Raw genomic sequence first — 72,089 nt, forward strand, 5'->3', positions numbered from 1 at the left:
GATGTACCCACTATTTCTATGACTTCAAATAGTAAAGAAATTTTACTTTAAATGCAAATAAAGCAAATTTGCTTAAATTTTGTGTTTAAAATATAATGCTTTCACCAATAAGGACTCCAAATAAAAATGAAAGTTCAGTTAAACATCTAATGTGAGTGAAGAGAGATGATTGCAGTCAAATGGTATCCCATTCATTTGTTTTTGCACTCTATACATGTAAAGGAATTTTGTGCTGTGGGCTTGTGGTGACCTTCTAGGTCTTAAATGAGATGAGGAGTCGGGAAACTTGGAATAGGCATATTTTTGGAGTTTGAAACTAACGGAGTAATTAAATGTACACCACAATATTTAGTGAAATAATAGATTTGTGCTAAGAAAAGCAAATTCAAATAGACCAAACAAGACTGGATTATGATGGAAAGAGGAGTTTTCAAGGGCAAAGTTAGGTTAGTCTGTAGTACTTTCCTCTTACACTCCTGCTTATCACCTCCAGCTTGAAAGTATGTAAGTTTTAAAGGAGTTAAAAGGAGTAAAGAGTAACTAATCCTCACTCATTTTCCACACTCATTCTGAAGCAGCTGCATAATAATCTTTAAATCCTTGACATTACTTGATTATGCAGTTTAATTAGCACAACACTCATTGCTAAATATTAGAAGTATTTCATCTCATGTCTCATACCTCTTCTCAAATCATGTCTCTGAATGCCCTAGTTTTTTTTTATAACAATCAATTAAGCACAGTGCTAATCATATACAGAAAAAATCATTATTTTTAAAAGTATATTATTTTTCAGTTTCATCAGAATCATCATTCAAAATTTAATACTGTGTTGCTCAAAAATAATTTTAAAGCCAGTATATGGCATGTGATGTTTTTGATAAATTATATGTGAATATATCTAGGTGGCATCACATGATTATAACTGTATATATATAAAGGATTCTTACAAGCCACAAGATTATGAAACTTACTGAAATATTTTAAAATTGCACGTCAGAAATAATTGTATTTCTAGTAAGTACTAGATTTTACATGGACAAAACTGGTATTATATAGAAGTATATATTAACTGTATGAGAGTAGCTGTCAGTAACATATATGCACATGTAAGAGTGCATTTATATATATTTATGCATATACACATATATACAAAATTCAACAATATATACAGTTAATATATGATACATTGAATTTCACCTATGACTTCAGGATTCACTTCTAGTTGACTAAAAATGTAATTCTAAAAATATTTCATTTTATTAAAGTGGGTAAAAATATATTAAATTGGGCTTTCCTGGGTGGCTAAGTGGTAAGGAACCCACCTGCCAATGTAGGAGACAAGGGTTCAATCCCTGGGTCAGGAAGATACCCTGGAGAAGGAAATGGCAACCCATTCCAGTGTTCTTACCTGGGAAATCCCAAGGACAGAAAGGCCTAGTGGGCTATAGTCCTTGGGGTCCCAAAAGAGTTGGACACAACTTAGAGACCAAAACAACAACATACATTAAATTAACACTCAAATTATTTTTATCACTTAAACTCCAAGTTGTTCCTGAAAGGAACTTTCCATCAGATATAATGTTACATTTTGTGGTAAGTTTAACTTATGTTTTAAACCATTACTCTTTTTTTCAAACCAAATATTTTTATTGCGTTTGCTAAGTATATCACTGCTGCTAAAAAATAAATATAATTTCTTTTATAATATGGTTCATTAATTCTTAAGGATATATTAGCATTAGTTGCTCAGTTATGTCCAACTCTTTGCGACCACATGGACTGTAGCCTGCCAGGCTCTTTTGTCCATGGGATTCTCCAGGCAAGAATCCTGGAGAGGGTTGTCATTCCCTTCTCCAGGGGATCTTCCTGACCCAGGGTTCGAACCCAGGCCTCCTGCATTACAGGCAGATTCTTTACTGTCTGAGCTACCAGGGAAGTCCGTAAAGATAGGTTTAGATGTTATAGACCTTTATGGACCATAAAGAAAGCTGAGCACCAAAGATATGATGCTTTCAAATTGTGGTGCTGGAGACTCTTGAGAGTCCCTTGGACTGCAAGGAGGTCAAACCAGTCTTTCCTAAAGGAAATCAACCCTGAGTTGGAAAGACTGAGGCTGAAGCTGAAGCTCCAATACTTTGATCACCTGATGCAAAGACCCAACTCATTGGAAAAGACCCTGATGCTGGAAAAGATTGAGGGCAAGAGGAGAAGCGGGGACAGAGGATGAGATAGTTAGATAGCCTCATCAACTCAATGGACATGAATCTGAGTAAATTCCAGGATATAGTGGAGAACAGAGGGGCCTGGTGTGCTGCAGCCCATGGGGTCTCAAAGAGTCAGACATGACTTAGCCACTGAACAACAACAGCCAAACACTCACATCCCATATTGTTATTCTTTATAAGTTCTAAAGCTTTTCCCCTTAGAGTTAATTTAACTAAAAGCATTTAAAAAATCATGTGATGGTGTGGAGGACACTAATAAAAACTGTTTTTTGCTAATTCTGCCTTTTACAGACAGTTTTTCTACTTATTAATTATGAGCGAAGTCTGGATTGCCCTTTCTCATCTAGGTCTGTGTATCTGGAGTGTAATTAGTTGTTTTCACTTAGCAGGGCTTCTCACAGGTTAGAGAAACATTGACTAGTCAAGGCGAGAAGTGTGGTATGACAAAATGAGATTCACAGAGTAACAGAGATAGACAATGTTCAAAAGCTCCTTTAAACAAGTTACACCCCATAAAAGCATACCCTTATTAAATGCAATTTATAGCAATTTTGTAAGTTTCCACAACCAAAATGTATTGGCAATGAATATAAAAATTCAAAATTCAATCACTCCAATCCTATGACTGGGTTTCCCAGGTTGCTCAGTTTAAAGAACCTGTCTGCCAATGCAGGAGATGTGGGTTCAATCCCAGAGTCAGGAAGACCTCCTGGAGAAGGAAATGCAACCCACTCCAGTATTCTTGCCTAGGAAATCCCATGGATGGCACAGCCTGGTGGGCTACAGTCCATGGGGTTGCAAAAGTGTTGGACACAACTTAGTAACTAAAAAACAAACAAACAAAAAAAAAATCCTATAGTATCCATGCTGGTAGTAAACACAATCCTGCTACTGTTGTGCTAAGGAACAGCCATATAGATAGGAGCCAACATAGAGTAAGAGCCTTATTTCTCCACTAGTGAAATAACACATAATTTTACCTTTGAAAGTACTCTCATCGGCACTGCAGACATATAGCATGTATGATTTCTAACAAATGTTGTCTACATATCAGTCTAAAGAAATAAACTGTGTGTGTGCATTTCTTCCCATACTCGGTGATTTGTACAGTATTACCATATCCAGAAGGATTCTTTAGCACATGTAGAACAATTTTATTGCTGGAACACATAATATTTTGAAAATTGTTTCCTCTATCCACCCCCACAACTGTCACCCACAAAGCCCAGATAACATCTTTCACGAAAGTCAGCATGACATATTTTTTTGTGGGAGTTCACAAAGTAGTTTTCTCAAACAATGTGTTAGTCCATCTGATTTATCCTGCTTCATTTCTAGTAATTTCTTTACAACCCAAGTCAGATTTCTAGCCCCAAATTTACTCATTTAAATAGAATCTATGACTATTTCACTAAGGAAAAATTTATAAATAGGTTAGAGGATTTTTTGTTAGATACCCATACACGAATAATAATAATCATACATTTCCAAAGTTACAATGAAAACTTGTTTATAATAAAAATTGATTATTTCTTAAACTATAATGACATCTTTCCACATCTCAAGGAAAAAAATGGATGCAGTGTTCTTTTTATTGAAATGACGGGCTTCCCTGATAGCTCAGTTGGTAAAGAGTCCACCTGCAATGCAGGAGACCCCGATTTAATTCCTGGGTCTGGAAGATCTGCTGGAGAAGGGATAGGCTAACCACTCCAGTGGATAATGCTGGATCCCTCCAAAAAAAGATACCCCACATTCAAGGGCAAAGGAGAAGCCCCAGCAAGATGGTAGGAGGGGTGAAATCATGTTTAGATTCAAACTCCATACCCACCAGAGATGCTAGGAGGGCTCAAACCAAACCTCATGTGCACCAGGAGACCCCACAGTTCTAAGTGAGACCTGCCTTTCAGTGTTTGTCTGTCTCCTGTGAAGGTATGGCTCAGCAGAGCTCTGCCGCAAGGGCAGGGGCTCTGGATGAATCAGACCTGGGTGTGGCATAAGACCTCTTGGAGGAGGTAGCCATTAGCCCCACCATAGAGCCGACAGAAATTACAGTCAACAAAAACAAGACCCAGAGCTGACTGTGGCTCAGATCGTGAATTCCTTATTGCCAAATTCAGACTTAAATTGAAGAAAGTAAGGAAAACCACTAGACCATTCAGGTATGACCGAAATCAAATCCCTTATGATTATATGGTGGAAGTGACAAATAGTTTCAAGTGATTAGATCTGATAGAGTGCATGAAGGGCTATGGGCAGAGGTGTGTGACATCGTACAGGAGGCAGTGATCAAGACAATCCCAAGAGAAACAAATGCAAACAAGCAAAATGGCTGTCTGAGGAGGCCTTACAACTAGCTGAGAAAAGAAGAGAAGGAAAAGGCAAAGGAGAAAAGGAAAGATATATCTGAATGCAGAGCTCCAAAGAATAGCAAGGAGAGATAAGAAAGCCTTCCTCAGTGATCAATGCATAGAAATAGAGGAAAATAATAGAATGGGAAAGACTAGAGATCTCTTCCAGAAAATTAGAGATACCAAGAGAACATTTCATGCAAAGATAGGTACAATAAAGGACAGAAATGGTATGGACCTAACAGAAGCAGAAAGAAGAGGTGGTAAGAATACACAGAAGAACTGTATAAAAAAGATCTTCATGACCCAGATAACCAAGATGGTGTGATCACTCACCTAGAGCCAGATACTCTAGAATGTGAAGTCATGTGGGCCTTAGGAAGCATCACTATGAACAGAGCTAGTAGAGGTGATAGAACTCCAGTTGAGCTATTTCAAATCCTAAAAAATGATGCTGTGAAAGTGCTGCACTCAGTATGCCAGCACATTTGGAAAACTCAGCAGTGGCCACAGGACCGGATAAGGTATGTTTTCATTCCAATCACAAAGAAAGGAAATGCCAAAGAATGTTTAAACTACTGCACAACTGCACTAATCTCACATGCTAGCAAAGTAGTGCTCAAAATTCTCCAAGCCAGGCTTCAACAGAACGTAAATTGGGAAATTCCAGATGCTCAAGCTGAATTTAGAAAAGCCAGAGGTATCAGAGGTCAAATTGTCAACATCCGTTGGATCATTGAAAAAGCAAGGGAGTTCTAGAAAAGACATCTACTTCTGATTTATTGACTACACTAAAGCCTTTGACTGTGTGGATCACAACAAACTCTAGAAAATTCTGAAAGATATGGGAATACCAGACCACCTGATCTGTCTCCTGAGAGGTCTATATGCCGATCAAGAAGCAACAGTTAGAACTGGACATGGAACAGACTGGTTCAAAACTGGGAAAGGAGTATGTCAAGGCTGTATTGTCACCCTGCTTATTTAATTTATATGCAGAGTACATCATGAGAAATGCTGTGCTGGTTGAAGCACAAGCTGGAATAAAGATTGCTGGGAGAAATATCAATAACCTCAAATGTGGAGTTGACATCACCCTTATAGCAGAAAACAGAAGAATTAAAGATCCTCTTGATGAAAGTGAAAGAGGAGAGTGAAAAAGTTGGCTTTAAACTCAACATTTAGAAAACGATGATCATGGCATCCAGTCCCATAACTTTATGGCATATAAATGGGGAAACAATGGAAACAGTGACAGACTTTATTTGGGGGGATTCCAAATCACTGCAGGTGGTTACTGCAGCCATGAAATTAAAAGCACTTGCTCCTTGGTAGAAAAGCTGTGACCAAACTAGACAACATATAAAAAGCAGAGCATTACTTTGCCAGCAAAGGTTCATCTAGTCAAAGCTATGGTTTTTCTAGTAGTCACGTATGGATGTGAGAGTTGGACTATAAAGAAGCTGAGCACTGAAGAATCAATGTTTTTGAACTGTAGTGTTGAAGGAGACACTTGAGAGTCTCTTGAAATGCACGGAGATCCAACCAGTTAATACTAAAGGAAATCAGTCCTGAATATTCATTGGAAGGACTGATGCTGAAGCTGAAACTCCAATACTTCGGCCACCTGATGTGAAGAACTTATTTGAAAAGACCCAGATGCTGGGAAAGCCTGAAGGTAGGAGAAGCAGATGATCAAGGAGATGTTTGGATGGCATCACCGACTCAATGGATGAGTTTGAGTTAGCTCCCAAAGTTGGGATAGACAGGGAAGCCTGGTGTGCTGCAGTCCACGGGGTCGCAAAGAGTCTTACATGACTAAGCGACTGAATTGAACTGGTCATTTTATCATTATGATTACATGATAACTAGTGTTAAAATGCTTTTTCTTCAAATACTCATAAATTAAATATATCTATATTAATTTTAAAGTTTTGAGGTGAGTATTTTTTATTTGTAACCCTATCTTACCTACTCCTTGACACTTATTTACTCCAAGGATGTTTACTCCTTGGCAGGAAAGTTATGACCAACCTAAACAGCATATTAAAAAGCAGAAACATTACTTTGCCAACTAAGGTCCGTCTAGTCAAGGCTATGATTTTTCCACCGGTCATGTATGGATGTGAGAGTTGGACTATAAAGAAAGCTAAGCACTGAAGAATTGATGCTTTTGAACTGTGGTGTTGGAGAAGACTCTTGAGAGTCCCTTGGACTGCAAGGAGATCCAATCAGTCCATTCTAAAAGAGATCAGTCCTGGGTGTTCATTGGAAGGACTGATGTTGAAGCTGAAACTCCAATACTTTGACCACCTGGTATGTGAAGAGCTGACTCATTTGGAAAAGACCTGTGATGCTGGGAAAGGATTGATGGGCAGGAGGAGAAGGGGACGACAGAGGACAAGATGGCTGGATGGCATCACTGACTTGACGGACATGGGTTTGTGTGGACTCTGGGAGTTGGTGACGGAAAGGGAGGCCTGGCGTGCTGTGATTCATGGGGTTGCAAAGAGTTGGACACAACTGAGCAACTGAACTGAACTGATACTTCAATAAAAATACTAAGAAAAAAATAAATTAAAAAATCCTGTCAAAATTATTATATATGCCTGTTTCCCTACTAGACTTAGAATTCAATCAGAAAAAAAAAAAGCAAGTTGTTAAAAAACTAAACTAAACTAAACTAGGGTTTGATTCATCATTTCCTTCCAGCATTTAATATAAGCAGTTAGTGATTAAATGAGTCTTGAAAGCCACAGACAATTCCACAACAACCAAACACTGGACTGGAGGCCCAAAATATGACCCAGATAAATACCCATAGAAACTGATGAATCACTGGAATATAGTCCATCTGCTTTGTGGAAACTAACTGATTTTGTTCTATCTCAGAAGCTGATATGTAATTCAACTGGAAAGGAAAATGTGAGTCTGTCAATATGGCAAGAGCCTTCTGACCCAAAAAGAGAACTCCAGGATAAGTGTGAGAGGAGATTAAATAAGTTACATATATTAGAATAAAGTTGTACTCACTGTAACACAAATGTTTCACTAGGGAAGGAATTGTGGCAGGTGAAGAAAAGACAGCATTATTTAATCTCTATAGTGATCCCCTATTGCCCTTAAGCCCCTAGTCCCGCTGATTCAACAGAACAAATCTGTCAATAAAATATGCTTTAAGAAAAAAAAAAGAAAAAGATATGTTACATTACACAATGGAATACTACTCAGTCATAAAAAGTACAAAATAATGCCATTTGCAGCAACATGGATACACCTAGAGATTGTCATGCTGAGTGAAGTAAGTCAGACACAGAAAGACAAATATCATATGATATCAATAAAGTAAGGCTCAAAATTCTCCAAGCCAGGCTTCAGCAATACGTGAACCATGAACTTCCTGATGTTCAAGCTGGTTTTAGAAAAGGCAGAGGAACAAGAGATCAAATTGCTAACATCTGCGGGATCATGGAAAAAGCAAGACAGTTCCAGAAAAACATCTATTTCTGCTTTATTGACTGTGCCAAAGCCTTTGACTGTGTGGATCACAAGAAACTGTGTAAAGTTCTGAAAGAGATGGGAATACAAGACCACCTAACCTGCCTCTTGAGAAATCTGTATGCAGACCAGGAAGCAACAGTTAGAACTGGACATGGAACAACAGACAGGTTTCAAATAGGAAAAGGAGTACATCAAGGCTGTCTATTGTCACCCTGCTTATTTAACTTCTATGCAGAGTACATCATGAGAAACGCGGGACTGGAAGAAACGCAAGCTGAAATCAAGATGGCCAGGAGAAACATCAATAACCTCAGATATGCAGATGACACCACCCTTATGGCAGAAAGTGAAGAGGAACTAAAAAGCCTCTTGATGAAAGTGAAAGAGGAGAGTGAAAAAGTTGGCCTAAAGCTCAACATTCAGAAAACAAAGATCATGGCATCTGGTCCCATCACGCCATGGGAAATAGATGGGGAAACAGTGGAAACAGTGTCAGACTTTATTTTTTTGGGCTCCAAAATCACTGCAGATGGTGACTGGAGCCATGAAATTAAAAGACGCTTATTCCTTGGAAGGAAACTTATGACCAACCTAGATAGCATATTCAAAAGCAGAGACATTACTTTGCCGACTAAGGTCCGTCTAGTCAAGGCTATGGTTTTTCCAGTAGTCATGTATGGATGTGAGAGTTGGACTGTGAAGAAGGCTGAGCACCGAAGAATTGATGCTTTTGAACTGTGGTGTTGGAGAAGACTCTTGAGAGTCCCTTGGACTGCAAGGAGATCCAACCAGTCCATTCTGAAGGAGATCAGTCCTGGGATTTCTTTGGAAGGAATGATGCTCAAGATGATACTCCAGTACTTTGGCCACCTCATGAGAAGAGCTGACTCATTGGAGAAGACTTTGATGCTGGGAGGGCTTGGGGGCAGGAAGAGAAGGGGACAACCGAGGATGAGATGGCTGGATGGCATCACGGACTGAATGGACGCGACTCGGAGTGAACTCCGGGAGTTGGTGATGAACAGGGAGGCCTGGCGTGCTGCGATTCATGGGGTCGCAAAGAGTTGGACACGACTGAGCGACTGAACGTAACTAAACTGAACTGAAAGAAAGGGTGCAAATGAAGTTATTTACAAAACAAAAGTAGAGTCACAGATGTAGAAAACAAATTTATGTTCATCAAGACATAATGAGGGGGAGGATAAACTGGAAGATTGGGATTGACATATACACAGTACTATATATAACATAGATAACTAATAAGAACCTACCGTATAGCACAGGGAACTCTCCTCAATGCTCTGGAAAAGCCTGTATGGGAAAAGAATGTAAAAAAAAAATAGTGGATATATGTATATTATAACTGATTCATTTTGTAATATATCTGAAACTAACACAACATTGTAAATTAATTATACTCTAATATTAAAAAAAGAAATCTAAACTTCAACTTATATATGTAAACTTGAAAGAAAGTGAAAGTGAAAGTCATTCCATTGTATCCAGCTCTTTGTGACCCCATACACTATACATTCCTTGAAATTTTCTAGGTCAGAATACTGGAGTGGGTAGCCTATTCCTTCTCCAGCAGATCTTCCTGAGCCAGGAATCTAACCAGAGTCTCCTGCACTGCAGGCAGATTCTTCACCAACTGAGCTATCAGGGAAGGCCATATATAAACTTAACACTTTCAATTCCCTTTATCTATTATCATCTTTGCTAGCACAGGAAACAGAAGCATAGGACTTTCTACAAAGGCAAAATGGAATCCGAACATATTCCTTTGGGTAGAAAGTTATATATTTTCATTTCATAAAGCAGCCTCAAACACAATAAACATCAACTAAGAAAAACAACATTTAAATTAAAAACAATTCTGTGCCCAATTTATTTATAAATGGCTATTCCACATATAATAAAATTTGATTTGAAAACTTGGGAATTAGAATCAAATACTTGTACTCTATATTCATATAAGCTTTTAAAGGGTAATTATCTGCACTATTGTCTAATTAGAAATTTAAAGATACTCTACTTCATAATACAGTTGAATGTAGTACAGCCAAATGAGCCTTCATTAAACCCAAGAATGATCAAAGTATTTTAAGTTCTGGACATAGTTAAGTGAATACTGAATTAATTATTCCTTCAAATAAAATCCCAAAGGATCTATAAAGCACTCTAAATATCTTTTCTTTTATCCTTTCTCCATTATCCACTTGAAACTTGGAAAATGTTTTACATTTAGTCATGCAGTAGCAAGTAATAAGCTAATCTTTACAATTCAATGAGATAAGCAGTTGTTACTTTAAAGGATTTAATTCATTTTAGTGTGATTTATTAATTGATAAGCTGTAGAACAAAGATGTATGGCTTCCTAAAGTTCCAAAGAAGGTCATTTTCAAGTCTACATTGTTTTGTCTTTTAAAAAATGTAATAACACCAACAACAAAACCAACATTAATTGCTATAGCTAAAATTTTACTCCTTCTCTATGACAGACACTATTTCAATTTTAAAATGTATCACATATTATCAAATGTGCCATATCCTGCTTTTTACTGATTATTATCAAATTACATGTAGTAATATGCCCAAAGGTACAGTTTGTTAGTGATAAAGCAGCATTCAAACTTCAGCAGCCTGATTTGGAGTCTTAGATGTTAATCATTTTATTCTATGTTATCTGAACCCTGATCAGCTTTTGAAATACGAACTCATATATGCTGTATCCTTAGTGATCAAAAATAAATGTTTTTATGGAAGTTAGAACAATTTGTAATAAATAAAGTGAAGTTGCTCAGTAGTGTCTGATTCTTTGCAACCCCATGGACTGTAGCCTACAAGGCTCCTCTGTCCATGGGATTTTCCAGGAAACAGTACTGAAGTGGGTTGCCATTTCCTTCTCCAGGGGATCTTCCCAACCCAGGGATTGAACCCTGGTCTCCCACATTGCAGGCAGATGCTTTACCATCTGAGTCACTAGAGAATAAATATGGGCCATCACTATAGCAATGTAAGTGATTCTCACCAATCATAACCATCCACTGCCCTAATCCCAGATAAGAAAATGCTTATTGAGGAACTTTATTGTGAGTATTTAATATAAAATCACTTTTATTCATTTTTACAGCCTTGTATTGTAAAACTTTTTATGCTTCACCATAATCTTATCACATTCTCTTCACCACAATACTGTGGGAATCAATGTATACTGTGATTGGTCCAAGGTCATAAAGCTCTTAAGAAGCAAGAAATCAGAAACAAAAACTGAGACCTTATCACAAACCCAATGTTCTCTTTACTCTACCACACTGCTTCTTTCATTTGTAAAAATCTCCAACAATATTTTATTTCATAATCTCCAAAATTAGTCACATTCTTGGTTCATTTCAGTCAAGAAATTTCTAAGTCACCCATTTAAGAGAAAAGGTGTAGAAATGTCACAAAAATAATATGAAATTAATAGTGTAATATAGGTAACTCAATAAATATTCTTTTAAAAAAAGACTGAGGTAGAAAGCACAGTGTAAAATGACTTCAAGGCATTGGCTTGAAAGATTGTGACACTGATAATGGTGACTAATGAGAAAAATCAAATTGGTGATTCCAACTGCACCTTCATGAATAATCCAACATAATGGCCAGAATAATCTCATCTGAGGCATGCAGGTGCATACATGTATGCATGTGTGTGAGAGAGAGGGAGACAGAGATTAGAATGCAAATATACATTATACTAAATACAAATACATTATATTGAATTAAAATGTTCAATTATCAAACTGACATAATATAGAATTTCTTTTCAAAAGACACACAAAAACTATAAACTATTGGATGTTCTCAATGCATCTAACAACTTAAAACAATTTAGTTTGTCAAATTTAGAAAGGCCTTCTGAGGCTGTTTTGATCAAGATCCAATACATGCTACTAAAACAAAATAAATAATCTTTTTGGAACATAAACAAACTCTGACATAAACTCAGGTTTTTAGCAAAAATGACATATCTGTCTTTAGTGTAAGAAGAGAATATTATCATAGCACATAGCACAATGCTGCTGCTGCTGCTGCTAAGTCACTTCAGTTGTGTCCGACTCTGCGCGACCCCATGGATGGCAGCCCACCAGGCTCCTCTGTCCATGGGATTCTCCAGGCAAGAGTACTGGAGTGAGGTGCCAGCGCCTTCTCTGACATAGCACAATAAAGATCCCATAAAATATGAGGTCAGTGTTCAAATAATTTAAAACCCAAAGCCATGTTTATTTGGGCACCTCTTGCTATCAAATGTTTTAAAAATATTCTAAATATGCAGAACTAAATATAGATTTTCCCATTTCTCTATCAGGCAAGTAAAAAAAAATTTTCCTTTTTTTCCTCTCTCTCTTCTATTTCACTTCAAACTTTGATGTGTCTACATAATTAACAACAGTCATAGGTTCTTTCTTCCCTTTTCACCTTGCTCTTTTCAAATCCATTTCCCTCTTACATTGTTTATGGGGTAGCTCTTACTAAAATTTTGAATTGCTCCATGTAATTATTTATTTGATATGTTTCCTCACATAGAAAAAAGCAAAGTAGTTCTCATTAATACTTCAATATGCCTGGTTTAGAGTATATATTCACACATATTTGAAGAAATATGTTGGAAGTAATAAATTCAGTTTAGTATTTCCATTCATCTCTAAAAGATTATGTAGGAGGGTAGTAAAGTATTCTAGATGATCAGGTCTTGGCAGAGCTCATGGCACTTCAGAGAAATATGAGTGGCAGAAAGAACTAAACAAGTCAGGACCTTCACATTGCCTTCATTATAGACAGGACACCATGGAGATCTGAGCATTTTTTCCACTATTCAGGTAACTCTTTCTTCCTATATTAGTGGAGATATGGTTAAGATATACAGGGCACATATTACCTTGTCAAACTGAAAACTCTAGTCTCCTGGGGTTCTAGCAAGAAGCAATTCAGGGTTTAGTAACAAACTCAATTCATGCTGTTAGTTTGTTCCAATGGTTAAATTTTAAAAACAGATGACTGGTTGACTATTGGGAAATCAAAAAGAATATTTCAGTGCAGTTAATTTGCTTTTACTATAAAAACAAGATGTTAGTATTAAAGTTTCTCCTTAAAAAATCTAATGTGGATGATTCAATAAAAATCAAATCACCATTAAAATTATAATAAAATATTATAGTTATTTGAAAAAGATAGTGTTTAATTAGAATTCAATCAATTCTGTTGGTGTTACTAGCCTGAGTCCATTCTATTCTTTCAAACAAGACTAGAAAAGGGTACATATGTACTGAAGAAAAGTAGTTTCCTACAAATTCTGTGGAAACTGGGTTACTAATTTTGCTAAAATTATTTCAGAAAAATGATGACATGAACCTAATATTAGGTCCTTTGTAAGTAATATCTGTTTTCTCCCTAAATACCTTTAATGTGTTTTTTTTTTAATAAAAGGAAAAAAGGGACTGTGATTAGGTATTACTCCAATATTTTTGTCTATAAAACAGGTGTACAATAATAAATGAATGTAGGTATGTAATCAAATTGTAAGAAAATTTAATTAGTATGAAAAAGTACCACATTGGGATTTATTTTTGATATTCTAATGTTGTAAAATAGCATATTCAACCTACAGAATATATTCCAATTACAGGGTAATGAAGAAAAAACATTATTTGTTTCTCTCTTATATAGTGACTCTTTCAGAAATGAATCATTTCTAACTAGCTTAGTAGTTAACTATCTTTTAAGAAGTGTATTTATGAGTTTTTTACATATTTCCTCAGGAGAGGAAAAAAATCTTTCTGACCTCTTTCTCTTGGTCTATGTTATTTTTACTTCTTCTTCATGAGAGAAGTTGGAAATTTAAGGAAATACTTGTTAGCTAGCATAAGTGTGACCAAAAGGTGTTATAAGAGATCTTTCCTTTCTTCCTCTGTGTGGAAAGGTGCTGTGCTATTTCTCTATTTCTCACATCCATCATTGTTCCCTCTACCATTAACAATGAGCTATTCTATTTTTAGCTCTCAAATTTTCTGGAAGGATAATCAGAGAGTAAGATCAAATTGGGTCTTTAAAATCTAGGTACTTTTCTCCTAGGCAGACTATCTAACTTTACTATATTTCTATTTTAATATCTCACAAAGGACTACCTTTATGGTTTACAAATGAACTTTTCATTGAAATCCAAGATCACTTAACAAAATCCATTAAGGCTTAATTTAAAAGGAAAAAAAAACACTTTGGCCATAACACACAAATAAAAATATGAATTTATTTATAGAAATATATATATATATCCTCAGCTGTAAAAGCCCAGCTGTTGTGATTCGTTATTCATTGGTAGCAGAATTCTTGCTCTTCTTAGATATAAATTAGAACCAATGAGTTATAGTTCTGGATCAAGTTTTATGCATCTGAATTACTAAAGTTAGTAAAAATGAATATAGATATTAACCTCAAAGTTGACTTAAAAAAAAGGTTTATGAAATAATTATTTCCTTTTGCTTTCAGCTTCCATAATATATAATCAGAATATCAAGATGAATTATGACCAACCTAGATAGCATATTCAAAAGCAGAGACATTACTTTCCCAACAAAGGTCCATCTAGTCAAGGCTATGGTTTTTCCAGTGGTCATGTATGGATGTGAGAGCTGGAATGTGAAGTAAGCTGAGTGCTGAAGAATTGATGCTTTTGAACTGTGGTGTTGGAGAAGACTCTTGAGACTCCCTTGGACTGCAGGGAGATCCAACCAGTCCATTCTAGAGGAGATCAGTCCTGGGATTTCTTTGGAAGGACTGGTGCTGAGGCTGAAACTCCAATACTTTGGCCACCTCATGCGAAGAGTTGACTCACAGGAAAAGACTGATGCTGGGAGGGATTGGGGGCAGGAGGAGAAGGGGATGACAGAGGATGAGATGGCTGGATGGCATCGCTGATTCGATGGACGTGCGTCTGAGTGAAGTCTGGGAGTTGGTGATGGACAGGGAGGCCTGGCAAGTTGCAATTCATGTTGCAAAAAGTCGGACACAGCAGCAACTGAAATGAACTGAACTGACCTGTGGTAGAATCAGAATTGGACTAAAAACTGAGAAAACCTAGTTTCTTATTATGGCTTTATTCTTGGCTAGTATTGGTTGCATGAGCACTCCTTTTTTATGTAAACTGGACTCCAGGATACTGCCCTTGTCATCCCACTCAACATGTTTGCTTCCTTATTATTCATTCATTTAAATACTTGTTCAACAAATACTGACACCGTATTATCTTATGTTGTTCTTGGTAGTGGGGAAACATGGAGCAGAAAGGAGGCAAGACCAGAGATGTTGCTTATAAGTGAGAAAAAGGCAGGGTAAAACAGAAGCACAAAATAGGGAGAAATTTATAGTCTAAGAGCTCTGGAAGACTTTCAAAAGAACTATTTCTAATGAACTTTCAATGTAAGAGTGTGGAACAAAACTGTACAGAACTTAAGAGATCCAAAATGCTGAGGGTTGAAAGTCAGAAAGCTCATGGTTCATGCATGGACAATAAGAGTACAAAGGCTATAGAGTAGAAACCTTTAACTATGAGCTTAACAAAAAATGTAATTTTCCTCCTGATAAGCCCAGGCTATTAGAGATATTGTTTTAAAACACTCTTCTGAGTTCTTACAATTCAGAAGAATGCTGTCTTATACTAGAGTGGAATAAAGTTTATCATGAACAATTTCATATGTTTTCATTTTCTTAAGATTCAGAAGTAAATCCTAAAAGAATGGAAGAGCAAAAAGTAATTAAAACATTGTAAATGAAGGGATTCCTTGGCTTAGTAATACAACAATCCTGCCAGTAATTGTAAAAAAATAGACATTTATATATCCTCTGAATATTTTTTGCTGAATGTAGTCTATTGAAAGTCTATAATCTTGTAACAGGTTATTAAAATATACCATTTTCACAGCATTCCTTCCCAGCAACAGCTTTTTGAAGCCTTCCTCTGTTTCTCATAAGTAAGGATGGCAAACTTCCAAATTTGTAGCTTAACTTTCATTTTCTATGTCAGCAACATGTAGATTATAAGAAGGCTTTGAAAGAATACACTAGTTAAGAACACAGTCAACAATCCTCAGAAAAGGCAACCCAATTTCAAGGAGAGCTGTTTAAGCTTAGTGAACAGAGTCAGAATGCACTAGCTACAATTAGGCATATATCAAGCATGCATCTCACTGCATTGCAATGAAGACTGGGATATGAAGAAGAGGAAATAAAAGAGGTTTGATCAGATATCTGTGTTCAATTCATCAACACACTTGAAAATGAGAACCACAGCTAAAATAACCAATGGTTAAGTGAAAGTGAAAATGTTAGTTGCTCAGTCATGTCTGACTCTTTGCAACCTCATGGACTGTAGCCCACGAGGCTACACTGTCCATGGAATTCTGCAGGCAAGAATACTGGAGTGGGTAGCCATTTACTTCTCCAGGAGATCTTCCCAACCCTAGGATCAAACTGGGGTCTTTACATTGCAGGCAGATTCCTTACCATCTCAGCCACCAGGGAAGACCCTGGAAGTAAGTACCAGGAAGTTGTTACTAAACATATATTATGACCTATTTGATCCTGTAGCTTAAACTGATTAAATCTTCTGAATGACTTGATACAATGTTGAATCTGTTGAAAGATAGTATCAGTAATAATAATCATGGGCCTTATGTCTACTATTTAAGAACACCTAGCAGATTACAGAAGAAGGCAATAGCAACCCACTCCAGTACTCTTGCCTGGAAAATCCCATGGATGGAGGAGCCTAGTAGGCTGCAGTCCATGGGGTTGCCAAGAGTCAAACACGACTGAGCGTTTTCACTTTCCCTTTTCACTTTCATGCATTGGAGAAGGAAATGGCAACCTACTCCAGTGTCCTTGCCTGGAGAATCCCAGGGATAGGGTAGCCTGGTGGACTGCCATCTATGGGTTTGCACAGAGTCAGACACGACTGAAGCGACTTAGCAGCAGCAGCAGCAGCAGCAGGTTACAGGCATTCCACTTGGTAACTGTCATTTGAAGTACTTTTGATACAAGAGAAAAAATAAAATTGCCTACTCAAATTTGGGTAAAATGTGGCCTACCATCATTAGCTCTTACTGTGGAATTGCTTTAGGCCTAGGAAGACAGTTTTCTGCTTCTTGTGTCCTATACTAGAGAATTCATCATATCTGAAGCTGTGCTTAAAACCAGTATCTCTGACGTATAATCCCAAAGAGTTGGTTTCCATAGATTTTGAGATTTCTAGGAACAAAATAGCATGTATTTGTTCTTTATCTTTTTACTGTAATCAAAAAACATCCACCAATTATTTTATTTCTTTCTTTGCCTCTTTTTCTATAAGAAGCAATTATTTCATGACCTTAAATATGCTTCTTAAATTAGTAGTCTACTTAAATTGCTCATTAAATTGATATTAGCTAGTCTGAATATTATCTTTCTATTCTCTTTCCCATTAATTTCTGACCCAGATATTTATTTTTCCTAACTTTCTCTAAAGTCAGCCTAAAATTGAAATGTGAAGTTTATCAGTAGTAAGCTTGCTAAAGCAATGATTATTAAAGAAACCCCTACTCCATGTCATTTTCCATTTTATCATATGATAGAGGGCACAGATCCAGCATTCTGCTGTGGTGCAGACAGTGAAGAGGTGCATGACTGTTCATTACTTACAGAAATAATTAAATTAAAATCCTTAATAATAAAAATAGTCAAAATAATTTAAATAATAAAATAATAAATTAAAATATATTTTTATTGTCACCATGATCCAACAATTTTAAACAATGTCACTAACAAAATGCTTTTCCTTGTAAAAACCTGGTTTTAGTTAAGTACAAAAAATTTTTGTGGTTCAAATCAACTTTAAAAAAGTATATGTGCTAGCAATTTATATATTTTATCATTTGTCCTCTATTAAATAATGTATACTCTATGAAGTTAATTCAGAGAACTTCCAGTTATATAGTGTATTCAGATATAGTCGTTTCCTAAAATGAGTTTGTAAGGGTTTGTGATCATTTGAATTCCCTTGGGTATACTGTGTTGCCAATAAATATGGTACTACATATTACTGTTTTTCAAACGTAGATTCAAAATAAAGTGATAGCACAGTGATTGCATCAATAATGAAACCAATTATTTCAAGACTCTCATTATACATGACTGCTGGAAGTTTTGGTTTTTATCTTAAAATATAACTAGAGGAAAATAACCCATAAGTATTACAGATTATTACAGATTAACAAGTATACAATTCTTGTCTTTGCATGTGTTCGGTTGTGTCTGGGTGTTTGCAGCCCCATGGACTTAGCCCACCAGGCTCTTCTGTCCATGGGGATTTTCCAGGCAAGAATGCTGGAGTGGGCTGCCATGTTCTCTTCCAGGGATCTTCCCAACCCAGGGATCAAACCCAGGTCTCCCACATTGCAAGCAGATTCTTTACTATCTGACTTACCAGGGAAGACCTGTTTAGTAAATTTAAAGTAGTTCACATATATCATAGTTCATCAATTTCAGTAATGTTTAAAATTGAAAGGCATTCTTCTATTTTGTTATTATTTTGTTTTAAACCTAAAACAAACCATGAAAAGAAAATTTCAGACCACTGGAATAATTCAGAGTTACCCAAATTAAATATTTTATATTTGGACAATAAAATATATTTAGTAATTTATTAAAAATAAGTGATCTTTATATAAGTTGTAGCCAAAGGGTCAAATTTGATGATGTTTACTTAATAGAAAACTAACTACATCATTTTTTTTTTCATTTCCTACAGGAATTTAGAGAAAACTGAATTCATTTGTAGTATTATTCTGAATCCAGTGACTAGTTTATAATTATTCTAAGTTTTCTAAAGAATTTTTAAATCAGGTACCTACACTCATCAATATGAAAGGACACCATTCTACTGGAGTACAACAAAGGAAAAAAAGAAAAAGGTAACTGAATCATTTCTGAATCTATCTTGCAAAGTGTAATACATGAAATACCGCATATAATTAATGAAAATTTGTAGGAAATTCAGGCTTGCAAATCTCAAGTATCCATACAAGAAACACTATTTAAATGACACATTTGAAAAATTACAATGAATCATTTTCTCTAACCCTTGATAATGTTTAAGAGAAAAGAAGTATTACTGAGTCAATATTACTGCTATGGTGATAATAAAAATAGAGATGTTTTCAAAGATCAAGACTGATGAAAGATATGGTAAGAGAAATTTTAGTGTAGGATGATGCCATTAGTTGATTAATAATGGTTTGAGATGATTGAGAATTAACCTGGTTAAAAGCAGTAAATCACCTCATAATAAAGACTATTATACAGCTGAATACTAATGAAAAGAATAAAAGAAAGAAGTAAAATTCATGGTTTCCATAGTGTTTATTTACATACACTTTCCATATGGTGGAAAATGTTAAGTTTGAATGTATGAACTGCTTGAAACTAAATAATTGTTTTTTTTTTAATCCATTTGTAGGTAACGAGACAAAAGGTTGAAATGCCTGTTAAAAAATCACAGCAACATCTGATTAAAAGTGTACCCTAAAATCTCTGATCTTGAGATATCTGAATATCTATTTTCTTACAAAATAGATTCTGGCAACAGAACTGAAAACTATATATAAGTGGATAAAAAAAATGACTTTGTACATCTTATTTAGACTTAATTATGCTTTCAGGCTAAAAACAAATTTCTTTCCCTATTCACAAAAACTATACATCATCAGCAAATAAAGGACATTTTGTTGATATGAAGGACTTCCTCTTAAATTATAACCCAAAGTTGAAAGAACGTTTTGTAAGAATTAGTATGTTACTTTTTTCTGAATAGAGACTGATCCAAATAATTATATTCATCTCCTGGGAAATTATCTCAAAGAACAGATAGTTAAAGATATTAAAAATGCATAGTAGTTTGAAATTCTTAATAGTATTCCCAAAGCTTTATACTTTGACCATTTACACAAGCTGATCAGACACTTCAATCTTTATATATATATATTTATTTATTTATTTTAATTGGAGGTTAATTACTTTACAATATTGTATTGCTTTTGCCATATATCAACATGAATCTGCCACAGGTATACATATGTTCCCCATCCTGAACCCCTGTCCCTCCTCCCTCCCCGTACCATCCCTCTGGGTCATCCCAGTGCACCAGCCCCAAGCATCCTATATCCTGAATAGAACCTGGACTGGCGATTCGTTTCATATATGATATTATACATGTTTCAGTGGCATTCTCCTAAATCATCCCACCCTCTCCCTCTCCCACAGAGTCCAAAAGACTGTTCTATACATCTGTGTCTCTTTTGCTGTCTCACATACAGGGTTATCGTTACTTTCTAAATTCACTATATATGCATTAGTATACTGTATTGGTGTTTTTCTTTCTGGCTTACTTCACTCTGTATAATAGGCTCCAGTTTCATCAGCCTCATTAGAATGGATTCAAATGTATTCTTTTTAATGGCTGAGTAATACTCCATTGTGTACATATACCACAGCTTTCTTATCCATTCATCTGATGATGGACATCTAGGTTGCTTCCATGTCCTGGCTATTATAAACAGTGCTGTGATGAAAATCGGGGTACACGTGTATCTTTCAATTCTGGTTTCCTCAGTGTGTATGCCCAGCAGTGGGATTGCTGGGTCATAAGGCAGTTCTATTTCCAGTTTTTTAAGGAATCTCCACACTGTTCTCCATAGTGGCTGTACTAGTTTGCATTCTCACCAACAATGTAAGAGGGTTCCCTTTTCTCCACACCCTCTCCAGCATTTATTGCTTGTAGACTTTTGGAGAGCAGCCATTCTGACTGGCATGAAATGGTACCTCATGTGCATTTCTCTGATAATGAGTGATGTTGAGCATCTTTTTATGTGTTTGTTAGCCATCCATATGTCTTCTTTGGAGAAATGTCTATTTAGCTCTTTGGCCCATTTTTTGATTGGGTTGTTTATTTTTCTGGAAATGAGCTGCAGGAGTTGCTTGTATATTTTTGAGATTAGTTGTTTGTCAGTTGCTTCAGTTGCTATTATTTTCTCCCATTCTGAAGGCTGTCTTTTCACCTTGCTTATAGATTCCTTTGTTGTGCAGAAGCTTTTAAGTTTAATTAGGTCCCATTTGTTTATTTTTGCTTTTATTTCCAATATTCTGGGAGGTGGGTCATAGAGGATCCTGCTGTGATTTATGTTGGAGAGTGTTTTGCCTATGTTCTCCTCTAAGAGTTTTATAGTTTCTGGTCTTATGTTTAGATCTTTAATCCATTTTGAGTTTATTTTTATGTATGGTATTAGAGAACATGTTCTAGTTTCATTCTTTTACAAGTGGTTGACCAGTTTTCCCAGCACCACTTGTTAAAGAGGTTGTCTTTTCTCCATTGAATATTCTTGCCTCCTTTGTCAAAGATAAGCTGTCCATAGGTGTGTGGATTTATCTCTGGGCTTTCTATTTTGTTCCATTGATCTATATTTCTGTCTTTGTGCCAGTACCATACTGTCTTGATGACTGTGGCTTTGTAGTAGAGCCTGAAGTCAAGCAGGTTGATTCCTCCAGTTCCATTCTTCTTTCTCAAGATTGCTTTGGCTATTCTAGGTTTTTTGTATTTCCATACAAACTGGGAAATTATTTGTTCTAGCTCTGTGGAAAATACCGCTGGTAGCTTGATAGGGATTGCATTGAATCTATAGATTGCTTTGGGTAGTATACTCATTTTCACTATATTGATTCTTCTGATCCATGAACATGGTATATTTCTCCATCTATTAGTGTCCTCTTTGATTTCTTTCACCAGTGTTTTATAGTTTTCTATATATAGGTCTTTAGTTTCTTTAGTTAGATATATTCCTAAGTATTTTATTCTTTTCGTTGCAATGGTGAATGGAATTGTTTCCTTAATTTCTCTTTCTATTTTCTCATTATTAGTATATAGGAATGCAAGGGATTTCTGTGTGCTGATTTTATATCATAGGGTGCCCACTTTCACCACTACTATTCAACATAGTTTTGGAAGTTTTGGCCACAGCAATCAGAGCAGAAAAAGAAATGAAAGGAATCCAAATTGGAAAAGAAGTATAACTCTCACTGTTTGCAGATGACATGATCTTCTATATAGAAAACCCAAAAGACTCCACCAGAAAATTACTAGAGCTAATCAATGAATATAGTAAAGTTGCAGGATATAAAGACACATCAATCTTGAAGATGGTCAAGATGAAATAAAGACATTAATTTTGAGCTTTCATTCTTTTTTCCAGAAATTGCCTGAAACAAGTACACAATATTCAAGGATATGACAATGCTCTAACTTTGGCCAATATGCATGATGATAATAAAGCAAAATGTTAAAAAAAATTATTTCAAATTCTCATTTGTCCTTTGAACACATTGTTCTCTAAGATCAGAATTCACTCCTTTACAGGGATTTCCTCTGGTGGTATTCCTGGAATTGTGAAAAGTAAATCCATATTTTCCAGTTCCTTCTTATCAATAGAAAATGCTACAGAATGTAGATATAATTACCAAAGACTTTCTTAGAAAGCAGAGTGCACATTATGGAGCTGTGTGTATAAGAAAGATAAATTTTGCAAGTTAATTAAACCTATGATGTACCAAGTTAGCAAAAGGAAAATGGGTGCACACTTCTGTTGTGCCCACACATCAGCTCATATTTTACTTTCTGCAGTATGTGTCTTATCTGAGTTATCTTTCAATTGAAGGTGAAATTTGAGATATAAATATTTAAAAGACATATGTATAGCAAACAGCCAGAATAAGACTTGAATCACTTATAGGGAAATATCAAACTTTGAAATTAATCCTTGAAGACTGGCTCACAGAAAAACACAGAGAAAGCTTTTAACTTTGCAGCAAGAAAATATAAGGAAATGAGTGAGTTTTGTGGGGAATAAAAATCAAATTTAGAAGAAAATTGTCAAAAGAAATGGTAAAGGACAGTAGACATATGTCATCAGAAAAATTAGATAGACAGTGTCTGAATGCATCAATTATTTTTACTAATAACTACATAACTGTTTTAAGTCAGTGGATCAAATGAAGCTGATGTACACTAACATTTAGTGATTTGTCTGAAGAAAATTGCAAACCTATTTTTACCAAATGTAATAGAATTGCATGATAAATTATGTGACAAAGATATTTTTGGACTATAGAAATACTGAATATGTGCTAGAGTCAGTTCTGAAGAAATGAAGATAAATATTGTGGAGATGTCTGTATTTTATAGTGAAATTTATCTTTTTATGAATCTCTACTAAACTAATTATTGCATTTAAGAATTTTTCTTTTGGATAATAGTCACATACAAGTGAAACTCATTGAAAATAAAAATTTACAAAAATATTTCTGTCATGAATTAAATTGATCTGGCTATACTATTTACTAAACATTATTATGTAAAGAATATATATTTTAACTGCTAAGTTTGCAGACCATAAGACTCAAAACTAAAATATGTTATCATTAATTACTGTGATAGATCACTATGTAGACATAAAATTGAGTTTTTATTATCTTTTATAAACACAGATTCTTAAAGTGTTTTATTCACTTTAAAATATAAGGTCATTTTGTTTTCCTTTGTGTTGTGATGTTTATATTATTAATATTTGTGTTATATTACTGGCATTATTATAATTATAAAATTCAACTAAGGAAAAAATTCACTGTGTGCTCTTTTGGGGATCATTATTACTTATTTAATTTCATAATTATTTCAGAAAATAATTTCATCATGAAGGAAAGAGTATTAAAATGAGATTGATTCTGAGAATCAGATACACTAGTATGCTGCTGCCTTTTGGATCATTAAAAAAAATTAAATCTTCTCCCATAATTGTCTTTTATTAAACAATGTCTAACCCCAGTCTAGACTCAAGATAGCATTATTGTTCTAATTAGCTACTCATTATATTGGACATGACTTGTACACTATTTTAAAGTCCTCTGGTTGCAAAAACCAGATCTATGCAACTATTGAACAGCTTTTGCATTGAGAGCCTTGCCTTGAACTGAGGATCTTACAACATGAGTCCTTCCTAGAGCTTTTCTGATACCCTTGTGTGGACTGCCATCTAGTCAGATGGCCTAAGTAGCCTGGAAGTAAAAGGAATCAATGTTAGCATAGCCATCCTGGCCCAATGGGGAATAAAGAATATTGGACAAACACTTCTGTGTTTTGCCTTTAGGTGGACAATTCTGTGGTCCATTTTATAAGGTTCCTCGGAAGGTCCCAGTGGAAATCGATAATAGTTGCCTACAAAGCAACCAAGTCAATACCACACCCTCGGATTAGCTCTTCCTCCTCTGCTTCAGTCTCCACGCCCTCTCTCTACCTCCTACCTTGGATCAAATTCTGAAATATACTAGCCTCACTAGTTTATTTGACTAAACTAGCTTTGACTCAGGTTCTGATTCTAGGGAGGACCTCAAGCTGTGGAATGTTTACTGCGTAATTTTGGTTGCATCACTCCTTAGAGGATGACTTGCATTGATTTATCAGACATGATCCATAAGGAAATATAACTGAGCAGAAACCTATGGAGTCTTCCTGTGACAGATCTTGTATCCTCTGCTGTAGTTCCCCTATGAAGTAGCCAGATAATAGTATCGCATGGACATTTCTTGAGTTTTTCAGATGCTAAAAACTACTACCAAGTGGGGAAAAAAAACTGACTAATGTGGTCCACTGGAGAAGGGAATGGCAAACCACTTCAGTACTCTTGCCTTGAGAACCCCATGAACAGTATGAAAAGGCAAAATGATAGGATACTGAAAGAGGAACTCCCCAGGTCAGTAGGTGCCCAACATCCTACTGGATATCAGTGGAGAAATAACTCCAGAAGGATTGAATGGATGGAGCCAAAGCAAAAACAATACCCAGCTGAGGATGTGACTGGTGACAGAAGCAAGAGCTGATGCTGTAAAGAGCAATATTGCATAGGAATCTGGAATGTCAGGTCCACGAATCAAGGCAAATTGGAAGTGCTCAAAGAAGAGATGGCAAGAGTGAACGTCGACATTCTAGGAATCAGCGAACTAAAATGGACTGGAATGGGTGAATTTAACTCAGATGACCATTATATCTACTACTGCGGGCAGAAATCCCTCAGAAGAAATGGAGTAGCCATCATGGTCAACAAAAGAGTCTGAAATGCAGTACTTGGATGCAATCTCAAAAACGACAGAATGATCTCTGTTCGTCTCCAAGGCAAACCATTCAATATCACAGTTATCCAAGTCTATGCCCCAACCAGTAACGCTGAAGAAGCTGAAGTTGAACGGTTCTATAAGGACCTACAAGACCTTTAAGAACTAAAACTCAAAAAATAAAGTCCTTTTCATTATAGGGGACTGGAATGCAAAAGTAGGAAGTCAAGAAACACCTGGAGCAACAGGCAAATTTGGCCTTGGAATGCAGAATGAAGCAGGGCAAAGACTAACAGAGTTTTGCCAAGAAAATGCACTGGTCATAGCAAACACCCTCTTCCAAAAACACAAGAGAAGACTCTACACATGGACATCACCAGATGGTCAACACCAAAATCAGATTGATTATATTCTTTGCAGCCAAAAATGGAGAAGCTCTATACATTCAAGAAAAACAAGACTGGGAACTGACTGTGGCTCAGATCATGAACTCCTTATTACCAAATTCAGACTCAAATTGAAGAAAGTAGGGAAAACTGCTAGACCATTCAGGTATGACCTAAATCAAACCCCTTATGATTATACAGTGGAAGTGAGAAATAGATTTAAGGGCCTAGATCTGACAGATAGAGTGCCTAATGAATTATGGAATGAAGTTAGTGACATTGTACAGGAGAAGGGATCAAGACCATCCCCATGGAAAAGAAATGCAAAAAAAGCAAAATGGCTGTCTGGGGAGGCCTTACAAATAGCTATGAAAAGAAGAGAGGTGAAAAGCAAAGGAGAAAAGGAAAGATATAAGCATCTAAATGCAGAGTTCCAAAGAATAGCAAGAAGAGATAAGAAAGCCTTCTTCAACAATCAATGCAAAGAAATAGAGGAAAACAACAGAATGGGAAAGACTAGAGATGTCTTCTAGAAAATTAGAGATACCAAGGGAACATTTCATGCAAAGATGGGCTCGATAAAGGGCAGAAATGGTATGGACCTAACAGAAGCAGAAGATATTAAGAAGAGGTGGCAAGAATACACAGAAGAACTGTACAAAAAAGATCTTCACATCCCAGATAATCATGATGGTGTGATCACTAATCTAGAGCCAGACATCTTGGAATGTGAAGTCAAGTGGGCCTTAGAAAGCATCACTATGAACAAAGCTAGTGGAGGTGATGGAATTCCAGTTGAGCTATTTCAAATCCTGGAAGATGATGCTGTGAAAGTGCTGCACTCAATATGCCAGCAAATTTGGAAAACTCAGCAGTGGCCACAGGACTGGAAAAACTCAGTTTTCATTCCAATCCCAAAGAAAGGCAATGCCAAAGAGTGCTCAAACTGCCACACAATTGCATTCATCTCACACGCTAGTAAAGTAATGCTCAATATTCTCCAAGCCAGGCTTCAGCAATATGCGAACCGTGAACTTCCTGATGTTCAAGCTGGTTTTAGAAAAGGCAGAGGAACCAGAGATCAAATTGCCAACATCCACTGGATCACGGAAAAAGCAAGAGTTCCAGAAAAACATCTATTTCTGCTTTATTGACTATGCCAAAACCTTTTACTGTATGGATCACAATAAACTGTGGAAAATTCTGACAGAGATGGGAATACCAGACCACCTAACCTGCCTCTTGAGAAATCTGTATGCAGGTCAGGAAGCAACAGTTAGAACTGGACATGGAACAACAGACTGGTTTCAAATAGGAAAAGGAGTACATCAAGGCTGTCTATTGTCACCCTGCTTATTTAACTTCTATGCAGAGTACATCATGAGAAACGCTGGACTGGAAGAAGCACAAGCTGGAATCAAGATTGCCGGGAGAAACATCAGTAACCTCAGATATGCAGATGACACCACCCTATGGCAGAAAGTGAAGAGGAACTAAAAAGTCTCTTGAAAGTGAAAGTGGAGAGTGAAAAAGATGGCCTAAAGCTCAACATTCAGAAAACAAAGATCATGGCATCTGGTCCCATCACTTCATGGGAAATAGATGGGGAAACAGTGGAAACAGTGTCAGACTTTATTTTTGGGGGCTGCAAAATCACTGCAGATGGTGACTGCAGCCATGAAATTAAAAGATGCTTACTCCTTGGAAGGAAAGTTATGACCAACCTAGATAGCATATTCAAAAGCAGAGACATTACTTTGCCGACTAAGGTCCGTCTAGTCAAGGCTATGGTTTTTCCTGTGGTTAGGTATGGATGTGAGAGTTGGACTTGTGAAGAAGGCTGAGCACCGAAGAATTGATGCTTTTGAACTGTGGTGTTGGAGAAGACTCTTGAGAGTCCCTTGGACTGCAAGGAGATCCAACCAGTCCATTCTGAAGGAGATCAACCCTGGGATTTCTTTGGAAGGAATGATGCTCAAGCTGAAACTCCAATACTTTGGCGACCTCATGCGAAGAGTTGACTCATTGGAAAAGACTCTGATGCTGGGAGGGATTGAGGGCAGGAGGAGAAGGGGACGACCGAGGATGAGATGGTTGGATGGCATCACTGACTCGATGGACGTGAGTCTGAGCGAACTCTGGGAGCTGGTGATGAACAGGGAGGCCTGGCGTGCTGCAATTCATGGGGTCACAAAGAGTCAGACACGACTGAGCGACTGAACTGAACTGAGAACTTCTGGAACCTAAGGACTGATAACATCAATTACCCTGTTACCTCAACACCAATTGATCAGAGAACCATGCCTAAGTTGATCACATATCCTGGACACACTTCCTCCCCTTGCCTTTAAAAATGCTTTGCAGAAACCCATCAGGGAGTTCAGGGTTCTTTTGGGCATGGGCCACTCATTCTCCTTTCATGGTCCAAACTCCAAAGTTTCAGTTTGTGTGGCTTCACTGTGCATCAGACACATGAACTTGTTTTCAGTAACAGAAACAAGGATGTTTTTGCTTCTCTACCCAGAATAAAGTTTATCTTGAGACTCACATGATCCTTTTTAAAGTTTTTGCATTGGTATGTTTAGTCATCCACCCTGAAGTCTGTCTAGACTTTCTGTGACACAGCTGTGAGAGTATTTAAATAGTTGCTGCTCAACTGCTGTTGTTACTGGATCTCAATCTGCTACACTGAGGTTTTACCTCCGTTTTCTACTGGATCTCAGCTCCCTCTGAAGGAATTATCCTAGTTTGCTCTTTCAGCTTCTGTGTCCTTTGTTAGATCCGCATTTTTGCATTTCTAACATCTCCAAATTTAGAAAAAATGTCTGATGAGTTAGAATGATAGAGATAAAAACCTTTATTACAGATATTAGTGAATTTGAAGAATGCAGCTTTTGTGTGTTTTAATAATGAGTTTCCTAGTAATACACTAGACCACTATTTCAATAGAGAAGCTGAGATATAAATCAGAATGTAAGCTGAGCTGTTCACCAAACTGTATGAACAGCTGCCAATTTTCTGTTTGGGAGAAACTAAATATATTAAATCTATACCGATTTTGCTGCCTTGTTCTCTCATTTTAATAATTATCTCAGGAAAATGGAAGCCCATCGGGTCATAGAGTTCTAATTTTGTCACAAGCAACAAGAATTATTTTTCAAATCTGAAAGTTTATTTTTTAAGGAAAGATTTTATTTTCTAGACAGCCTGCTCTAAAAATGACAGGCATGGGGAATTCTCATTGGAACATAAAATGACATTTGTTTTCTCAAGTGGTTTCTTTCTTATTGCTTCTCTTGAACTCTATCTGAATCTTGATGTCCTTCTTTGGTTATAAATCACCTTTGTCTATGGAGATTTTGCAAGTTTTGACTTTGGAAAAATCAGATCTATACTAAAAGAAAAATAGGAAAAGAAATAAAAGAATACCTGTAGAGACATGAGCTAACCTTCAGCTGTCTGAAACTATGAACCAATGTAATTGCCTTCTTAAAATATTATTTAATCAGGTGTTTTCTATAATATTAAATATGTATAAATACTATTAAAAAGTGTTAGAACTAGAATTGATTTTCTTCATTGTCCTAATTTTGAGAAAGGTTCTTTTTTATATTAAGGTGACTCCATCCTTATATTCATCCTTATAGCAGATTCCAATATTTTGCTAAATTTTTTTTCTATGTTTAATATTCCTTCCCTATTTATTTTCCCCTATATTTTAAATCTTAAATCAGCTATTTCTTGACACTATGCTCAATTATTTATTTCTCTACTTGGTATATTCTGCTTAACCACTTTTCCCACCATTTTTTTCTAGATGCAAATCTAATGTACTAAAAATGAGGAGACCCCTCTCTGCCACCAGACCAATCTCATATACAAATTATGACAGGTTCTGTCTATAAGTCACGTGGCTTTGAAGAACCAAAATCATTTATGCTCATAGCTTAACTCCACATTATCACGACTTCACTAATCTTATACTTACTCTTGTATTACAGAAAACTTGCCCAGAAAGATGAAAAGAAAGTGACAGTGTAGTCTCTCAGTTATGCCCAACTCTTTGAGACCCCTTGGACTGTAACCGGCCAGGCTCTTCTGTCCCCGGGATTCTTCAGGCAAGAATACCAGAGTGAGTTGCCATTCCTTTCTCCAGGGGATCTTCCCAACCCAGGGACTGAACCCTGGTCTCCTGAAATCCAGGCAGATTCTTTACCATCTGAGCCATCAGGGAAGCCTTTACAAATAACATTACTATTCCTTTCAGAATGAAAGGAATGAAAAACTCTTTAAGATGAACATTGGACAGCTAACTTTTAATAAATACACTTACATTGGAACATTTTTCTCAAAACCTTAGATTTGCCCTCTCCACTGATCTGTAACTATTATGTCATGAGCTAACACTAAACAACCCTTTCTATTAAAATACATGTCTTGGGCCATACCACCCCCAAACCTCATAAATATCTCTATTTTGCCTGTCCCCACTCTGAAATACTTTATGACATCTACAAGTAATTGATCTCATTTATCTTATCTTTCAACACATTGTTTTGGTAGAATTTAAAACTGTGGGTGCTTTAAAACAACTGTGTTAAAATTATGTTTCTGAATCATTTGTCTTTTTTTTTTTTAATACTAGAAGTGCAAAGTTTCCATTCTGCTGTAAGGAAACAAATCCCTATAAACTTCTTGTCTCTGTCTCTCTTCTGTGCAGAAGCATTACCAGTTTAATTTCATATTTCAAAATTGTTTATAAAGCAAATAGCCTTGGAAGTTAGAATCTTCCAGAACTGAGGGCATATTAGTTTGCTGCTCACATTAATAATGACAATGCCTAGGGCAACGTTCGGATAAGTTTTCTAGAAGCCTCCTTATAAATGATTGGCATTTTCCTACACTCAGTTTTCTCCTCTAACACAAGCCACTATGTACCCAGGCATCACCTGGACCTTGTAATGTGAGTATGTGGAAATTAGGGTTTGGGGAACTACTAGGGTCAATGATATAACACTAACTACTGCTGGTGTTGTGAACCACAAATGTCCCTTTGTTTCATGCAGTACACCAGTATACATGAACTTGCATTTTTGCTGATATACATGAACTTTTGGCAGACTAACTCATTAGCTTACACATAGGGTAAAATCTCAGACCCTTCACAGATCCTGATGTCGGTATGAAAGATGGCAGATTTAAAAGTAAATTCTTTGCTTTAGTGAGCTTAAATGTAAAATCTATTTTAGAAACTACATTTAATATTGCTAATGAACCACTCCACCCTAGCATGTAGAAGATTATTTTGATAGATTAACTAATTGCAACTATAATTTAATAATAATTATCTATGGGTCAAGCACTTTAAAATGTACTTTAGAGATGAAAGGTGACTTTATTTTCACAACAAATGGTGTGGTACATTTAGTTACCCAGATGTAAAGATATGGAAACTGATATTAAAAAGTACCTAGCATATTCAAAATCATACAGGTGATGATTGATTAGCACTCAGATCTAACCTTAAAAGCCAAGTTCTTTACCCCAGTCTATACTGTAACTTCAGAGTCTCAGTTGAAATTTGAACACTGGTATTGCTTAAGTGTCAAAGGCTAGCTGAGATTACCTTTTCCCCATATGAATAATATATTGAACTTGCTATTATCCAATAAGGAGTTGAAAACCAACTTAATAAAACAATTGAAAAAAAAAAGTCTGTATTAGAGGGGAAAAGAAATATCTTCTTTTCTACTAATCATAACCTTCTTTCCTTATTTGTTTCTGAAATGTCATTAGCCTGACATCAGAATTATAGCTATAGCAGATAAAGCTAGATGAAGAATTTTGAAATCCAATGAATGACATTAAAACATATTTTAAATTGTGGCAGTGCTAAAAAATGTCCTTAAAATCTTAATCAGATAAGATCACAGGAAGAAAGCTGAATTCAATTAGGCAATAAATAAAAGTGGGAAATTTCATCTACCAAAGCAGGCAGCTTTAAAAATGGTGTCCTGGGAGGAACCCAGGCATATACCCAGTTCTTGTAAATTGATTTCAAATTTATGAATGATAAATAGATATATTAATAATTACAACAAACTCATTATAGCAAATAGTACAGTGGTTTTTAATTTTCCACCCGGTGGCTCAGACTGTAAAGTGTCTGCCTGCAATGCGGGAGACACGGGTTCCATTCCTGGGTCGGGAAGATCACCTGAAAAATCCCATGGATGGAGGAGCCTGAGAGGCTACAGTCCATGGGGTCGCAAAGAGTCGGACACAACTGAGCAACTTCACTCACTATAATCTCAGTATGCCCAGTAATAAATTAAGATAATTAAGATATAAAGACAGAGAAGTAAAAAAACAGAGAAGTAAAAATCACTAATACTCCATTATTAAGTTTAGAAAAATCAGTGTCTTTTTAATGAAAATGCTTGTGATATTTAGGGGGATGTAATATATTTTGTTTTTAGTTAAAATGTATATGATAATTTGGGTTTCTGTTAACATTATTAGAATGCTAAGGGGATTTGATTTGCTAAATTAAAGTTTGTATTAAAAAAATTTTTAAGAGGTTTGGGAGAAATATTTCTGTTGACTTCTGAGTTTTCTCTGTCATGATTATTAGATACCTAAAAAGAAGACTAATTATACCTAATACATAAATGCAAGTAAAATCATTTAAAAAAAACCTGTTACTTAAATTTATGTGACTTTTACAAAAGGAAAAACATTTAAAAATTATAAGTAGAATTTTTTAAAGTATTCTACTCTGTTCAGTTAAAACTATAATATTTAAAGGTCTTGCTGGAAGCATTTGTTATTTGGTATGTAAGAAAACTATAAAATGAATTTTGTAAGTTGAACTTAAAGATTCTTACATTAATTTATAAGTTAATAACTTGATTATAAATTTAATATACAAAATTATTAGTTTCCCATAAACATTCAAATAATACTATTAAGTAAATTTAATATATATAGGATTAGTTTTATGCATTTACTTTTGCATTGAAATATTTGAATATGCAAAAGATGTTCATCCTAGTGCATTAATTTGGTATTAGAATATCTTCCTATAGACTTTTTCCTATTAAGTAGCAGTTTTCTTTATTGCTGATATTGCTGTGCCTTGAAACTTTTTAAGCAGTAAACAACTTTAGACAGTATCTTTTAATTGCCTTTATTATTTTACTTTTATTAATTGAGAGAGACATATTTCAAAAGAGTTCAGAGATTTAACTTATAGAAAAAAATTGATTTTTATGTTTGCTCTTGCATCCTGTGACCTTTTTATTATTAATTTAATCAGTTAAATACAGACTCTATTGTGTAGAAGCCTTGTTCACATTGCTTGTGAGCTTTATACTGCTAATATGACTAATCAGGTACTCTGATAACAATGATAGTTTTACTTTTGTTTAATCATTATTTTTTATATTATAATCATTATTATATTATTCATTTTGGATTTCAATATAATTGCTAATGGAAACAGTTTTAGCTAGCACACCCATATTTTCTCAATATCAGGGGCAAAGCTTTCAATATTTTACTATTAACCATATATTGCTGTTTAAGACTAGAGGTATTTTCTAGTACTCTACCCACTTTGAAAATTCTGAACTAATTTTATTTCATTTTTTTTTGGTTCCATGAAACTGCATTATTAAAAAGGCGTGGCTTTAAGAGGCCCTTTTTGTGTTTTCTGAGCTACTGCCCTGGACAATTTAATCAGCAAATGTCTAAATGAGTATATAATTACTGAGGGTCATGATCATTTCTCTAATCTGCCTTTTTTCCCCTATATATTGAGCTTCCAAGTCCTACTTCCTTTAATGATTAGACTTCTAAATTCTGTATCCTGAGTTCTGTGAAATTTAAAGAATCTATACTGGTTCTGCAACTAAAATGATGCTGTTTCCATTAGCATTAAGTCGGCCTCCCCAGCCCAGAAAGGTAGAGTCGGATCACAATAAGTCTCCCTCTGTGCGGATTTTGACCTTTAAGTCCTGATTGCCATGGCAGCTCTCCAAAGTTTCAAAAAATAAGTTTTTTAATCTAGGTAATCTCATAAATAATAATTTCTGGGTTATTTACAACATTATTGTAAACGATTTTGTTTTTATAACCAAAATAAAAATGTTTTATGTTTACCTATAACTTAGTGTTAGTATCTAATTTTATTATAATTATGTTATAGTTTCTATCTGATAATTTCATTAGTTGAAGTAAAGGAAGTTCAGATACCCCTTTCTATACTTTTTTTCTGCTATATCTCCTTAATGACTGACTCATCAACCCTATGGTTTTAAATAGAGTACTATAAGCATAATTCTATTGATACTTCAGTTTATGTTTAATGTCTGGAAATGCTGTATCATGTTGGAGTAGGGTTCATATATCCAACTATAATTTTGCTTCTGCTCGGCATCCAGTAGATCACTGGCTAGGGAATACTCATACTAATAATTTCAGCTCACATTGTCAAACCCTCCATATATTATGTAATTCAAATAATAGTTAAACCCACTTGACAATGTATCAATGTTACGAGGGGGCTTATTTATTTTTTCTTTCTTTTTTTTTTTTTTGTCAAAGGCCAGGCCAATTTATGAAAGGTCTCCTGACGTCTACTTGCTTTGGTGATTGAATTTTATTTCTAATCCACACTTTCTGTTAGGTAGGAAGTTAGGCGTAGCCAAAAGAGATTCAAGCTGATCTCTAAACTCTACCCCAGACACTCCCCAGTGCAGCCCAGGAGAGCTCACAGATATGCTACAAAATAACCAGAAAAACTTTCCTAACATTGCAGTATATGCCCTAGGCACACAATGGATACAAACTAACCACAAGGGCTCCTCCAACTCTGGCACATGAGCCCTGCACAGCTGTGACCTCAAGTGACCTTAGGCAGCTCAGAGCCCATTATAGGTTCAAACATTCTGTCCATACATATATCTGATTATAATGGACTGAACTATAGGAAGACTTGCTGAATAGAGCCTGTTGTGTCATTTGCGACTGTCAATTAAAACCATCAGTCTATGTCCACCTAGGTGAGTAAGTAAAAGGCCTGTCTTGAAAACCCCGTTCCGTATCATTCCTGTGTCAGTGCCTCTCTGGACTTGGCCCATCTCTCCCTTGAGGTGTTCTGTTCTTTCCTGAGAAAACTTATTTATGCCATAGGTAAGACCTCAGATTCTTCTTTGTGTCCTTACCAAGAACTGAGGCCCGTGAGGAAGGGTCCTCTTTGACGTGCCTCCACGTACACAGTAACACTTTCTTTGAGGTTATAGTCTTCAGAAGGACTTGGCTATGTTGAAGATCTCTTTTCTAATTCTCTCCTAATATGCAGGCACTTTGTCAAGGCCTTTTCTCTCTATATATATGGTCAGTAAAGCACAAATCTTACTTTCATCCATCCTGTAAAATGCACATTCCTGGGACTTCTAGGACTTCTGCAGAATTTTTTCCTTTGATTACATTCTTTTTATTAATTTAACACTGCTCAATAAGTTACTGAGATGATGCTGTTTATTTCTGTTACCTATACTTTGATACTTCCTAAATTTTAATGTACATCTTAACTCAGGCATACATTAAAATTTATTTCTAGGTGTTTGAATCATAGCAGTTCCTACAAAAATACCAGAAATGGATGCTTGAAGGTGATACCTATACACCCAGTAAATAAATGGCACAGCACTGTGCCATCTTAGAGACTGAAATAATCATTGTAGATCTTGTAGAAATTGAAATGAATGAACTGACATATCAAAAATCAGATTATCTCCACAGTAGCCTGGAAACTATAAATCCCCACATTTTCAAGTATATGTGCAGTTAAAACAGAGAAGGGAATGGCAACCCACTCTAGTACTCTTGCCTGGAAAATCCCATGGACGAGGAGCCTGGTGGGCTGCGGTCCATGGGGTCACTACAAGTCCAGCACAACCGAGCGACTTCACTTTTCACTTTCATGCATTGGAAAAGGAAATGGACAACCCACTCCAGTGTTCTTTCCTGGAGAATCCCAGGGATGGGAGAGCCTGGTGGGCTTCCGTCTAGGGGTCGCACAGAGTCGGACACGACTAAAGCAACTTAGCAGCAGCAGCAGTGTTAAATCAAGTATCTAAATTGTGATTTATTCCTCATAAAATTTACTTTCAGCCTTAAAAACTCCCTTGCTGTTCAATTTAGAATTAAATATCCAGCTCATATTAAACAGGTAAAGTTAGTTAAAATATTAAAGAAAGAACCATTATGACTGCAAGTCCAGTTTCAGAAGAAAGTCAAGCATCAGAAGAGAGTTTTCAAATGGAATACTGCAGCAGGAAGAGTTCTTTCTGCAGCAGAGGCAAGTCCGCAAGGCTGCCCATAACTGTACTTTATCACAAAACACAGCCTTGCATGGCTGAAAAAGATAGCGCTTCGATGTCAGACAGAAACTGGGCGGTGAGCTTGGCAGCACAAGCAAGCACTCTCAGCAAGAAAACGGACAAGAGTGTGGCAGCCTGTTCACTTCCATAGGGAATGGATAAATAGACAATGCTGTGTTTTCTATTAATTGAAAATTAAACAATGCCTATCTTCCCACTTCTTTTTGATGAATAGTAATCATTTCAGGCTATTTTAAAACTGGGAGCTGCATTAAAATATCTATGGTATGCTGGAAAGTTGAAATTTTCTACACTTGCATTATTTAAACATAACTTCCAAAAACACATTTTCGTGTCTTTATACACTTTGTGTGGTTCTAGGTAAATTTGTCTAAGTACATACACACATATGTACCTATGAATAAATATGCTGTATCTAGTTCAATTGCAAAAATAATTTTACTAGGATGAATTATTCAGACATATAAGCCACATGAATAATTTGTAAATCATCATGTCCTTTCCCAAGGAGAAATGGATTTTCAAGAAGAAATTCTATTTCAAACACTGTTAATTGCTTGCTTTTCATTGTTAATGTACTCACATCTTCTAATGAAACAGCAAAGGAAAAATTATAATTACTATTAGTGACAGTATTAAGCAGATACTTCATTATTATATTAAAGTTATTATATAAATATGTATTCATGATCTTTAATACATTCTAATGAAAATATTTTTAAAAGAATCATTTCAGCATCTTATCATGTTTGTGATTATTTCAATAGTATTTTCATATCTGTAAAGCACAGAATGAATGAGCAGTATCTAAAATCACATTATAATGCTAGAAATTTTAAATACATCATTAAAAGATAATATGAACTGAAATGATTACCTTTCCAGCGAAAATCTTGCCAATGTATTTTCAAAACACTCTAATTTATAAGGGCTGTAAAACAAAACCTCAAGACATGGAATATGAGATTTTTGTCTTATCATTATTGAAAAATGCACTGTAACATTTAGCTGTCTATTTGTCAGTATTAAGTTTTCTATTCAAGGACACATGATCATAGGCTAAAAAATGAATATGAGCTTGGGTTATATACTGTATGTAATGTACTGACTGTAAAAAAAATCCAATTCATATTTTTTTTAATTTTCATAATTAGGTTCTCTATCCCAAAAGTCATTAGCTACTTCATTCAATCATATTTTTTTTAAATACTTAGTCTCTGACCAGAGATAGCTAATATTATAATGGTTTGCTCAGTTTCTTCATATAGAATCACTTGGTTTTATTGCGGCGTTGCTGAAGAGAAGCATTGTTTCAATATTCAATAGTCTGAATGCTAAATCTATATAATTTTCATCCAGGCTCTGAACTTGGGTTCTTGTAATCATAACTGACCATGTGCCTGAGCTACCGCCATATGGAATCAAACTGTCATGACTTCAGAGGAAAAACAGAGAAAAAGTAAAAAAGTAAATACATCTTCATAATTGGCAATTATCTAACTTGCCTTTTGGGCCAAAAAGGCAAGTTTTCTTCCCCTTCCTTAAACACATTTATTTAAAACAGACTTTGAGATGTGACATCACTCATTGTTCTGTGTATCTGCATAGAGAATGGACAGGTTGACAATGATGATGATAATAAATATGTAGAATTGGCTGAGAAGCTAACTGCAGAAGACCAAAGCCTGTTATACAAATATTAGTTAATATGAGTTAGAGCATTAGCTAGTTGCACGATCTCATTGAATCTTTAAATATTACCATTACTCTTATATACATTTGAAGGAAGTAAGGATTAGAGCTGCTAAGTATATTGCCCAAAGTCATACAGCTGATAAATGGGAGAGTTACCATTCAAACTCAGACATCCTGAACTAGTGTGCAATTTCCATCCTTATTCTCTACTAGCAGTTGGAATGGTTCACTGTTTACTAAAGTTTTGGAAAAATACATGACTTAAGGAGTAGGTCATGCTGTTCAGAGGTGATGAAATGCTAGTGAAACGTAACAGTAGAGCTGATAATTTTCAAAGAACACGGGTGCACATTAGAGAAGCAGCAGTTCTATAAAAGAATTGACAGTAGCCAATGAACTTGATGAAGTTTAGGATTTTGGTTTGAAATCTCATAAAGTAAGGTAAAGAGTTTTCAAACAAATCAATGGATTGGAGAACATGCAAAAGCTAAATAAAAACAGATATAAGTGAAATGGTATCATAAGTGATACTAATAGAATAGTCCCAAAAGAAGGCTCCATAGACATAAAAGACCACCCTCCTGACCTTTAAGAATTATCCCTCTGAATCAAGGGAAAGAGCAATACAGCAATCATTAGTTAAAATAAACATCTATATTCATTGTCTTGTCATTACATTCAATGCATGATGTTAAATAATAAATCCACAAATTTATTTACAGAGTGACAAAATTTTCCATCTGTATTTATTTGAAAAATAGTTGATGGAGAAGCAATTTTATTATCTTATATATTCTGCAATTAAACTTTAAATCACAGTGATCTTTTTAAACAAAGAAAATAAGCAAAAATTGCCAATAGTTCAATTTAATTGACCCTAAACTGCAGCATGTCAGTAAATGTAATTACACTGTATTTTTCATGGCTTTACATTTCACAATGCATTAAATGTTATTATTGGTTGTGGACATTTTATTCTCAGTAAGCTGATACTTATTTATGGCTTTTTATGAGTTAAATTAAACAACTAGTAAATCTTTTCTAATGTAATTTACTTGGATGGGTTTGAAAAAGAACTTTTATAGTGATGTAATATCTCCAATGCCAAAAACATCATATAAAGAAATCTCTGTTATTAGATACAATCAAGTTTGTTTCTGGAATAACTGTATCATCTGAACACTTGAGAATTGTGTAGCTTTCCCCAATCTAATTTAACCTTACAGATATCAGACTTTTTATAGTTTTTCACCACTAACCTTCCCCAAGGAGTAGGTATGAGTGTATCATAGGTCAGAAGAGATTGAAGAGTTCTTTAAAAATTTAAAGCTCCCTGAATTAAATTACTCTTGTATTTTTACACTAAGCAATATTTCATCTTTACAATTTTATTGTAGAGTAATCAATTCCCCACAAAATTGACAATAAGCTTAGCTGTCACTTGTTTACTATCAATGTGACAGTAAGGGTTGTCTCAAAATTAGGAAAATCAAGATCATTTAAATTTTAAGATTGTGGAGGGGCAGAGATGTTCTAACCAAAAATATGGTTGTGGGTGACTAACCACAGTGCTTAATTGCATAATGCATTTGAGCTAAGCCACTGAAAATCCTAGTTAAAAATGCAAATATCTTTTGGATAAAAGGACATGAGACAAATAATAACAATAATACTCTTTTTAATCCTCCTATACTAACACCCTGAAAATGAAAATAAAACTATCTGCATTTAATAGACAAAGAACAAAGGCTGAGGTTTATACAACACAAGAAATAAAGCTTCTGTAAAGCTTTTTTCAAGAAATAAAGCTTCTTTCATGTTTCAAATCACAGCAGTAGACCCTATGCCCCTTGCTTTCTGAAGGGGATTGGTTCCAGATCCACACTGAACACCAAAACCCATAGATGCTCAAGTCCTTTATATAAAATGGGGTAGTATTTGCATGTAACCTATGCATATCTTCCCACAGGCTTTAAATCACCCCTGAAAGCTCAAAGTCTTAGTCGCTCAGTCGTGTTCAACTCTTCGTGACCTCTTGGACTGTAGCCCGACAGATTCCTCTGTCCACGAAATTCTCCAGGAAAAGAATACTGGAGTGGGATTTTCTTCTCCAGGGGAATCTTCATGATCCAGGGGTTGAACCCAGATCTCTTGCATTGCAGGCAGATTCTTTACTGTGTGAGCTATCAGGAAGTCCTTAAATTGAGAGGGAAGCCCCTCTCAATTACTTATAATATTGAGTACTCTGTTCAGTTCAGTTCACTCAGTCGTGTCCGACTCTTTGCGACCGCATGAATCGCAGCATGCCAGGCCTCCCTGTCCGTCACCAACTCCCGGAGTTTATTAAAGCTAAGCAAACAGTTACCAGTATGAAACAAATTCAGTTTTGGCTTTGGGAAATTTATGGATTTTTAAAAAATATTTTTTATCTGAGGATGGCTGAATCTGCAGATGTATAAGCTGCAGATGAGGCAGGCCGACTATACATATGCTATGCTGCCTCTCAATTTAATGACATCATTAACTCTATATGTCAGCATCAGTCACAAACAGAATTTCCCCTTGAACAACACGAGTTTTAACTGCACAGGTCTACTTATATGCAATTATTTTTTCAATAGTAAATTCTATAGTACTACATGATCCTATAAGTTAGGGTTTTCATCTGTGTAGAGGGTTGGCACCACTACCCCTTGTACTGTTCAAGGGTCAGTGGAAAGAGATTCAAACAGATTCAATTCCATTCATTTGATAGTTACAAAACTTACCAGAGACATGTTTAAATAAAAGGAATATGCCAAAAGCACACTGGAAGCATAGAGAAGGGCATGATTAACTTGGTTTGAGGGTGGGGTCAATAAAGTCTTTAAAGGTCACTATTAGAGAGTAAATAAAATTTGAGGTATTAGAGGGGGAAACATGCTCAGAAGGAAATAGTACTCAGAACTGATTACTGGAAATGAGTTAAAAAAAAAAAAATAGGTAAAAGTCTACAAAGAATAACATGCCACCCAAGAGGGAGCATCCAGTAATACACTGCTTTATAGCAGGAATTGGAAAATGATGACCCTAATGACCTGAAACAAATAGTTATTTCTCCAGCAAAGATGGATTCATTCAAGATCAGCAAAGAATTGCATTCTGGGGTCTGCAACCACGGCAAGCCTCATGCAAATTTCCGCACATAGCAAGGGAAGGAGAACACTTATATAGAGACAAAAAGGAGTTTGGGAGAGCTATAGCATACAGAGTGCATAACTTTTCATTGGCTAGGCCCTTGGGAGGTGGGGTTAGGAGTCTTCTTCCTATTGAGTTCTCCTGTTCGAAGAGATTGTGAGAGCTCCTCCCTTCTGGTATATCAACTCTATGTAACTGAGGCTTCAGATTATTAATTTTTTACAGCCCATAGGTCAAGTCCAGTCTGTGAACTGTTTTTATATTGTTCCATGAACTGATTAATTTTTATATTTTTAAAGACTATCAAAATAATCAAAGAATAGTGATATTCTATGGCACAAGATATCCAAAATATTTACTCTCTGGTCTTTTACAAAAGAATCTTGCTGAATCTATGTTTTCTATACAAGAGTTAAGGTTCTAAGAGAATCAGTGAGGAAATGGGACAGTTGGATCAAGGAAAAGGAAAAAGGAAAAAAGTAATTCAAGGAAAAAGGTACAAGGACAAAATTAACCTATTTTGTAAGTGTGTCTTATAAAGTAGGAATACAAATAATAAAGAAGTCTTAAACATGAGCTCAGTTAAGGCAAAAAGAGATTCAAAAGAGGAAAATATTTTTTCTTTATCAAAGCTTTACTTGTTGTACCAATAATTCTCAACATGCTATACTCACTTATTTCTCACCTGAGTTCCATATATATATATATATATATATATAGCTAATTGTTCATTTCATATTTTTATTAAGATATCTGATTCATATATCCAAAATTATAATTATTCTATCACTCCTCAAAGAGTCATACTCCAGTATTTATCTTAGACGAGTGCTACCACCCAAATTTTTACATTAAATGTATCCTCAACAATTACTTCTCCTTTGTCCACATTTCAAACAATCTTTAAATCCTGTTGATTTTGCCTATTAATATCTTTCAAACCAATTCATATCTCTTCAATTCAAAACCAGTACCTTAGGCTAACAGAAGACATCTTACCTTGGTCACTGCGTTCATTGTATAACTGTTTTCACCTATATACTCTCTAATCCATTTGCAAAAAAAGAAAAGTTTTGAAATATACCTTCCAGATAAAGGATTTATACATGGAATATATAAAGAAATCTCAGGACTCATTAATAAGAAAACAATTTTAAAAGGACAAACAACTTAGACACTTCTCAATAAGATATATAATCAGGCAAATCAGCATATGAAATGATGGTCAATATATCACTACTCAGGGAAATTCAAATCAAAATGATAATCACAAAACACCCACTAGAATAACAATAAAGCGCCTGACCTACCAAGTGTTTACAAGAATGAGGGACAACAGTAACTGTTATGTTTTGCTGTCGAAACACAAAATGACACAGATACCAACTTCTGAAAACTGTTTGGAGGTATCTTATAGGATTAAGTGTATGTTATAGAATCTAGCAACCCCACTTCTAGGCATTTTTCTAAGTGAAATATACCCACATGTCAACAAAAAATAATGTTCACAAGGGCATTATTTTGTAATAGCAATAGCCCACCAATGGGGAATAGATGACCACACTGTGACATACTATGAAATCTCTTCACCAATAAAAAGGAAATATGAAGACAGCAACATGAACGAATCTCAAACTCATCATAAGTAAAAACAGTTAAATGCTTAATGCTACATATTGTTATCATTTCATCTACATAAAATTCAAGAAAGGTCAAAATTATGACACCATATAGATCCCATTGATTGCTTGGGCTTGAAAGTGAAAATGGATATATTATTAATAGTCTGCTAGGGTTGCCATAACAAAGTACCACAGGTTGGGAGGCTTAAATAACAGAAATTATTTTCTCACAGTTCTGGAAGCTAGATGTCGGAGATTAAGGCATCATTGGCAGAGCTCATTTCTTCTGAGGCCCCTCACCTTGGTTTATAGACATTAACCTTCCCCCTTTATCTGCACATGCTTTTCCCTCTGAGTGTTTCTCTATCCTAATCACTTCTTCTTTTGAACACGCTAGCCATATTTGATTAGGGCTCCTATATATGACCTCATTTTAACATAATTGCCTTATAATACAGTCACATTCAGAGGTACTGGAGGGGGTTAAGACTTCAACATTCGGCCTATTACTGGGGGAATCAATTTCAAAGGGATAAGGGAAAACGTTTTAGGGTAATGAAAACTTTATAACACGTTTGTGGTAGAGGTTACATGATTGGAAGCGATGATTAGAAGAATATTTTATAGTTAAAAAGGGTGAATTTTACTTTATGTATAATGTACCTCTGAAAGCTAAAAATACTTCAGGAATCAAACTTTAAGGTTTCACCACTTTGAGTTAAGCTTTACTATAAAAATGAAATGCTAGTTTGAATGTGAATAAAGTCTTCTTAAGTATTTCATATTTTTTTAATTGTCTAGATCAAAGACAATCTACATTTACCAGAAAGCATTAGACTTCTCTTTATTTTGGTTTACCATGAAGTCCTCTTTGTATTTGGTTCTCATTATAATTTGTAAAAGTAAAGCACTCAGAAAATGCTCAATTCATATAGGCTCAATTGCAGCAGATGTTCCTAGAACTCCTAGTTTGGGGTAACAAAGCAAATCAAAATTTCATTTTTCTAGATTTCTATAGCTTATCATCCACTTTCATAAACTTGGGGATTACAAATCCAATGAAATTGTCATTTCAGAAAAGGATAAAAATTGCCTGGATGTTTTCTCCTGTTCTCTCCTACATGTTCCCTGGTACCTTCTGGCTTTGGTGTCCTGGAGGTGGTCCTCTGATCATGCCAGTGCTGGCACTATCTACAGTAAGAAGAATCCTCAGGTCACTCTTCTCTCAGCCCATGGCTACTTATTACGGGAATTACAAGTCTAAGTTCCACTATCAGTCTATCCTTATTCCCTCCAAGAAACTGTTGCTAGAACTCCTGCATTGTTCAAATTGGTTGAGGCAGCTTTTTAAATCAAGATTTTATAAACATTGATTTTAAATTTTGGTAGGGCTCTAACTTTTATCCATATTCTGGGTTCGACTATGGTGATAACCACTTACTCAACACATCTCTATTGCCTGTTAACATACCTCACTTTCCTGGAAGCATGAATTAGTTCCCACTTTTTAACATCTGAATTATTTTCCCACTTTCTTTCTCCTATGTCCCAGCTACACCTATTCCATATTCCCACAATCTAGCCACGTTTCCTCACATGATATGACTTAGGTAACAGTTTACTTACTAGTTCATTGCAAAATCCAAGGAGTAGCACTAAGAAAAGAGGGGCTTAGAGTTCAATAAGTAAAAGGATGGGCAGACTAGAAACCAGATATGTTGGTGAGCATGAGGTAGATGCTTGTCAGGAGTTCACCATCACTTTACTGGATAAAGTTTTTACATATATAGAACCCAGAATTGAGATGATGTGCTTGCAGGTAATTAAGATATATCAATGCAGATTTTAACACCCAGAATAAATAAGCCTTTATAATGGGTAGGCTTCAAATAAGTAGAATAAGAGATGGAGGCTCTTAAAAGGAAACTAGGAGCAAATACCAGTCAGAGATTCAGACTGAGAGCATCAAATTCCTGTCTTCAGAAAAGAAGGCCAAGTCACTGGGCAAGGTTTAGGAAACAAACCCTCATTTGTATGGGTTAGTAAAAGGAGAGCAAAATTTCTGATCTCATGGTGGTGGTTTAATCACTCAGTCGTGTCCAACTCTTGTGACGCCATGGACTGTACCCTGCCAGGCTCCTCTGTCCATGGGATTCTCCAGGCGAGAATACTGGAGTGGGTTGCCATTCCCTTCTCTGATCTCATAGGAACTAGAAAACTAGCAGACTTAACCACATTTCCTCAGTTACCCTCACCCACACATTTTGAGAAAGATCACTTTAACTATTGTAAAATAATAGAAGCCTACTATAATAGCTTCTTAAAAATACCTGGATCTTTTCTTAATAAGCTCATTTTAAAAATATTTCAAGAATGTTCTTCCACATACACTATATGAAACCCTACTGCTGGAGTCACATTTATGTTAGGTAAGAAAGAATCCCAGGATTTCTATTTAAGCAGTATTATGACATTATACTTAAACCTCTATTTACTGCAGCTAAATAACTCAACTTCTTTTAAAGTCTTCTCTCAATTACATAACCTACATCTTGCCCAGAAAAAGGTTAAAAAATGAAAAATGATAACTTTAAGATGTCATCTTAAGATGTAGATAAGTTTGTATCCATTCATGTGTTTGTCTATAATTTATAATACAATATATTTTTCTATGAATGGATACATTAAGATGCAACAAGTCAGTCTTCTCTCATCTCTTTTTCTCCTTTATCTAAAAAGATTCCTAGGATAAAAGATAGTAAATATTTATAGGAGAAATACATAATGTTAATACAGGCATGCTTCATTTTATTGTCCTTCTCTTTATTGCATTTTGTTGACATTTTATTTTTTACAAATTCAAAGTTCGTCATCAAGCAACTGTATCAGCACTATTTTCCCAATAGTATTTTCTTGATTCATGTCTCTGTGTCAAATAGTACTTCAAGTTCTTTCTTCAGTATTATATTTGTTATGGTGATCTGTGATCAATAATATTTTATGTTACTATTGTAATTGGTTTTGTATTTATTTAGCCTTAAAGTATTTTTAATTATAGTATATACATCCTATAGACATAACGTTATTGCATACTTAATACTGTTCAGTTCAGTTCAGTTCAGTCGCTCAGTCGTGTCCGACTCTTTGCGACCCCATGAGTCGCAGCACGCCAGGCCTCCCTGTCCATCACCAACTCCCAGAGTTTACTCAGACTCACGTCCATCGAGTCAGTGATGCCATCCAGCCATCTCATCCTGGGTCGTCCCCTTCTTCTCCTGCCCCCAATCCCTCCCAGCATCAGAGTCTTTTCCAGTGAGTCAGCTCTTCACATGAGGTGGCCAAAGTACTGGAGTTTCAGCTTTAGCATCAGTCCTTCCAAAGAAATCCCAGGGCTGATCTTCAGAATGGACTGGTTGGATCTCCTTGCAGTCCAAGGGATTCTCAAGAGTCTTATCCAACACCACTGTTGGCGCTCAGCCTTCTTCACAGTCCAACTCTCACATCCATACATGACCACAGGAAAAACCATAGCCTTGACTAGACTGACCTTAGTTGACAAAGTAATGTCTCTGCTTTTGAATATGCTATCTAGGTTGGTCATAACTTAATACTGTAGCATTATATAAATATAACTTTTATATGCATTGGGAAACCAAAATATTTTATGACTCATTGTATTGCAATGTTCTTTGTATTTCAGTAGTTTGGAACCAAACTCATAAGATATCCAAGGTATGCTTATACTTAACATACCCTTGCAAGCATTATGCCTGCCTTATTAGTCCCTGAAGAGTAAAGAAAATATTTATCTTTATGTGAGTATTACGTTTTTTTCTGTTTGTGTGACTATCACTTGCACAGTTGTGTGCATATATGACATTTCTCCAACTCACTCTTTCCAAAGTTTCTAATTTTTAGTACCTCTACCTAAAAAGTAAATGAATTTGCATTCAAATTATCTAAGAGTATAAAATGTTAACTCTGTATACTTATAATATTTTTATAAAACATGCATTAAAGATGAGCTAATTATTTATATATATATTTAAATGTTGCTGTAAAATATGACGATTACCTAAAATTTTAAACAAATGTAGTTCATTTTCTCAAAACAGTGACTGAGTTGGAATTTTTAGGCGAAAACTATCATCACATTGATTATAGAATATAATTTATGTAATTTTTATATTAAGTCAGTTTTATCCAGTTCACACTCAAGAAAAAAAGGGCTTTGGAGAAAAAGAATATACTAGAGTGTGTGTAAATTGATCCAATTATCTGTGGGAATATTTTTTTGAGTAATATAATATATAGATATATATAAAAATACATCATAAAAAAGTGACAGGTGAAAAAAAAAAGTGACAGGTACAAATATTTACATATAAATATCCATGAACAATTGTTGACAATGACAAAGGAGCTGGAAATAACTTAAATGTTCATCAAAATGTAAACTGTTAATTAAATGGTCATATATTGAAATGCTGATATAGTGCAGTTATCATCATTGCTAAAGGTGTTGAGTGCGTGTAGAGAGAGTAGAAAACCAATAAATATGTTGGTTATATGTTGTTTATCATAAATAGTTAATTATGTACATAAAATTTGAGAAACCTGAGCCATCTCTGGAGATTATGTCTTTGGAAGAGAGCTGATAAGAAAACACAGAATGGTAAAGACATACAAAAATATTTTCCTTGATAATAAACCTTGTGTCTCCTGACAGTGATTATTGTTGCTATCCAGAAGACAGAGACAATTATTTCCCAAAAAGAAATATGGTATTCAAAACTTTAAAGAAATCGGTTACTACTTATTCTAACAAACACAAAGGCAGTGGAGAGTTTTTATATATTCAAATGCAACTACCAGCTTTCATATCTGTCTCTCTATGTACAGATTCTGCTTGCTAACAACTGTAACTATTTTTTAATTTTTCCATTATCTTATCTATGTCTCTCTTATCACCACACTACTGAGTCTCATTTTTTTGCATCTCACATTTAAATTTCTCCAGAGCAAGTGTCTGTTGGGGTTGAAAATCACCCACTAATCTATTATTCTCAGAAGACATTATCATCATGATGTCATGATCAGATAATGAATGCCTGATTATTTGAGTTTTGCCTCTAAGAGTTGTGTATAAACAATTAAAACCCATGAAATATAATCATAGCAGAATATTTTTGTTCTACCACATTCTTTAAAAATTATTCTGTAGGTATCTCTTCTACCCTTGGATAAAAACTTTGGCAAATGACATGATTTTCCAGAATCCTCCTAGGTGATGGAAAATTCTAAATTACCTATGTCAGAAAACACAGCCTTGATTTAGAAATAATCTTATATGCATCCCAATATATTACTTTGCTGCAACCTGAAACTAATACATCATGTCAATTATATTTCACTACAAATAAAATTAAGTAAATAAAATAAAGTTTTAGACATCAACAAATCACTTAATGGAAGTGCCATTTACTTATTCAAGAAAGATAGGGCAGGGATAGGTTAAAGGAAGGCATAGAAATTAGTAATTTGCTTGGAATATGTTAAATTTATGCTGTTATTTCAGGATCCAAGTAACCTCCATAGCAACTAAGTAACTGGATATAGATTCTACAGTTTAGGAGAGAGGTCATTGATGGAGATATTAATTTAAAAGACATCAGTTTATAGATAACATTTCAAGCCAGAAATAGCCCAGAGAACAAGTAAGGGAAAAAAAGAGCAGGGAGGGGGTCTGAGAAACAAGTTTTGAGATACTCCAATCCTTAGGAGTGCTGAAGGATGAAGATTCAGAGATGGAGAAGGAGAGAGAGCAGCCATGAGACAGAAAAATGGAGAGATTTACTGTTCTTTGGGCCAAGAGAATAAAAGCATTTAAAGAAGCATAGAAAAGAAAGCAGCTATTTAAAAAGCCAGAGTCTCTATGATTCACAATCACATTCTTTAAAAAACAATAAGCCACATGTATTTGCCCATGTTCCATAGCTGTTCTCTTCCGTTTATTTGTGTTTCGTGTTTGCTTCCTGTTGTCAGTTTCATCTGTGCTTTGGTTATCATTTAATAAGATGATTATAACAGCAAGTTAGTTCAACATAGTGCTAAAGAAGAACCAGAGACTGATTTTGTTTTTGTTTTTTTCTTTTTTCTGTGATGCAGGGATTTGAAAAATTGTTGTACAAATGCATGGCTGGATTCCACACATGCCTTTCAATATGGGGACCACAGAGGAAGAAACATTATGTAAAGATAACATTTGAAATAATGTCATCCATGCAAAGGCATCCATAGAAGTTCACAAGGGAGTAAATATACATATTAGGAGGGGGACTTATAACATTTGAAAAGGGCAATACATTCATCTTTATTTAGTCTTTCTGTGAAGGAAAAGCAACCTATATTTTGATACATTTCCAGGTATGATGATGGAATGTAAACAAGGAGAAAAACCAGCCTATTTCCGAAATGGCTATAAATCTTATATTTGATACATCTGAAAATATTGGAGACATGGCTTGAACTACTTGGAAAAGAACTCAATATCTTTATAATTACAGGTTTTTCTCTATTAATATGAATTTATTAGATGCTTAATGCCTTGTGTTGAATGAGTCAGTAATGAAGCATACTTAATGCAATTTGGCTGCTTCTAGACATAAATGAGAGATACTCTTATGCCCAGATATAGCTGAATTACTGCAGAAGTTACAGATTAAAATTGTCAAATATCTTTAAAACATTTTCTGTGATTATCTGCCCCAAATCAGGAAATCTGGGTACAATTTAGACTGATAACTAAGTGCTTGAAAGACACGGTACATAACAACTTTTAGCTACAATAATGACACCAATGGAGACACTCAGATACGGACCTACAGACCAGTTCTGCTGTCTAGAATGGAAAAGCATTTAGGACTTTTGTTACCACATTATCGTTTTGAGTTCTCAGGTCCAATGCATTGCAGCTTTCATTTCTTCTTAGAAAACAGATTCACAATTTTGATGCCTCCCACTTTAAATTTTCATATGTATTTAATTTTTTAAACCAAACTTTTCACTAACAGCATAGAAAAATCAGAGTCCAGCATAAAATGTCATATGCTCTCTGGTTTCTATTATATAATTAGCCTGTTTTTGTCCTATTAAAAATTTTAATAATAAAAATATGATGTTTATTGTTAACCAATTTGTAAGTGATATCATTGGATGTCTTAGGGTACCAAACTAATCTGGTATGAAAAACAGTCCCCAGTAAGCTACAGTGATGTGGCATTTGCCTTTCATAAAACAGGGTAAGCGGTATGAATGGACCCTGTTGCAAAATGTCTGCAGTTTTCCCAAATGGTTTTGCCAATATTACACCCTTAAGAGCAATTTATGAAGCTGCTTTGATCATTCTTTTTGTTTTCTCACAGCAAATGGGGTGTTAGCATCAATCATCATATTAACATTTTAGTGAATTAGAATAGATAACAGGTGAAATGGAGAATAAACAAATCATTTACACAAAATAAGAGAGAAGTAGTCTATCTCACTCCATTCATATTCCATTGAATCCTCCTAATCATATGGCCATGCCTAGTTAGGAGGAAGGCTGGGGAATACCTTTTTTAGCTTGGAAGTCAAGTGCATTTAAAAATATTTTGGTACAGGAGAAAGAGAGAATGGATTTCGTGGGGAAAAAACAGAACTATGCCACAAGGCTATCTGAGAGCCAATGATTTGATTACGTTTCAACTCCTAATCTCTTAAACCCAAGAGAGCCTATAGATAATAAATGTTAGTTATTTTAAGCTACCAAGTCATGTATGGATGTGAGAGTTGGACTGTGAAGAAAGCTGAGCGCTGAAGAATTGATGCTTTTGAACTGTGGTGCTGGAGAAGACTCTTGAGAATCCCTTGGACTGCAAGGAGATCCAACCAGTCCATTCTGAGGATCAGCCCTGGGATTTCTTTGGAAGGAATGATGCTAAAGCTGAAACTCCAGTACTTTGGCCACCTCATGCAAAGAGTTGACTCATTGGAAAAGACTCTGATGCTGGGAGGGATTGGGGGCAGGAGGAGAAGGGGACGACCCAGGATGAGATGGCTGGATGGCATCCCTGACTAGATGGATGCGAGTCTGAGTGAACTCCGGGAATTGGTGATGCACAGGGAGGCCTGGCATGCTGCGATTCATGGGGTCGCAAAGAGTCGGACACAACTGAGCGACTGAACTGAACTGAAGACCACAGTAATTTGTTAAGCAGCAGGAGATAACAAATACAAGCTCCTTTATATCTTGCCTCAGAGCTCCTTTCAATTACATGTGCAAAGCTCTTTCAGCTTCAACTGCTCTTCTCCATTAACTGGCCTTCTGCACTCTAGGGAGTACCTTTGACTTTCTGCTCTCTGCTCCGGCAGATGCACTTACCTTCTCCCTGGTTATATAGCGTATACCTTAAAGCTGTAGGTGATTTCTCTCTATTGTATTTTAGGGTTTATGGGTATACATTTTCAGTTAGTTTTTATTTTTGATGTTGTCCAAAAATTTTTAGGTGAGGAGTCATATTTTCCTTTTTATACTCTCCATTCCACAAAGGAAATCAAAGACGTTAAAAAAACTATGTCACACTGCCATCTTCCAAGAATTGCTCTATGCATGTTGTTAAAATTCACCAGATCTTGCCAAATTGCTCTTCAGACTGGTATACTCACTAGATCTGCTGAAACCACGTTCAATTACTCAACACTCTTGGCAGCAGCAGGAAATGTCAGATTTTAATTTTTTTTTCAGTTTGCTAGATGTAGGATAGTATCTAACTGTGGTTAGATTTTCATTTCCTTTCCTAGTATATCTGTAGTCTTAAAAAAAAATGAACTTATTCATTGCTTGCTCTCTCTTTTGAGCCATTTGCCTTTATTGATCTCAGTGATTATTCTATTTTGGAAATTAATGTTCTGTTATTGGATTCATTGTAAATATCTTTGCTAAGACTTCAGCTTTTGTTTTGATCTTTAATAATAAAAAATTTTGTAGAAAAATTATCATAATGTTAAATTTATTCATATTTTATTTTAAATGTGTTCTGTTTGCTCCTTTTCAATATGTTTTCCCTTGTCTGCACTTATACTCTTCCAAATACTTTTAAGTTTTGCTTTTAAAATTCAGATTCTTAAAATGAAGTAGAATTGATACAAGTTCTGCATTTTTTTAAATAATCATTTTATTTTTCAATTTATAATTTAATAAATTATTCTGATAGTTTATAAAAATGAAGCTTAATTAGTCAAAATTGAATTAATCTTAATCCAAGGTTCAATATGTATTATCATACATCTTGGTATGAGATAACACATTTTTTTTAAATAGACTTTTTTTTTAAAGCAGTTTTAGCTTCACAGGAAAATTGAGTGGAAGTCTCAGAGAGCTCCCATTATATTCCCTACCCCACACATTTGTATCTTGTCTCACTAACATTCTTTGGAAATTAACAGTGAAATCCTTTTTTTGACCTTTTTCACCATCCCAAAGAGTTGCATATTGCTCAAAAGCAGTTTGTTTTCACTGGTCAGTAAAACTGTTCATTTGTTTTTTATCATTTGCCAAAATGGTACTTTGGGCTTTCAGGATTGCAGGACTATTGGAGTCAAACACAGCAGGTACTCAAGTGTTCAGTAATGGCCAATCTTAAGAATTCACTCCTTCAGTAGAAATTTATATTATCTTACACAATGTAAAGTTAGGAAGACATTTGGAAAATGTTTTATTAAAACTATAAAGCAACTTATAAAAGCATTAAACATTTTGAACAATTCCACACAGGAGGGAAAAGTACTTAAAAGTACTGATATTTTATGAATATCCTTTTTATGTTTTTTTTTCCCCAAAGTGATTAGGTCTAGCCTGAAGGAAATTTGATTTCTGTTCCACATAAATCTGCATTAGTATATTAGTTTCAGAGTTTGAGGGTTTTTTTCTCTCTGCTTTTCCAGGAATAGATCAATAGTTTCTTAGAGGAATTATGAAATGTATTATCTTACAAAACACACATCAATTTGCTGCCCCGTTTAATTTTTTCTTATAGCCTTAGGCTAACTTACTGTGAATGGAGTAAACTTGATTATTTAGTATTGAGGATTGGTAATAACAGTTATAATTACAGGACACAAAGTCTTATTCATCTATCATTTATTTCAGAAATCACATTTTTCTAGAAATGCAATAATTTCACAGAACATTAAAATGGAAACAAATTATAAAATTGATTTAACACAGATAATTTTCTAAATAACATGTTGCTTTCATTCAAATTGGAACTGCTTCAAGGTTTGAAAACATTGGTCAATGCTTATTTTTGTGTTTGTTTCTTAGATCTCTTTATCTTTTATGTTGAAAATACAAGAACCAATATGATGCTAAGTTGAGATGTTTCATATTTAAATTTTGATTTAATATGATCAAGTCATTTTGTTCAAGAAAAAGTCTGTAGGATTTTTATGTTTGACATATATTGATGGATATATTAATTTTATAAGCAATCTGTAGATTTTACAAAAAAAATCATATGATCAAATATTTCTAAGTACTGGAAAAATAAAGTCATAGTTATTCAATTCAGTTCTTAATTGTCAAATTTATTAGAAATGGTATATATGGATATATATCAACCTTTCAAAAGTAGGGTATAAAATGATAACAATTTTTATTTCCCGAAAGTACTCAACTGTGCAATGTTACGTAAGACGTGCTTCTTCTAGAAAAAGCTTTTGGAAAGTTATGTGCTGTATATGATAGGTAATCTAAATAATAGAGTAACTTGAAAATGTTGTATTGTTATTTAATATGCCAATAATCTGAAATTGTTTTATTCTTTAATACACCATCTGCTTTGTATTATTCTCCTCTGGATATATATTTCTATTTCATTTAAGGTGGATTTCACCATCTCCCATACTTTTCTCTGTAAATTTTGTATCTTAAAGTGATAGGCTATGCATATTGTTGAACATGCATAATGCCAGTCACATGTTTATTGAGACCAAAGATACTTAAGCAAAGTGAAGTGAAGTGGCTCAGTCATGTCCGACTCTTGGTGACCCCATGGACTGTAGCCTACCAAGCTTCTCAGTCCATGAAATTTTTCAGGCAAGAGTACTGGAATGTGTTGCCATTTCCTTCTACAGGGGATCTTCCCAACCTAGGGATCGAACCCCGGTCTTCCACACTGCAGGCAGACACTTTACCATCTGAGCCACCAGGGAAGCCGTTTGCATACTTAAGCAAAGGAGTATTAAAAATGCCATATATGAAGTACTCTTACATACTCGACTACATACCTGTCAGTTTAGTATCTGTGTTTTTGAAATAAAATTTTAATTTTAGAGCAATTTTAAATAGAAAAAACTCATAGGACAGTACAGAGAATTATTAACATCTTAATAATTAACATGTGTATGGTACATTTGTTAGAATTAAAGAGCCAGTACTAATATATTAACACTAATGAAATACTTAGACTTATTTTTTTTTTTTTTTTAGTTTTGAGCTAATGTCCTTTTTCTGTTTCAGGATCTTATCCAGTATATCCACATTTATTAATCATGTCTCCTTAAGCATCTTTTGGCTTTGACAGTTTCTGAATTTCCTTGCTCTTGATAGTCTCTCAATTTTCAAGGAGTGTTGGCCAGGTAAATAACAGACTATCCTCCATCTGGAATTGTCACCTATTTTTCATTTTGATTAGTTGGGAGTGCCTGCAGCCGCCAGGCACCTCTGTCCATGGATTTTTCTAGGCAAGAACTCTGGAGTGGGTTGCCATGTCCTCCTCCAGGAGATCCTCCTGATCCAGGAATGAACCCACATTTCTTGTGTCTCCTGAACTGATAGGTGAATTCTTTACCATTGAGCCACCTGGGACTGGAGTCAAAGTGCCATTTCATCACATTGTATGTTAAGGGTCAAAACAAACAGATGAAAAGAAAAAACCCAACTCTCCTGAGTGATTTAAAAGAATACCTCAAGCATAAAGCACAGGACTTGGCATAGTGGGTATTAAATAACCATACTGAACTGAAACTGAATCAATGGATAGAAATGCTAATGTCCTGGATAAGCATCACACATTGCAAGATGTCAATCCTTGCCAAACTGATTTTTTTTTCAAGGGAAGCAAATAGTATAAAATATGAGGTTCGTTAGGTGACAGTCAGAGCCCTGAAGATGTAGATGACCTTAACTTTGAAATTTTAATAATATCAATGGGATTTTTGGTTTATTTCTTTAAATTAGCAGTATATAGTTAAGAACATTTTTTAAAACAAGGGAATGTGGGTGAAAAACCACTGCCCCTGCTATATCTTACAGCATTTTATGAAGTTAAAATAATTACACCATGGGTACTAGAGTATGATTAAAAGAAAAAGTGGAATAAAAAGGGGGTGCATGCATGCTAAGACACTACAGTTGTGTCCGACCCTTTGTGACTCTGTGGACTGTAACCCAGCAGGCTCCTCTGTCATGGGATTCTCCAGGCAAGAATACTGGAGTGGGTTGCCATGCCCTCCTCCAGGGGATCTTTCCAACCCAGGGATTGAACCTGTCCTTGTCTTTTAAATCTCCTGCAATGACAGGATAGTTCTTTACTACTAGTGCCACCTGAGAAGTACACTATCAAAATGACTTGTCAGTAGTGATGTGGACCTTGATCACCCAGCTGAAAGCATGTCTGTCAGATCTGTAGCTGCAGAGTTAACTCTTTTTTAGACCCATTTATGCTGTAGTCTGTGTAGAAGTCACTGCGCATAGCTGGTACTTACTCTGAGGGAGTTATACTCCTCCTCCTTGAGGGTAGTGTATCTGCACAAATTACTTGGAATTCTGAACAGATTTGTTTCTTTTCCTCCATTTATTATTTTTATTTCTTTAGGTATATCAGTAGGAGCTTGTAGATATTTAGTTTAGAGTGTGAGTACAACGCAATATCATAATATTCATTGCGCTTCTCATGCTGTTGGCTGTTGGGAGCTCTGTTACTGGCTCCAATGTTCCTTTGTTATTCCCATCATTGTTCAAACTGTTCCTTTGTTTAGCATCTTCTTACGTTTTGACACTATAGGATACTCCAGGCTTATCTCCTAAATAGACTTTGCATAGAATTGGCCATTTCTCTAAGAAGCCTTGTTCCTTTTATTTGAGAATGGAATTAGAAACATTAGTGTGGTGAGTACTCTTGTGCCACTGAGGCTTCTTTGTTTTAGGTCTTATCAGCTGAAAGGAATTATATTTGCTTGTGTATACTAACTAGGTTATATACAGATATCTATAAATACTTCTGCATGTAACAATCTGTATAATTTAACACTGAGGCCTCCCACTTGAATCCATTACCACATGAATCATTCTACCCACTTCCCCATGCTTATCTGAAAATTCCACTGTGTGAGACACTTTATTTCTGCCATGTACCATCCATTTGCTTAACTGTTCAAATCTAAAGTATGTAAATAACAGTATCAGAATTGTTAACCCCATACACCATGAAAAATAATTACAGCAACTGTAATGGTCATGTGCAGTTTTTGTTGTTGATAGTAATTTTTTGTCTTTAGCATTACAGATTCCACTTTTTTCATAAATACTTAGGCAAGTGCATATGTTCCCTAGCTACTTCAGTGGCACTGTTTCATACATTTATAATACAGATTGATGAGTCACATTTTTCACTCTATCCTGGAATCCTCCAATCTCCAAAATGATTTTTTAAATTTGCATACATTGAGGTTCACTCTTTATGCTGTAAGATTCTATCAGTTCAGTTCAGTCGCTCAGTCATGTCCAACTCTTTGTGACCCCATGGACCTCAGCACACCAGGCTTCCCTGTCCATCATCAACTCCTGGAGACTACTCAAACTCATGTCTATCACGTCGATGATGCCATCTAATCATCTCATCCTCTGTCATCCCCTTCTCCTCCTGCCCTCAGTCTTTCCCAACATCAGGGTCTGATGAGTTGTGATCCAATGAGTCAACTCTTCGCATGAGGTGGCCAAAGTACTGGAGTTTCAGCTTCTCCATCAGTCCTTCCAGTGAATATTCAGGACTGATTTCCTTTAGGATGGACTGGTTGGATCTCCTTGCAGTCCAAGGGACTCTCAAGAGTTTTCTCCAACACCACAGTTCAAAAGCATCAATTCTTAGCCACTCAGCTTTCTTTACAGTCCAACTCTCATAGCCATACATGACCACTGGCAAAACCATAGCTTTCAAAGTGTAAAATTCTATAGCTATAGGCTAACGCCTATCATCATATAACCACTATTTTACAACATCATAAAGTATCATAAGAGGTAGTACTATACCCTAAAAAATCCCCTGAATGTTACCTATTCAAGCTTTCCTTCTTTTGTCTCAAATCCTTTGCAACCACTGACCTTTTCATCATCTATACTTTTTCCAGAATTTTGTACTCTAGTTGGAATCATATAGAATGGAGCACTTTGAGTCTTACTTCTTTCACTTAGAAATATGCATATAAGGTCCATCCATGCCTTTTTCTCTCTTGATAGCTCATCTGTTATCCATCAGTTATAGTTTATTATCCATCAATCATGATTTCTTCAATCACAGTTTGTTAAGGAAAACAGAAGCGACTGGATATTCTCTACATATTAAATATTTTAATGTAAGGAAACTGGTGCTTTCACAGTCCTAGGAACAGCAAAGGAAGCAATCAGCTAGTTTAGAAGCTGTTTACAGCACCAAGATTTGTGTTTGACCAGATGCTATGAAAGGCCATTGCTAGTCTAAAGAATCTCTAGGAAACTGATAACAATTCTCCCAAACTGCAGGTTCTCAAATCCTCACTAGGTTGCTCTTGTGAATCTCATCTCTGCTCAGAAGTAGGTTTAGTAATACCACAGGGGAAAAAAAAGAAGAAGAAATGACTCTTTCTTTTGTAATGCCTTCTAAATCTCTGGGAATTTCCTCTCTTAGTAAACTAATCCAGATTCTAGGAAAAGTGATTCTAGAAAATTTTGTTTCTCACTTTCTTCCATAGTTTTATAGATAATATAGAAGTGGAGTGATATTGAGTTGGTTAGTGATAATCCAGCATAAGAAGCTTAAAAAGTAGAGTAACTAAAAGAAAATTAGAGTGAAGTACTTAGTCTCATATCTGCTATCCTGGCTTCTCTTGCATTATTATTTCCTCTGTATTTTCCATATTATTTCAGTCTCTGTTATTGGATAGGTCTTTTCGGTGGGTTATATACTTCCCATCGATACCTGGTTTTAATTTATTTTAGAGAATGTTATACTTTCCTTTGAAATTAGGGTATAAATGTGTATGTCTTTCACCTACTATATATCACCTGTATATAGATATAATTTTTAATTTCTTCTATTAATATATAGGACATATGTATGTAGGCTATTGAAGATGATATGGTGTTTTTGAGACATCTTTGGATTTAATATGCCAAACATCCATAACCAGATGGAAAATCTTTCATTGCTAATCAGTCTATACTAGAGATCACAAAATACAAAGAATATACATGGAAAGAAAAATCACTAGATAAGGTAAATGAAATTTTTGTCTCTTAAACACTGTGAAAAACAGCTTATAATTTATGATTATGAAACACAGATTGTTTTCTTAAATATATATCCTTAATTATAAGGTACTGAGAAATTATTACCACATGAAGAAAAGCCTAGAATAGGTAAATATAGAGAATACATTTTAATTTCTGATTTAGAAGATCATATTACCTACTCCTATAATTTTCATTGGCTCTATATTTCCCATAAAAGTCTCCAGCAGATTTCTCTGGCCTTACTACAGTATCCTAGCTGTTGGAAGGGGTGGAAGTATGTCATGGTATCAGTAACACATACATAATTTAAAATTATATGTTTTTAATGTTTATAATCTGGTTGAGAAAACATGAAATAAACATGAAATTATTACATTTAACAATCAGATAATGCAAATAAATGCAAATGTCATATATTTCAATAACATTTTAATCCTAGACTAGACTTAAAGGGATAAGGATTATGTTTTATTCATCTTTGTATTCTCAAGTCAAATACATTTCTCTGACATATTTAGGTACTCATTAGATGACTGACTAATAAATCAATGTAGTGAATAAGACTTGTTTATTGGTACCATAAATTTAAAACAATCTTCTAGCTTCTCCTTTAGAGGTTTTTTTAAATTGCAAGATTTGGGGTAAGGATTGAAATACTCTATTAGATCTCCTATGGACTAGAGAGGATAAACTAAGTAGTCTAAACACAGGTCTAAATGATCAATAGGCTGCCATCTACTCTCTAATATAACCTGATTTTGTAAGTATTAAGTAGGATAGGTGAAATTGTTCCTTTTGACTTGGCCTGTTATTTTAACAGGCATTTCTGATTTTTCTATTCATCTTAAGATCTCTTTTATTATATACTCTTTCCTTGTTCATGAATTTTGAGGGTGCTTTAAGTACACGAATGAGGAAGTGAAATAGTGGTATAGCTCACTTGTAATGTAAGATATTTGAAAAGAGAGTGAGCATAAACTGATGAGAACAAAGTGTTGAAATGGTGTGAAATGGACTGCTACCAAATGAAATTGGTGTAGGGAGGAGTGAGAGCCACCCTGAGTCCAGGAAAGGAAGTGAAGCATGATGGAAGTTGATGGAAGGTAATGGAGAAAAGAAGGGCATTAGCCTAACATTACCAAGGTGATTACCACACTCTGGTGCAAAATCATTCAGTGGAAACACTTTTCCCCATATATTTCAATTTTCCATGCAATTGGTCATCTGACAGCTACAGTATAGCTTCACAAGTTCCTTACGAAAGAGAGTTTTCTGAATAATTTCAGATGCATATTAGTAAGGGTCAAAGAACAAGAAATTAAAATTGCTCAGCTATTAATTTGTAAGAATGATGATCAAACACGCATAATCTCCACTCAAAGCAAATTTAGGGCTATTTCTTTATTCATTTTAGAGTCTATATCAGAGTTGGTATTATGTCTGGAATTTGCTGCCTAGTTTTGGATTATGTCCACAATTGACAGTAAAAACTAAAATGCTTGCAAAAAAAATTGTTCTCAATTTTTTAAAAATCAATGAAAAAATTGTGTAAGCTCTTCTAAGCAAGGAAAACGGAGAGACTGCTTTTGCATAAGAAGCCCTGGATTTACCTTTCACATGATATCTTTGATGACGTGTGATGTTATATAGAGAGCTTTGTACACTAAGGCCATAGACAATAACTGCCTCATTACCTCAAGAACAGATCATATACAACGAATAATTACTTAGGCTATGAATATTTTCATCCACGACTTGGTACATGGCTGGATCAAGCGATACTCTAAAGGGATGCTGTCAGACTAATGTTGATAAATTCCAATTCATATATTCCACAATATTTTGGAAAAAAACACATGTATGTAAGCTTTGACTTTTCTATCTAATTTGAAAATATCTCTTTATGTGGAAATAACTCCCAACAGGGGAGCATGGGAAGAGTCTAAATATAAATTAACTTTTAAAAAGTCTTGAAAATGAGTGTTCAATTTTAGTCAGGCAGGTTTTGAATTACTGAAGTTTTTCCCCTTTCCCTAGTCTTCTGAAAACTACATGGACTGTATCATACAATGTCAGCTTTTAATAGTAGAGACTCTTGTTTGGTGAGAAGCAACTCTGCTAACATGAGCCTGAATGAAGGATCAGTCATTTACTACCCAATTTGAATATATTGGGATGAACAGATATGCATGAAAATATTAAAGTATGTATATCAATGTTTATAGCTATTGAAGAAAATGCTGAAAGTTTTCATATCTGTGCACAGAAAATTGATGAATTTGTAAAGAACATAGAAATTTCCTAAAAATATTTAGCAATTAAGTATACAAATTATTTTTCTTAGATTTTAGGGAAAATGTTGGCAGAAAAAAATATGCAATACCAAGAAAATAATAAGTATTTCTTAGTTATCTCAAAATTAACAATAACACCCACTGAAGAAAATTTAGAAGATACAAATAAAAGGAAAAATGAAAGGAATTTACCAATGTTACCAGTTAGAGCTAAAATTTATATTCACTTGTCATTGCAAGAATTAAAACATACTGAGTCTTGTCCGACTTTTTGCGACCCCATGGACTGTAGCCCACCAGTCTCCTCCATCCATGGGATTTTCCAGGCAAGAATACTGGAGTGGGTTGCCATTTCCTTCTCCAGGGAGAATATCTAGGCTCTTTCTTTGTAAATTCAGCAGAATACCCATGGCAAATTAACGTATTATGGTACTGTCCTAGAAATATTTGTATGCTTCAGGGGTTTTCTTCTGAACAAATTTTACTAAACCTTGGGACCTGGGCTGAGAGAAAAGCCTTACAAATTATACTATGATGGAATACCTATTTCATAGACATTTACCACTCCGGAGACGTATGTTTTTATTCAAGTAGGGATAAGATTTGAAACTATGTGGACATCCCCTAAGCTGTAAAGCTAGTGAAACTAGTCTTATCTTCCCAAGCTACACTGTTTATACTAGGGAGAAAAGGTTTCTCTCTTTCTCAAGAGAAAAAGAAGAAACAACTGTTTCTCTTCTATTTAACTACTTAGATTAATCTTTTAAGAATTACTTGCCTGTAATACAAAATCCCATGCCTGCATAGTGATTTATAATCTCACCTCACATCATTTCACCAAAAGAGGATATTTGGGTCTGAGGAGCTAGAATGATTACTTACTGTAAACAAATAATAATCTTTTCTGTTCTAGAAATCTGTGTTTGTGATATATGTATATATTCAACAGGAGTTTTTGGTGAGAGCTGGACTTAATGATGGACTTTTTTTTGGACAAAATCATTTCATTCACTTTTTAATGAATTTGTCAAATTCATTCTTTGTCAAGTAGACTATTTATTCTTCATACTGAACTGCTTACAGGGATAGTGTGAATGTGTGAATAATAATAGTCACTATTGTTAAGCCCTCAGTCAGAGCCAAGTACTGGATTTAATACTTGGAATTTATTACATCACTTAAATTTTGTTACAACATTGCATATTAGGCACTATTACTATCGCCTTTTTATAAAAGTGGGACTTCACCTTTAGCAAAATTAAATACGTCATCCAAAGTCACATAGTTATTTAATGATGAAAATGAGATCTTAAACTGATTTCACACTATTCTATCTTTAATTTAGTCATGCAACATCTGATAAGATATTGGTGCAACTATTTTTTTTTACAGATATATAAATGATATATTTGCGAGGAATAGATAAGTTAAAGAAACCTGATTTCCTTTTTTTTCTATATAGTCTCATTTCTCTTCATATTCCATAAAATGGTAAACTTAAATACTGAATATAATGGCCTTTGAAGTGATTTCAAATTATGTTAATTGTAAAGTAATTTCCCCTATCCACCCTAAAACTTACATATTTCCAAATTTTCTTTCTTAATTAGAGGAATTAATATACACTCAGTTAACCGACATGGAGTACTCATATAAGTACTCATCATTGTTTCTGGAAAAATTTTAATACTTTTAAACACTTGTGGGTTTGGAAGACATCTACTAATTCTTTGACATTTTTTCATTGAATCTGTGAGTCTGGGGAATGCTCTGTATCTTTGACAGTGAGATAGAGCAGAAATAAGATATGCCAATATCTACCTTGGACCAGCAGCTTTTTCTTCCTGTTTCTTGAAATTGTTCTTGAAGCCCTCTATCTCCATTTAAAGATCCTAACTACATTTCTGGAGCGATGCCATGAAACTTAGACACCACATGAAGAGAGAGAGAGCTTGATATAGCCCCAGTCTTCCTGTCATCACAAATAACGGACTAGGTATATGAAAATAGTTATGTTGGACTTTCCTCACCATACAATGAACTAACTGAAATCATTGACAGATACCATTCAGTGAGTGCTACATGAAGCAGAAAAATCATTCAAATAAGAACTTCTATGATTCTTGAGCTATAATTAAATAATTAGTGTTTCTGGGTCACTAAGTAAGTATAATTAATCATGTATTCTGAAGCCAGGCTACCTGTGTTCAAAGCTGATTATGCATATAACTGGCTTTGTGAATTTCAAAGTTATTTTGGTATGTTATGCTTCTCATCATCCCACATTCACACCTCATACTCAGCACATCAGTGAATCCCACTGTTATTAACTCAAAATATACCCTTAATTCAAGTTTCCCAATTATTTCCATTATTATTTTCATTTTATAAACCACCATACTTTTGGTTTAGAGTACCCCAGAAGCCATCTAATTCTTATCCCTGATTCCTTTCTTGACTTCTACTGCCACGTAAATGTGCATTAAAGTATGTGTTGGATAATGTTACTGTTTTGCTCAAAAACTTCCACTGCTTCTCTCATTCAGAATAACATTCAATTCCTTAACATGGCCTATAGCATCCTAGAAAATCTGGCTCCTTGTTATTCTTTTATCTAATTTCCTTTGCACTTGTCACTTCCTCTGCCTGGACTAGTCTAAGTGTTGTATGATTTTTCATTTTCTTTTTAAGTTTTCTGGTTAAATATTAACAGATAACTTCTGTGTCTATCATCCAAGAGATATCTATTGTACCTTTGAATTTCTCTATCCACTTACTTTCTTTTCAAATACTGTTTCATGTTTTGTCTTATTATGTCTTATTTGTTTATTGTTTCTTATTTCCACAAAATAAGGAATTGTATCTGACTGGTTTACTGCCAGTGAAGTAAATATTATTTCTATGAAGGAATGGATGTTTTATATCAGAATAAAAAACAGTAAAGTTTCATAAAATAAAAATCAAATATATCTACCTTGACAAAAGCACATGGCATTTGTCTTAACCAAAAGAGCAAAAGTGATTTTATATATGTTATACTGGAAGTAATCTTGATAAAACTGGCAAAAACCAATCATATATTAATTGCACTGCCTTTATGTTATTATTAGCCACTGTCATTGACCATAGAGCATACTGGATTCATAATATTCAGATTTGCACATATTCAGAATGTAAACTTTCACAAACTATGCTAATAAAATAGCTAATACTTTATTTAGGTAAGCCAAGTCCTCACAAAATAATATTTTAGAGCATTGGCAGAAATGCCAATGGTTCTCATCTGAAGATAATTTATTTCACATATAAGATGACTTTTTGCAAGCTATTAAAGCATACATATTAAAAAATGGCATGTAGGGGTGGGATGGGGAGGGAGATGGGAGGGAGGTTCAAAAGGGAAGGGATATATGTATATCTATGACTGATTCATGTTGAGGTTTGACAGAAAACAAAATTCTGTAAAGCAATTATCCTTCAATAAAAAAAAAAATTAAAAATTAAAAATGGCATTTAAATGGTGCACAGTCTAAATGAGTGGTTTATTCCTACTGCTGTTCTTTTAATGGTAATACTATTTATTAGTTTATCTAGCCTACATTTTATATTTTTCAACTGATATGAAAAGGCTTTAATTTTCCTTTGAAGTTTGGAAAGAGACAATTAAGAACCACAGGAATAAAGTAATTTGCTCTCCAAGAATAGTAGAGAAGGACTATAATTTGACAAGTAAAGAAGCCTGGTTAAGGACGTCCCGCAGATTTGATTGAAACTTTCAAGATTAAATCTGTTCTTGTCTCTTTATGAAATTGGCATTGAAGAAAGAGCTGCCATTTCCAGGGTATGATTTTACAAAGATTTATATAATTACATGCTATTCAAATATTGCCATTCAATAATGCAACTCTGATTAGGGGGAAGAAAAAAGAAAAACAACTTGCACTGTTGAGCACGTGGGAAAAATATTATCTGGATTATATAATTGATAGGCTGTCCATAGATCAGGGATGGGGGATGCATGCTGATATTTCAATTCCAAATACTCTACATGAAAGATGGACTGTTCAATATATCTTTCACGCAAGAAGTTTATGAGGTTTCCTTAATAACTTATCAGGTCGTGTAAGACCTTACCATGTGAAATATCTGGCAATGCTTCATTTCAGATATACAACCGTGGCCATGCAGCTCAGTGTATCTAGGGAATGAAGTATGATAGTTACGTTCATATTCTCACTAGCCCTTATGCAAGAGAAAGTAATTGCTTCTATTGTACCTTTGATCTTTTGTCCTGGTTAGTATTTCACTCTCCAGTAAATGAAATGATATACGTCCTGGAATAAATTGTAATAACCGGTATAATAATACCTTTTTAATCCTGAGTTACACAATCTTTAGTGTTCAGTAAGTCAAATTAATGGAATTTATTTAAAGGATCCAACTCAATTAGATACATCATAATCGATTCTCCAAAGCAATCAACTCACGGCATTATTATAATGATGCACCTATAGAATCAAATTACTGAAAACTCATACTTTGTGTATCCAACCGAAACTTTATGTAATAAGGTCTCCTTCAGTGTATAAACACACAATCCCTTTGTTAAAAGGACAATAACATTGACCTTTGTCTTGAAGGTCATTTTTTTCTTTTTTTTATTGAAATAGTGACAAATTTTCACTGCTTATTTGTAATCTTTGAAATGACAGAACTAGACATATTTTCAGATATAAGTTCTCAGGTCAGATTTTCTTCCCTCACTCCTACTTTTAAAATGTTCTTAGCCCAAGGACCCTATCAATCAGACAGTATTCTTTCCAATGACGCTATATTCCATTCTGCCCTAGGACCTATGTGCATATTTTCACTCTTCTGAATACCAGTTCTGACCTAAGTAATATTGAGTTGTGATTTTTTTTTTCATTTATAACAATTTTGGCAAATAAATTTGGAAAGGTGATGAGAAATGAATACCCTGCAAAGCGAGTTAAGACTTGGGAGAACAGAAAAAGGTAAATTTATTTATTTATTGTATTTATTTATTTTTTTTAACTGTCAATTTAAAATACATATTGTAAAGCTGTTAAACATGCAAAGTATCTTACAAATACTATCTATTGTTTGCATGAAAAAAAGTACATAACAAACAGAGAGTAAAAGTAAACTTATCAAGTTGCATTTAAACCTGGAACAATTAGAACAAGAAGGAAAATTAGACGTTGATAATTTAAGGAAAAACAAAAACAAGACGTTTAAGGAAATAAAAGCACTTTACTTGAAATCTGAAGTGTTCAAAGACAGTTCACAGGTATGAAAATGCCAGACTCAGTAGTAACTGAAAAAATTGTATAGGGAATGAAACTGTGGAGGGTGAAACCAAAACAGATTGCTTAATGTTGGATATTATATTGAATGAGACAAGATGGCTCTTAATTACATACTCATTCCACATCAATTATTCACAAGGTAACAGAATTTAGCATTTAAAAGAGAGTCCTATTTTGCAGCCTTAGGCCATTACTTTAACTTGCCCTCCCTCAAGTTATTTGCTTACCAGTGCCTTCTCTATCTATGGTTTTCTTCTGGTCTCTTTTCTATCTGATTGAATGTCATTCTTTAGAAATAGCTTGTTAAGGCATTTTGGTAATAAACACATTCATTTTTTTTTTGGCTTAAACTACTCATTTTATTTTTATTTTTCACTATTTAGCCACATGTCTAATTTTAGATAGATATTTCCACTCATGCAAAGATGGGCTTCATAAAGGACAGAAATGGTATGGACCTAACAGAAGCAGAAGATATTAAGAAGAGATGGCAAGAATTCACAGAAGAACTGTACAAAAAAGATCTTCATGACCCAGATAATCACAATGGTATGATCACTCATCTAGAGCCAGACATCCTGGAATGTGAAGTCAAGTGGGCCTTAGATAGCATCACTACGAACAAAGCTAGTGGAGATGATGGAATTCCAGTTGAGCTATTTCAAATCCTGGAAGATGATGCTGTGAAAGTGCTGCACTCAATATACCAGCAAATGTGGAAAACTCAGCAGTGGCCACAGGACTGGAAAAGGTCAGTTTTCATTCCAATCCCAAAGAAAGGCAATGCCAAAGAATGCTCAAACTACCACACAATTGCATTCATCTCACACACTAGTAAAGTAATGCTCAAAATTCTCCAAGCCAGGCTTCAGCAATACATGATCCGTGAACTTCCAGGTGTTCAAGCTGGTTTTAGAGAAGGCAGAGGAACCAGAGATCAAATTGCCAACATTTGCTGGATCATGGAAAAGGCAAGAGAGTGCCAGAAAAACATCTATTTCAGCTTTATTGACTATGCCAAAGCCTTTGACTGTGTGGATCACAATAAAACTGTGGAAAATTCTGACAGAGATGGGAATACCAGTCTACCTGACCTGCCTCTTGAGAAATCTGTATGCAGGTCAGGAAGCAAAAGTTCGAACTGGACATGGAACAACAGACTAGTTCCAAATAGGAAAAGGAGTATGTCAGGCTGTATACTGTCATCCTGCTTATTTAACTTATATGCAGAGTACATCATGAGAAACGCTGGGCTGGAAGAAACACAAGCTGGAATCAAGATTGTCGGGAGAAATATCAATAACCTCAGATATGCAGATGACACCACCCTTATGGCGCAAAGTGAAGAGGACCTAAAAAGCCTCTTGATGAAAGTGAAAGAGGAGAGTCAAAAAGTTGGCTTAAAGCTCAACGTTCAGAAAACGAAGATCATGGCATCTGGTCCCATCACTTCATGGGAAATAGATGGGGAAAGAGTGGAAACAGTGTCAGACTTTATTTTGGGGGGCTCCAAAATCACTGCAGATGGTGACTGCAGCCATGAAATATAAAGACGCTTACACCTTGGAAGAAAAGTTATGACCAACTAGATAGTATATTCAAAAGCAGAGACATTACTTTGCTGACTAAGGTCTGTCTAGTCAAGGCTATGGTTTTTCCTGTGCTCATGTATAGATGTGAGAGTTGTACTGTGAAGAAGACTGAGCACTGAAGAATTGATGATTTTGAACTGTGGTGTTGGAGAAGACTCTTGAGAGTCCCTTGGACTGCAAGGAGATCCAACCAGTCCATTCTGAAGATCAGCCCTGGGATTTCTTTGGAAGGAATGATGCTAAAGCTGAAACTCCAGCACTTGGGCCACCACATGTGAAGAGTTGACTCATTGGAAAAGACTCTGATGCTTGGAGGGATTGGGGGCAGGAGGAGTAGGGGGCGACAGAGGCTGAGATGGCTGGATGGCATCACTGAATCAATGGACGTGAATCTGAGTGAACTCTGGGAGTTGGTAATGGACAGGGAGGCCTGGCGTGCTGCAATTCATGGCGTCGCAAAGGGTTGGACATGACTGAGCGACTGAACTGAACTAAACTACCTTAGTAATAATTTTTGGCTTATGGCTAAGGTCTGTATAAATCTAATTGTCATTGCTTAGAATGAAATCTCTCTCTACTCTTTCATTGTTTAAGATCTATATTTATGATTGTGAAAGTGAAAGTGTCAGTCGATCAGTCGTGTCCAACTCTCCAACCCCATGGACTGTAGCCCACCAGGGTCCTCTGTTCATGTAATCCCCCAGGCAAGAATACTGGAATGGGTTGCCATTCCCTTCTCCAGGGGATCTTCCTGACCCAGGGATTGAACCCAGGTCTCTTGCATTGCAGGCAGACTCTTTACTATTTTGTAATTATACCACGGTGTTACTATTCTCAACCAGTACCAAAAAGTGCAATGTTTGATTTTAGCTCTTTTGCTATGTAATAGAAGATCCAGTGGTTTCCACTTGTGTTTTCCTATGGCATTGGATTTATTGTATATGTCTGAAAGCCAATTGTCCCTTCAGTAAGTTGGTGAGTAAGACTATGTATTCAGGAACTGGAGTAAATCAAAGATCATCTAACCTTATTGTAAAATGCATTCAGCTCACAACTCTATTGATTATTAGACCTTCATAATTTTCCTCTTTGTCAACAGATCACCTTGGTGTTTGGGGTACCCAGGGACTATTGTAAATGTATATAGCTTCAGCCAGTGCACAGTCATCACCTTAAGTGCTAAGTATTTCTTCAAGGAAGCTGAGGAGAAATAGGGCACATACTTGCTGCAAAACTACAATACAGTCCCTAAAGGAGATTCAGTCTTTACATCTTTTAAGGCAAACTGCATGTGTGAACTGGCTCAAATCTGGAAATTTAATACGGGACATTGATTTTTCCATTATGGAAATTCATGTTAGATCTCTTCCAACAGATCTATGATTTTTAGTAGACAGATTAAACAACATTTTACTAGACAGTTCAGTGACAACAAGGTCAACAATTTATATCACTGAATGCCTCAATTTGCTCTGCTGTATATTATTGTAATTTGCTTACTTTTTCTCTGGTGTGTAAGCCCTGTTACTTGAGCTCTGGGATTCCAGGGTCACATCATCTCCCCACAAACCCCAGAAAACTCATTTCAATGCTGACATCTACTACTATTGGAAAAGGAAATGACATCCCACTCCAGTATTCCTGCCTGGAAAAGTCCATGGACAGAGGAACCTGACAGGCTACAGTCCATGGGGTCACAAAGAGTCAGACAGGACTTAGTGGCTAAACAACAACATCTACCGCTGCAATCTTTAGCTTTCATAATACAGCCACTACAGACTTTTCTACAATGCTGGGGCTCTCCTCACATACATACATATATATATACATACACATATATATATTTTATTACATCAGTGATAAAGATATGTCTTATGAGTACTCAAATTTATATTGGTAGGGTGTGACTGAGCCTGTCACACATGACAAACACTCAATTCCTAGCTGCCTAAGATTTTGAATTAATTCTTTCACATTACTGCCTTGTATCTTTATTGAATGTAAGGGACTACTGTTAATTTATCTTTATCCAGTGTTGTGATATTTATTTTCTGTTCTAACAACCTTAAGATACATGACATTCATAATCTCAAAGTTTCGCCACCCTTCTCCAAGGTCAGCATCTGTCCTAAGTTGTCTTTACTGAGTATGAAGAAGCTAACCTCAACAAAAACAGAAGGAAAACTTGCTTTTGTTGACAAGGGGACTCAGTGTCTTGAGACTTCAAATTATTTAGTCATTATGATTTTCTCAAATTCTCTCATATCAAATTTCAGCCTCTTACTTTCTCTACAAAAAGGTCCTGATTTTTCAAATAAGAGACCCAGTGATGCTTTGAATTCAATGTGTTGTTAATTCTGTAAACCACATGATCAAATCCTGAGTCTGGTTTTCAGATCATTGTTTCCTGTGATTACAGTGGATAAGATATCCTATTCAGTAGTAAAGAAATTCTCTGATCTCTGATTTGTGTATTTCTAATCTTGAGTCTTTAGTTTTCTTTTTGCACACTCACTAGTGCAGAAAGATGGCCATCAAACTTGTGCTCGTTTACTATTTCTTTCATAGTATCCCAATAAAAAAGCCAGTTTGCTTCCCAAAGTGCTGACTTGAAAGGCAATAAGTTAAATAATTAATTAATTTCATAACAGAAACTCCATGCCATAAATGATCAGTATGCCATTTTCTGTTAGCAACATATTTATTACACCTTCCAATCTAAATCTAATTGAATCCATGGGCTTCCCAAGTGGCGCTAGTGGTAAAGAATGTACCTGCCAATGTAGGAGATGAAAGAGACATAGATTCAATCTCTGGGTCCGGAAAATACCCTGGAGGAGGAAATGGCAAACCATTCCAGAGTTCTTGCCTGGAAAATCCCATGAACATAGGAGCCTGTCAGGCTACAGTCCATGGGGTTGCAATGAGTAGGATATGACTGAGCACTCATATACACAATTAAGTAAATAATCGCAGATTTCTATCTTGTGCTTAGTTTTCTAGGCAACTATTTCTTATACCAAATACTACATAATGTATGAAGCAGTTAGGAAAACAAAAACCAATGCAGACATTTTTAAAAGAGACATCTATTACCGAAAACAGGTTTCCACACATCTTGCAAGAGATAGAATATGCTTCTGAGGGTCTGAAATGGCTGATCTATATAACAACAGGGTCCCAAAAGTAGTAGGAATACTTAACCTCCATATATATCTTCATGTTCCAAATCATTTCCTTTAATTGTAAGAGTCTCTCTAGAATCCCCCTAGAAAGGAAATGGAGTTCTTTTTTTTTTTTTTTTTTTTTTTTTAGCCTTTATGATTATAGGAAGTGGTTTGAATGAATGGGAAGTTACTGAGTATCAACAAACTATATAAGACTGAGTTCTTTAGGGTACAGGTTTTGGTAACAGCCACAGGACAGCCATTACATTTGTTCATGTTCCTACCACCTTCCTTTTCAGACTCTTATTTGATTCTGACCCTAGACACATCTTTCTTTCTTTTTTTTTTTTTTTTTTTGAGTTTATTTTTATTTATTTATTTATTTATTACGTTTATTTTATGTTTATTTATTTATTTTTTTCTTACATGCGTTCCCAAACATGAACCGCCCTCCCACCTCCCTCCCCACAACATCTCTCTGGGTCATCCCCATGCACCTGCCCCAAGCAAGCTGCACCCTACGTCAGACATGGACTGGCGATTCAATTCTTACATGACAGTATACATGTTAGAATTCCTATTCTCCCAAATCGTCCCACCCTCTCCCTCTCCCTCTGAGTCCAAAAGTCCGTTATACACATCTGTGTCTTTTTTCCTGTCTTGCATACAGGGTCGTCATTGCCATCTTCCTAAATTCCATATATATGTGTTAGTATACTGTATTGGTGTTTTTCTTTCTGGCTTACTTCACTCTGTATAATTGGCTCCAGTTTCATCCATCTCATCAGAACTGATTCAAATGAATTCTTTTTAACGGCTGAGTAATACTCCATTGTGTATATGTACCACAGCTTTCTTATCCATTCATCTGCTGATGGACATCTAGGTCTTTGACAAAGGAGGCAAGAATATACAATGGAGTAAAGACAATCTCTTTAACAGGTGGTGCTGGGAAAACTGGTCAACCACTTGTAAAAGAATGAAACTAGATCACTTTCTAACACCGTACACAAAAATAAACTCAAAATGGATTAAAGATCTAAATGTAAGATCAGAAACTATAAAACTCCTAGAGGAGAACATAGGCAAAACACTCTCAGACATAAATCACAGCAGGATCCTCTATGATCCACCTCCCAGAATTCTGGAAATAAAAGCAAAAATAAACAAATGGGATCTAATTAAAATTAAAAGCTTCTGTACAACAAAGGAAAATATAAGCAAGGTGAAAAGACAGCCTTCTGAATGGGAGAAAATAATAGCAAATGAAACAACAGACAAACAACTAATCTCAAAAATATACAAGCAACTTCTGCAGCTCAATTCCAGAAAAATAAACGACCCAATCAAAAAATGGGCCAAAGAACTAAATAGACATTTCTCCAAAGAAGACATACGGATGGCTAACAAACACATGAAAAGATGCTCAACATCACTCATTATTAGAGAAATGCAAATCAAAACCACAATGAGGTACCACTTCACACCAGTCAGAATGGCTGCGATCCAAAAATCTGCAAGC

This window comes from Capra hircus, chromosome 5 (assembly GCF_001704415.2).
Source record: "Capra hircus breed San Clemente chromosome 5, ASM170441v1, whole genome shotgun sequence".
NCBI classification, from domain to species: Eukaryota; Metazoa; Chordata; class Mammalia; order Artiodactyla; family Bovidae; genus Capra; species Capra hircus.